Below are 72,089 nucleotides of genomic sequence, written 5' to 3' on the forward strand. Positions count from 1 at the left end.
ACAGTAAGTCTTTGTTTCCAGAGGGATATTCCCTATGGTCTGAGACATAAAGATACTCTACACTATAGAATTGTTCTGAAAATCATGAAATATTTTGGAAATCGTATACAGTCATTTAAATGAACATTTGGAAAATATTGATGCCATCAGAAAATATTACCTAAATAATACCAAGTGGAAAGCCAGCCTAAAAATGTGTGCATATACACTATGGAGTATTATGCCTCCATCAGAAAGGATGAATACCCAACTTTTGTATCAACATGGACAGGACTGGAAGAGATTATGCTGAGTGAAATAAGTCAAACAGAGAAAGTCAAGTATCATATGGTTTCACTTATTGGTGGAGCATAACAAATAATATAGAGGACAAGGGTAGATGGAGAGGAGAAGGGAGTTGAGGGAAATTGGAAGGGGAGGTGAACCATGAGAGACTATGGACTCTGAAAAACAACCTGAGGGTTTTGAAGGGGTGGGGGGTGGGAGGTTGGGAGAGCCAGGTGATGGGTATTAAGGAGGCACGTATTGCATGGAGCACTGGGTGTGGTGCAAAAACAATGAATACTGTTACGCTGAAAGAAATTTTAAAAAAATGTGTGCAATATCTTTCAAAATATCATAATTTCCAAAAAATGTTAAAAATAGAAAACTATAGGAAGGATATACATAATAACAGCAGCATTGATTCTTATAAGGTGATGTAAATGTGTAAAGGTTTTACTTCCTTTGTGTTTAGAATTTTTCTAAAAAAAATCTAGTATTTTATTAATTTTATACTTTATCTATTTAAAACAAGTAAGTTGTAAATCAACCTTAAATGTTTATTTGAACTACAAATAAAACAGTCCATATGAGAAAGAAGAACTATGGTCTTATTACCTCAATAAGATAATATTGATCTTGCATCTATTTCTAACCCTGCATAATCCAACCTGAGCAAAATGGATGTCAGCTTTTACTCATTTATTTTTCTTAAAATCATGTTCCTTTGGAATTTTAAGTTCTATAAATATAGATACTAAAATATATATATTCTATTTATTCTTTTTCCTTCCCTATTTCATAAGAAAATAATGGAGAAGATAAGAAATTTTATTTGATGAGCTAAAAATGAAATTAATTATGTGAAGTTTTAAAAAATTTAATTCTTAGTAATTCTTACTTATGGCATTTCTAGAAAGTTATAGCATATTTACCTCTGACACATTAAAAAGAAGTTAATTAATTTGAAAAGAAAACAGAAACAAAACAAGGCACCATAATGCATTCCGTTTCACAACATCATCTGAAGCCAAAGATTTATTTTCTGTTTTCCAAGTGATCACAAATAATAATTTAACCAAATATTTTGCACAAAGTAATGTGGGTTAGTTTTTCCATCCTCTGTTGAGAGCTTTTCCATTTGTCCAAAACCAAAACCTGAAAACTCTGACATGTGGTTTCTTTTCTCATACATTAACATTTCCCTTCTTAGAACAAGTTCTGTTTTAGCCAGTGTCATGGAGGTGGCAATTTCTTCACAGCAGATTACCAAAACAGAATGTTTCTCATTCATGCTACAAGTTTGGATCAATTGCTACTGGTCTGATCCTCATGCTTTCTCATTCTGGGTTCTATGCAGAAGCAACAGCTCCCTTAAGGACACTTTTGTTGCAAAGAGGAAAAGTGGGATTATTGGCAAAACTTGTGATGATTCTGAAAGGGTGTGTTCATATGTGATCCAATCATAGTGGCTCATAGTCCTCAACCAGATGTATCACATACCAAACCCAGCGTTAGTGGAATTAGGAGCATATAATCACTTTACCAAGAAGAATAGGGATATTTTAATGGGAACAATAATACAGTTGACAACACCGTACCTTTGCTGTTACAGATGTCACTCTGGTGAAAGTTTTGACCAGAAGCACTTGCACTGTGCTGAGCCGTTTATGTAGAAGCTTCATTAGTGTCCGCTTAAACAAGAAACCTTCCAGTTGGGTGAGCCCCTAGTGCTTGTCAGTCTGTTCTCTGCTTCTTTCCCTCTAATGTGTATTCTCCTGTGGCTGCCCTTTCTTCTAGCCCTTTCTACGTTGACTTTCAGTTTTCACAGCACATTCGAATACAATCCCCTAAGTGAGTAGCATGCAGAATTCCAATGCCAAATTGTAGTTTAGTGAGAGGGAAAGGCTTTTAGGCTCCACATTCAACTTCTAATGGCATGGTGATGATCATGATGATGATGAATGTTAACCCCCATTAGTGCTATGCAAATCTCTCTAAGTGTTTGAAATACATAAATTCATTTCATACTTTATATAACCTTATGAAGCAATTTCAAATGTCATTTTCATTTTATAGATAAGAAAAAGCCAAGATGCAAGTGTACAAAACAAAAGTCCAGTTGAAGAAGATGAGTAACCCATGGTAGGAAAAGGAGATGGAACGTGATGGTTTTCTCTCTGCAGTATTTAAAGCTAACCTCTTTAGTCCCTTAGTACCTGCTGCCTTTTCACCCCCCATACTGAATCAAAGGGTAGGGAAGGAAGAGCATGAGAGGATAGAATGATTTTATCCGTCTGGGTGCCTTTGTGTTCTCTGTGCTTAGCAGATGGTTATAGCTGGCATCTCTGCCTGCATCTCCTGGAGGATAATAGAGATGACTTTTCTCCTGTTGGGTACCATCAGACTTCTCTTCTATGTCCCTGACTCCTTACTTTTCTTGATCCAGCGTCTTATCACACTTTCTGATATTTGTCATTCACCACCATCACAATCTCTATCTCGAAAGCTTGGAAGACCATGGCACCTGGCACTGAGTCCTTTTCTTACATTTAATGCATCAAATTACGTGTTTATACAGACACCCATTTAAGCACTCTTGCCTCAAAATTCCTTGATCCCCTCTCACATTTGCTCTACTAGCAAACCACTCCCAGATCCCCTCTTGTCAATATCTCAAGGTGCTCCTTTTCTAGAAGTGAGGCCAATATTCCTGAATCACTTATTTTTCTAATTCTTCACGCCTGGCTTATGGCCATGCCATTGTATCTACACTATCAGTATAATTGTTTTCCTGAATCGCCTCTTTTTAATGTTATGTTTTTCACATAATGCCTTATATGTGCTATGGTTTACATCTATCATCCTGAGATGATTATTAATAATGCCGTCTTTCATATTCAAGTGTACTAGTTTGGAGGATAAGTCATATGGTCTTCTACCTACAGTTTGTTTCATCAATTACTCTTCTTTCAGCAAGCTCTCTGCTCCTTCTGTTCCCCTGCCTTGTAAACTTTCACCTGTGCACTAATGCAAGTCTTCTCTATTCCCAACTCGGGCTCCCATCTGCTGCTGGAGGTAACCCCAGTCCCACACGGAGGGACGCCATGTGCCTTCACAGCATTCTTCTTTTTGGCTGAGTCCACAGTGCTGCTCGATCGTCTTTTTACCTTTTCTCAGGCTTCCTTCTTTCTTTCCTCCCCTGAAGCTATTCTGCCCTTCACCATTATCCCTAAAGCCTCTTGTTCAATGCTCACTTCTGCCTCCACCCTCCTCCGTCTGTAACTCTCGGTTCATATTTCATGGAGAAAAGAGAATCTATCAGGGGAAACCTCTATCAACTCTCTTCCCACACACTTCTCTACATTTGCACCTATGTCTTAGCCTTTTATCTTAGTCTCAGAGGAAAGCATATCCTCCCTCCTGTCCAAAAAATCATTCTCCCACTTTGCTTTAAATGCCATCTCCTTCAGCGCATTGCTTGATAAATTATCCTCTCCATCTACTATATTTCCAGCTCTTTTTTTCCCACTGACACCTTCCCTTTAGTCTATAAACATGCTCAAGTCTTTTGATAGTAAAAAGCCCGTCTCAACGCCAGATCACCCCTGGCTAGCTTGTCCTCAACTTCTTTTTTATCCAAGGGTTTTAATAGTTTCCGCCGATGCAGAAACTGCATCCTCACCTGCCCTCTATAACCCAAGCATTGTTCTCCCTTGGGTCACCAACAGCCTATTGAGTACTCCGTCTCCTTGACTCATCTCAATGTTTGTCCTCTTTGTTTTGTGGCATTTGGTGCTGATGGCCACTTCTTTCCTTGGCTTCTATTTTATGCTTTTTTCTAATTTCATTCTCTTGCTTTTATAATGTTTCTTACCAATCTACTTACTTGCTGTTCTTCCTCTGTCAGCTGGAGGTCTACTCTTGGGCCATGGTTCCATCACTAAATATACAAAATGCAATATCATAAGCAGGACGTAAATTCCATTTTGCTGCAGCCCCTGGGTTAGTATCTAATGTCATTCCCAACTACTCCTTCATATGCCAATACCTGTTTCATCCTGTTTTTCCTACTTAGAATTTGCTGATCGTGACAGCATTCATAGACCTTCCTGTCTATGGATAACATGCCATCTGGGGTAATGCCTCTTCCCATCTGTCTGCCGGCCGATATCTGAATCAACTGGTAAGTCTCAGCTTGAGCATCACATCATCTGAGGGAGATTTTTTTGTCTGCCTCACCCATAATCGACTTAGTCACATCAGTAGACCCAGTTAATTTCTTCAGCCATCATCCACAAAACCCTAAACTTCCTTTATTACAGAACTTAACATTTGTATTATAGTTGCTTATTTTAGGTCTACTTCAAAGGATTAATTAATTCATTAATAAATTCATTCAGTAATTCACACACATAATGTAAACTGAACACCTATCATGAAAAGAGAAATAAGACATAATCCTTTAGGAGCTTACAGCCAAGTGAGTTAAACGGACAGGTGAGTGCACTACAGGGAAGTGCTCCGAGAGAGGTAGCCATGAGGATTATCACGGGGCATTAGAAAGAGACGCTAGACTGATGGGCAGGTGAACCATCTAAAAAGTAGCAACACATGGCCTGAGTTTTCTATGACAGCGATGGTCCTCAGATAACAAGGCAGGAGGTTATTCCAGGTAGAGGGCACAGCATATAGAAAGGCATGTATTTACTAAACAACACTGTTTTTCAAGAGATACGGAGTAACTATAAATTCTTTAATTTGTCTTGCCTTCTTGATTTCTGTGTTCTCAGCACTCAGCTGAGTTTCTGTAACAGAAATTTGACTTCCAGATGAATAAGTGAATTAACAAGTCAATGAAAATTATATATTATATATATAGTTTATACACAAGATTTTAAAATACAAAATATAATTTTTATTTTTATATACGTAAATGATGATGATGCAGCTAAAAATAACAGTGAATGCGCAAAAGTTGTTTTCCACAGAAGATGCATTAAGAACCAGGTTCTGCATGGCACTGCAATGATTGACATTAATTATTTCTAATCATGACGAGCTTTCGGTCTCATCTAGTCATAGCAAAACCAATGCTATTGTCCAAAACAGAAGCTCTGTTCTCCTTCATACACCTGGGTTCTCGGCCTTTGGATCTTTTCTATCAGTCTGCAGTTCTGCTGCACTTCTTAATGTTGAGCTTTGTGATGACCATAATCTACTTTTTCTACTTTGATTTCTTTGGCTATTGTTCCTCAGCTCATTTGGAGAAGATCTGAAAGACCAAGCAGTGGGTCTCGTATTTATGGCTGGTCAGCTTGCTTGTTTATTCATGCTTAGAGTGGTACATCCTTTTTTAAAGGTGACTTTTAGTGTGCCTTCACATGATGACTTTATTTTTATTTTTTAAGATTTACTTATTTATTTACTTGACAGAGAGAGAGACACAGCGAGAGAGCGAACACAAGCAGGGCAAGTGAGAGAGGGAGAACCAGGCTTCCCGCTGAGCAGGGAGCCTGATGTGGGGCTCGATCCCAGAACCCTGAGATCATGACCTGAGCTGAAGGCAGACGCTTAATGACTGAGCCACCCAGGTGCTCCCACATGATGACTTTAGAAAAAGAGCTGGAAGTCGCTCCAGTTTCAGTCTTCGTACCTGGTGAGTGGAATAAATTTCCAGACATGTTAGGGTCATGTCTGGTCCAAAGAAGTGTGCCGTGGAGGAAAAACGTAGTTATTACTAGAATACGACTCTAGGACTAACTTCTTCAAAAAATGAGATAAATTTCCCTTCTAAAACCATAACTTTGGTTTTCAAGTGGTTGATCTAGTTAGCCCTTTCTGAAAGTAATTACATAATTTAAACATTTGTAACAAATGTGTAGGAGAATGACTATCTTCCTAGGTCTATGAGTGAAGGGAAATTAGAAATAGCAAGATTAATGCTTTTTGTCATTTGAAAAGAAATACTGCAGTATCTCAATACTTCAGTAATTTGAGTGCCCTGCACTAGGATCCAAGGTGCCTGGCTTATGAAATCATCTAAATTCATGTGCCTTGAACTACTGGCTGTCCATACATCTCTTCAGATCATATTTATTGGGAAAAGGAAAGGGTGCATGAGTCAAGGGGAAGGGGAGAGGGGGGAAGCAGACACCCCACTCCGTGTGGAACCCTAAACAGGGCTCAATTTGAGGACCCTGACTGAGATCATGACCTGAGCTGAAAGTAAGGGGCAGATCCTTAACCAATGGAACCACCCAGATGCCCCTCTTTAAAGATTTATTTATTTATTTATTTGACAGACAAAGATCACAAGTAGGAAGAGAGGCAGGCAGAGAGAGAGAGAGAGAAGAGGAAGCAGGCTCCCTGCCAAGCAGAGAGCCCGATGTGGGACTCAATCCCAGGACCCCAAGATCATGACCCGAGCCGAAAGCAGAGGCTTAACCCACTGAGCCACCCAGGTGCACCAGATGCCCTTTTTTAGATCGTATTTAAAATGTTGTGTATAATTTTCTTTGTAAAAATGATATCCACAGTTTTCAATTACTTGATATATTGAAGATACATGACCTTCAGGACTTGGTGACACTGCCTGAGACATCATTACTTCATTGCTCCAAATGTGCTATTTATCTAATAGGTAATACTTCTAGCAAAAAATATAATCACTTCAAACATTTGGAGTATATTGCCACAAGGTATTGGTAGTGGTCATCAATTTCACACATAAAAAAGGTGAACATATATTTGAACAAAAGTTAATGGATGATTTTCCATAAACAGCAAATTTTCCAACCCCAAATCCTAACCCAACCTTTTTTTTTTTTTACCATTTCATTTAAATTTTTCCCAGCTTTATTGAAATAATTGACATATAATAATGTGTAAGTTTGAGGTGAACAACATGCTGATTTAATACACTACATATGGAGGAACAATACCACAATGGGGTTCATTAACACTTATATCACCACATATAATTACCTTGAGTGTGCGTGTGTGCTGGGGGTGTGGGGTGAGAACATTTAAGACCTACTCTCTTAGAGACGTCTAAGTATACAGTACTGTAACTGCATCCGTGGTGTACATTAGATCCCAGAACTTATTCATCTTATAACTGGAACTTTATGGCCTCTAACCAACATCTCCCCATTTTCCCTAGCCAGAAGCTCCTAGTAACCACCGTTCTATTCTCTGGTCCATGATTCTACATACAGATGAGATCATTATTTGTCTTTCGCTGCCCACTCCCTTCTTGTATGGGAACCTGTTTACATATTTAACATTAAACACATTTAATAGCGTTTATATCAGCTTTGCTCCTTGCTCATGGAGGCTACACAGAGCCTAATCTTGCCTCAGACCATTAGCTGAAGTCACTGCCTCCTTCTGGTTTCTCCACCTCCCTTTGATGTTTTGTTGAGTCTTTCACATCCTTCTTATTCAGTGTATCCCACCTTCTATAGAATTCTCCGATGAGTGAAGCTAGCCTGTGGAAATCTTAAGCTCTTTTCAACTGCTTTTGAAATAGGGGTCTCTATCTCCATTTCTCCAGACTTACTCCTGTGACTCAATCTCCACCCCACACCACCCACGCCCTCCATCCAGCCTAAAATACTCAGAAAACCGTGGGCACCCCAGACAGACATATTTTGAGATCACAGCCAAAAGGCAGGCTTTCTAAGACCACGAATGGTCATTTATATCTTTCCCTTTTATTATCTACTTTTTCCAAAGCCGAGTGAAATAACTTTCATATTCCATATATTGAATATAATTTACCGTTTGACTGAATCTTCATTTCGCTTGTAATCCTTTCCTTGTGTCTTCCATTCTATAAATAACTATAACTCACTCCTCTATTTTCTGTAAATAAACATTTGTAACTTCCCATTTTAGCTCTGACTAGCAAGAGCCTGGAACTTGTCACTCTAATCCTTACAACAAGAAATGGCTGGCCATACCAAAAAGCAATGACTTTTCTAGAATCTAACAGAGAACTGAGTTTGCAGGACAAACCACCCCTAAAAATCCAGAGAGATGAGAGAATCCAGAGTTACAGCTGAGATCTGCTTACCAACAGAAGTAATAAACTGGTGTAAATACTTAAACTGTGATTGTGATAAATGGCTGGAGGTTACGTGTGGGTTAGTGTAAAAGTGAGAAATTCCTAGGGGCTTCAGTCTCAGAGGGAACCACACTTTTATGGACTTTATCTATGGTAATTCCAATGAACATTTGAGAAAGGTACACTCTTTCCTCTGACTGGGGGAGAAGAAGAAGAGTAATCCTTGTGAAATACATCCAGAGCCTTCCCCTTAAAGGTAGACATCTAGACCAAGGGCAAGGGACTACCAGAGCCCTGGGGGAAGGGGATTCCTGCCTCACAAGAGGTAGGGCTGAGAAGTTAAGCTTTTGTTAAATTTCTGTCTTCCAAATCTAATGCAAAATATTTCTTTCAAACCTAGGACTAACCTAGAACTATACAGGAAGGGCACTTCTTAAAAACTCAATTTACCTAAATTGTTAGAATACCATCTGACGGAAGAGGCATGTTTCATAGGAAAGGCAGTGTTGAAGGATTGAATTACATCCGCTAAAATGTAACCTTGAAGTCTTAACCTTGGGTGCCTGTATATGGGAATTAATTTGGAAATAGGGTTTTTATAGACATAATGAAGTTAACATGAGGTCATACTGGATTAGGATTAGAATCAGGAATTCAGGTTAGAATTCAGTGTGTGGTGTCCTTATAAGAGGACAGAGATGTACACACACACACACACACACACACACACACACACGAGGATGAAAGGCATGTGATGATCTAGGCAGAGATCAAGTGATGTAGCAGCAAGACGAGAACTGACAGCACCATGAGAAGCTGGGCAGAGGCAAGGGATGATCTCTCAGAGCCTTCTTATCGAGCATGGCACTGCCAATATCTTGGTTTTCGACCTCTAACCTCTAGAACTGTGAAAACATAAATTTCTCTTGTTTTAAGACACCCAATTTGTGGTAATTTTTTACAGCAGTCCTAAGAAACTAATACAAGAAGTATTACTTATATTGTGACTTTGATATCCTCCTATAGAGTTTGTCTTTATAAATTAAAGAGACTGAAATGTGATCACAGAGAAAATACAAACAACAAAGACTGGTAAATATTTTCTACTTTTTTTTCTGAATAAGCTGTCTTTAATTTTTGGATTAATTTGGATTAATTCAATCATTGATGATTATTTAATATTCAGTACCCTGGTTTTTTAAAAGTCAAAGAGGAAGAGAGACAGAAAATATAATACTTAAAATAGACAGAAATTGAGTTTAAGGAAACATGAAGAAGATATCTGGCAATGACAAAAATCTTAGAAAAATGCCAGGAATGGCCCATGTATTGCAAGGGAGCTTAATAATTATATTTTAACTGTTGAAATATGTGTAATTTTAAATTCTGATGAAAGGAAAATGAACACTGAAATATTTTCAGGGGAAAAATTAAAACCTTCCATGCATTTTTGAAGCTACCCCTTATAAGAAAGGTTTGGCTTAATCATACAGTTTTTCACCAAAGATGGGCTTTTAAAGAGAATGAAGCTCATGTATTATGGTTTACCACACCCACACTGAGGGAGTATAAAAGTCCAGGCGCAGGTGGTGATATTCATTCTCTGGAAAGTCACCTTCAACCTTCAACCAAATCCTCAAGCCCTGACACAATGAGTTTCTACTATGGCAACTACTGTGGTCTTGGCTATGGTCTTGGTTATGGTTCCAACCATGGCCTTGGTGGCTATGGTTATGGCTGTGGCTACTTGTCCCTATTTCTATGGAAGATACTGGTCCTGTGGATTTTACTGAAAACACTGTTCATCTGCAATGATCGATTTCCCTGATCCAGAATTCACCACCCAGGCTAACTCTCTTTGCTCCTGTTGTGTTATTGACATGAAGCTTCCTTCTTTATCTCTTCTGTGATAATGCTGAGCATATTTTCCAATAAACTTTGTAAACTTTCTAAATCTTGTTTCATTCGTGTTTGTCCACCAGAATGCACTTGTTATTCATAATTTCAACATATTCAAGCAATATATTTCTGTGAAACATATCTTCCCTATTCAGTTATTTCCTCCCTTACTTCCTGATCTTATTAACTGTTAGCCTGTAACTCCTATGTACATCTCATGGGATAACTTGCTCAGATATTGCTCCCTTTTTGATTCAGTATCCTGTAGAATCATGTTATAATCTTATTCTTATGAATATAAGAATACTTCTTTTACAAAGTTATTAGCTTAATGTAATAAGTACTTTGACCTCAGCATATCAGGGAAAATATTTTTGAGTACATTTGCTCTTTAAAAATTTATTTTCAACAGCTTTGTAAGGAAGAGCTGTGCATGCCTTTTTTGTTCAAACTCTGTTCAGGGCTCCCCTTTACCAGGTGCTTCCTTAGAAAACAATGACAGGGGGGCACATTGTTTGACTCTTCCCCATCCACACTCCATGTCCCCAAACACTCACGCTGCCTACACCATTAGCCTTTGTTTAGATTTTTTTTTTTTTTAATTTGACAGACAAAGATCACAAGTTGGCAGAGAGAGGAAGGGAAGCAGGCTCCCTGCGGAGCAGAGAGCCCGATGCGGGGCTTGATCCCAGGACCCTGGGATCACGACTGGGGCCGAAGGCAGAGGCTTTAACCCACTGAGCCACCCAGGCACCCCATTAGCCTTTGTTTTTAAAGGAAACAGAGGACCTGAGAAACTTTTCTGTGTTCAGATTTATTTTATTATTTTAACATTGTGATATGTAACTATTTAACTTTTGGAGTTTTACCCTACTTCTGTTCATAACTTGTAAAAAAAAAATGAAGCTTGAATCAATGTTTCTGTTATTTTTCTAACTCAGGTTGAAAACTTGCATTTCCCCCCTCATTTTAGTCATGAGAGGGGTTTTATTGCAGGTGTTTTCTTTATAGTCTTTCCTTAAACCTGAGGCTGGCTATTCATTTTTATATCATATTTTAGTGACTTCAGTTCCATAATCTTCATCTTCTATTTTTTTTTTAATAGAGAGGCAGAGAGAGAAAGAGAGAGAGCGAGAGAGCATGAGCAGGGGCGGGGGGAGGGGGAGAGGGAGAATCCTAAGAAGGTTCCACACCCAGCACAGAGCCCAGCTTGATCTCACAACCCTGAGATCATGACCTGAGCTGAAATCGAGTCGGATGCTTAAACAATGAGCTGCTCAGGCGCCCCTTCATCTTTTAATTAAACATGATGTGATTACCAATATAACTCTCATTTAAGTAGGTAAGTTACACAAGTCCTCATGGATCTCCAGTGATTCTCACTAGTACTTCTGTAATGTGTTCACATGCTGTTTGTGTTGAGATTTTTGATGACTTAGTGAAACTGAAGAATGATTTGGATGATGTGTTTCACTGGTTCAAGTTTGAGACAGGACTCTTCAAGGCAAACCATAAAACAGAGTCTTAATGAAGAATAAACTGAGGGCTGCTGGAGGGAGATGAGTGGGCGATGGGCTAGATGGGTGATGGGTATTGAGGAGGGCACTTGTGATGAGCACTGGGTGTGGTATGTAAGTGTGGAATCACTAAATTGTGCACCTGAAACTGATATTACATTGTATGTTAACTAGACTTCAAATAAAAACTTGACAAGAAAATAAGTAAAGAAACAGGACTCTTCAAATTGGTCATTAGCAGTTTTTTTACACAGTGCTAAATCCAGCCTGACAGAAAACTTTAAATAATGAGTCTTAAATCCCAGGGAATACAAAATAATTAAAAATCATACACCTAATACTTCTTTAAAGAAAGAATGTTTTCACCTACCAGATCTACTGGGATATTTATGGATCCAAAAAAGCAGCACATCTCAAAATGATGCAGCAGCAAACCAAGCATGTGAGGCTACACTTGAAACAATTAACCTTGAATTGGTTTTTAAAAGATTTTATTTATTTATTCGAGAGAGAGAGAGATGGAGATAGCGAGAGAGAGCATGAACAGGGATGGGAGGGAGAAGCAGGCTCACTGATGAACAGGGAGCCAGATGTGGGGCTCCATCCAGGGCCTCGAGATGATGACCTGAGCTGAAGGCACACAGTTAACCAACTAAGCCACGCGGGCCCCCCGTTTTGATTTTTTTTTACATGAACAAACGATTTATGGAATATGTTTCTATTGTACTATCCCCTTTTCAGTATTTAAAGATTTTTTTCATACCATGATTTCAAGGTCAATTAAGAGTTTTATTTTGTAAGATGGTCTATAGGATGTAAAGAATGTGGGGAGATATACTGAATTGAATTGTTCTTCATGTGCACCTTGCTAAAATGTTATTTTAAATAAGTTGGAGCTGGGGTGCTGGGTGTCTCAGGTGATTAAGCATCTACCTTCAGCTCAATTCATGATCTCTAGTTCCTGGGATGGAGACCCACATCAGGCTTCCCGCTCAGTGGGGAGTCTTCTTCTCCTTCCTCCTCTGCCTCTCCCCCTGCTTATGCTCTTTCTCTGTATCTCTCTATCTCGGTAAATAAAATCTTAAAAATAATAAGTTAGAGAAAGGGTATAGCCAACAAAGAGAGAGGCATGTGCACTGTCATGGGGAAGAAGAAAATATTATCCAGAGAATAAAGAAGGAACTGGTGACTTAGGGTCGATTTTGGGTTATTTAGAGTGAACACAGCACAGGGACATCCTTAAATAGTAAGCAAAATGATTTTTATTTCATACTGTCACAAATTTAAAAACAGTAGTGGCCTAGAAAAAAAGGAGTTTAAAAGAAAAATCACTGAAAGCCAGATAAAATGCCGGAATCATGGCACTTGGCAAGAAAGTCCCAACACAATTATGGTGTCCACAAGTGGGGTTTAGCATAGAAAGCACAGGTGTTTAAGGAGATAAATTTCAAAAAATGCCATGCAGACTGATTATCTGAGTGATGATAAGGAACAGAAATGTGAGTGGAATCCACATTTTCAGTGTCAGAGGCCTGAATGAAACTGCTGCCCTTGATGATAGAAACAGAGAATTAGATAAATATGTGACTACAAGAAAAGAAAGTTTCATCTGACACTATTTGCCTCTACATTGTCACTTGATTTCCAAGTGAAAATACCTTATTGAAAGAATATTATAAGGTTGATCTTATCTAATTATACTTTTATGTAATCTCTACTCATATATTAATTATAATTGCCAAGAAACACCTCAAAATAACTCTCTGGCCAGCAGATAACTACATCTTAAATTCTGAGTAAAAGAACCAAAATGACTTTCCAGAGTAGGTTTTGGCAGCAAATAATTTATTTTTATGAGGTTTTCTTTTTATCATTATAATTAAGTTGCCCAGGGGCACCTGGGTGGCTCAGCTGGTCAAGCCTTTGGCTCTTGGTTTAGGTTCAGGTCATGATCTTGGGATCCTGGGATCGAGCCCAGCATGAGGCCCTGCACACAGCAGGGAGTCTGCTTGAGATTCTCTCTCCCTCTGTTCTTCCCCTCCCACCAGTGCACACACACAGGTGTGTGTGTTTGTGATTGTGGTCTCTCTCCCTCTCTCATAAATAATAAATAAATAAAAATCTATGGTTAAGTTGCCTGGATGAGTTCTTATTCCTGAATATTTACAAACATATTTCCCTTCCAACTGACTGATGACTGACTAGAAATCCAAAGAAATGAATTTCATCACAATTATTTAAATTTATGCACTTTAAACAAATGTACTGAGGAATCTTAGAGGCTGATACATATACATATATATTTAAGAAGGCTAATCTTAAGAGGTATAAAACAATAATAATAATAATAATAATAATAAGGAAAAATAATATAACTATGGCTTATAAGGTTTATACTTGTCTCTAAATATCTGCACACATGTTATCGATTTTTAATAAGATATGTTAGGGTCATCCTTTCCAGTCCATTTTTCTTATTTTGTTCCATGAGAGGTTATTGCAAGAGCTTCTCAAGTGGTCCTCCTGCTTTCAAGGATTCATCATACAATCCACATTGCAAAGAAAATACGTCTTCCTAAAACATCAGTACTTTGCTGCCATTGCCCTAAACAAAACTGTAGCATACAATGTATGGTCCACCTTGGTCTTATGTTAATATGCTTCCCAACCATCAATTATTCTTTAAACTCTGTGTGTGAGCCACACAGTGTTTTGCTCACTGAGGGCACACCTTGTTTACCTCTGTCTTGGGTCATGAGCTAAAACTGTTTTTCTTTGCTGAAACCTCCTCCTCTCTTCTGACTTTAAAGAATTCTTATATTCTTCTTAATGCAACTCATTTTATACTTCTCAGAATTATTTATAAGACACGGCAGCACTATAATAGTTAATTCCTCTGATTCAGTCTTGAAATGAGTGTAACTATCATTTTAACTCTTCCATACACTCCTTTATGTTGTTCATAAGAAAAAATCACGTGTATATATTCATTAACACACACCAAATACACACACATGCATACAACATGAAGTGATATGCGCACAAACTCCTCTGTGAATACAATGAAATTGTAGGGTTTAAAGTACATGGAGTGATTATTTATATATTTATCATCTATCATTTCTCTGCCCAAAAGCTTAGCATAGTTTTTTTTTCTTCATAATAAGATACAAATGGAAACTTTTAATTGTGGTTCTCTTGTGAAATTTGAAATATGAAGCATGCCTTTGTATAGATAACTCTTCAAAAAAGCATATACAAATTTAAATTGGCATTTGAAGAAAAAACAAATTTAAAAAAATCAACAAATACATATTTACAAATCATCCCATTAGGCATCAGTTCCATGACCTCGAAGTGTTTTAAAACTAGTCTCAGTAAACAGTTAAAAAATGAAAAACATGAGGTGCCTGGGTGGCTCAGTGGGTTAAAACCTCTGCCTTCGGCTCAGGTCATGATCCCAGGGTCCTGGGATCGAGCCCCGCATCGGGCTCTCTGCTCAGCAGGGAGCCTGCTTCCTCCTCTCTCTCTCTGCCTGCCTCTCTGCCTACTTGTGATCTGCCTATCAAATAAATAAATAAAATCTTTTAAAAAAATGAAAAACACATTTTGGAAGAGGCAGTGTCAATATGGAAGATTAGTAGTGTGTTAGTAGGCGTTTGTAAACTCGAAGTGTTAAAGGAAGCTAGAAGGAGAGGGGAGGAGGTTACTCTGTAATGAGAGAGAATGTTTGAGTTAAAGCCCCGAGTGAGAAAGGCATTTGAAGTTTTAAATGATTCAGGAGGCTCACCTAGGTAGAACAGAGGTTTAATATAAGTTGCAGCAGGAAAAAACTTGAGAGAGAAGGCTTGATTTATTTTATGACAAGAGTATTGAATTACGAATATTATCTTTACAAGTATGAAAGTGCTGACTTTATTATACAAACATGCAAACAAGAAAGTAAAAGCACATACTTGTTCTTATTTCCTTTCTGAAAAATAAGACTTTACAATCACTATGACTATTCAATAAATTTACCCTAGTTTATTTAATCATAAATATTAAGGAGAAATCATCATTGAAGAGAATCCTATCTGAGGCAAAATGGACATATCATTGACAAATATCAAAATTTCAAATTCTCTAAAGTGAAGAAGCCTGATTATTACTTTTTTAAAAAAAAAAGGATTTTATTTATTTGATAGAGAAAGATACAGTGAAAGAGAGCACAAGCAGGGGGAGTGGGAGAGAGAGAAGCAGTTTTCCCACCAATGCAGGGCTCGATCCCAGGGACCTGGGATCATGACCCTAGCTGAAGGCAGACGCCTAATGACTGGGCTACCCAGGTGCCCAAGAAGCCCGATTATTATGATGTAGATATGGAAATATAGGAAAACAGAGGCTTTGAAGACATGAAAATAACTATTCAATACAAAGGCTGGTTTGGAGGAATGAAAATTAAACTAAAAGAAAAATTTATGCATGCATCTTTGGGACTACCTTAATAGGAAAAGTATGGCATAATAGTACTGTTTTCAACAAAAATGGATTTTTGAAAAGAATGACGCTCATGCATTGTGGTTTACCACATCCAGAATGAAGGAGTATAAAAATCCAAGCACAGGTGGTGATACTCATTCTCAAGAAACTCACTTCAACACCAAACCAACTATTATGGCTACTATTATGAGCAACTACCATGGTGGCCTTGGCTATGGTGTTGGTGGCCCTGGTGGTCTGAGCTGTGGTTATGGTTCCATCTGTGGCCTTGGAGGCTATGGTGGTTATGGCTGCAGTTACTTTTGTCCCACTTTCTATAGGACATACTGGTCTTCTGGATTTTTCTAATATTTTTTGTTACCCAGTTATCACTTTTAATAATTTTTAATGGAATAGTTATTTTGTTTCCTTAAAAATCAGCAGTGAAATTTTTGAGAAAACAATGAAGAAGATACTGCAATGAAAACTGATATCTTGAGTGGGTAGAGACATATGTTCCTGAACGGGACCTTCATCAGTCAGGCTGGACATTCTCAATCCTGTGACATTACTGACATGCAACCTCTTTCTGTAACTATTCTGTGGTAATTTGGGGGCCTAGTCTCTAATAAACATTTTCCACAAACATGAAAATGGGATCTTTTATTTTCATTCACTCCAACACAATTGATTTCCAAATTTTTCAGTATCTTAATGTTCATATGCAAATCATCCTGATACTGGAAAATTATTTCTAAAAAGTCAGATCTTCTGTGGCAGTACTCTGGGTGAAGCCACAGAATTTCCATAAATGACAGGAAATGTGTAAAGGTCTTCATTAATCTGGAAATACCATACTTCTCAATCTTCAATCTTTTTGCAGAAGTTTTCTGTCCTGTCTACATTCACACCTTGCTTAGTATTTCCCCTAAGTATTTGTTAAAACCACTGTATTTAATAGGGTCTCCTTCTCTCTTCTCTGTTAAAGTTTTACAAATTGTGATGCAGCCTAATCTAAACCTTCCCTAGAACTGATTTTGCAGGACAACTCAGCCTACTCTAGCTTTGCTTTCTCAAAACAAACAAACAAAACCCCACAAAAAGCTTCTCAAGGAATTTTAACTTCCTCTAATTTTGTACTTACATATATTTATCTTTGCACCTGCACATGCAACACATATACATGTAGAAATACACACACACACACACACACACACACACACACACACACATCCCTCTTGTGACTGTAATGAATGCATCGCTTTATCGGACTGTGAAATGATTGTTTCCTTCTTTCTCATCATCTTGTCTGAAAGTTTGGCAAATTAGCTTTCCTATAATAAGGATTCAGTTAGTAGTGTGGAAAGAATTAGAGTAGTTCAGTAGATGACTCTGGCCTGAAATCCTTGAAAGAAACGAAGGAGAATACATTTCACAGGTGTAGGAAATATAAGAACACTCAGTAGAAAGGTGTGAGAATAAACTTAGAATGTAGATACAAATTTTAGAGCAAGTGGATGATCTTTCTGATTAGAATAGACGTTTCATGGAAGCTAGTAATGGGAAGTAAGTTGGGTGTGTTGGAACAGGGTTTGAATATAAGCTAACAGAAGTTGGCCAATACAATTTGCAGGAAGTTAAAATGTTCCACAGAATAGGTGAATGAAGGAATGGTCAAATATTTGTTGTTTTCTCTAAATAAATTCTGTCTTGTGCTTCAGAATTATATAATTATGCATGACAATTTTATAATTTGTATGCTAGTTCACTGAATTCTAAAAAGAAAGAAAACGTGATATCTGGCACAAATTGAACCTTATAGCAGCCAAAGTGAGGAACTATCATTTGACAAACCCAAATTTTCAACCAGTGCCAGGAAGCAGCTGCATGATGCAAGGGATTATGATTGTGACATTTAAATGTAGAAATATGTATAGTCATTACTTTAAACATAAAGCTTATTTTTCCATATAAAGACTGATTCTCTAATTCTTAAACATGGCAAATTCAGATGAAAACTCGGCTTCAGGGATGTTTGGAACTACCCTTAAATAATAAAGACATGGCCTAATGGTATTTTTTTTTAACCATAGATTTATTTTCAAAGAGAATGAAGTTCATGGGTTATGGTTTGCCTCATCTTTCACTGCGAATGTAAAAATGTACTAGTTTCTTTGTAATCTTCTTTCCTGGAGCATTCATTTTACTATCAAATTGAATCTTCAATACGTAACAGATGAATTATCATGGCAACTACTACAGTGTCCTCAGATTTAATCGTAGTGTCCTGTGTATGTCTCTGGTTCCAGCTGTGGCTTTGGAGGCTGTGGCTTCTACCTTCTCTCTCTCAATGGAAGATTCTGTGCCTCGAGGCTCTACTTTTTTGGTAGGACTTGCTGAACTCCTAGGGCCTCAGAAATTGCACATGGCCATGGTTTGACTCAACATGTCTGTTCTTCTGCATGATAAGTGTCATATTGTATTTATCTTCTTTGGCTTGTAGCTAGTTATCTGGGATCCAGGGCCAAAGAGAAATAGAGCTGGACAGTGGATAAAGACTTTGCTCAGTACTACTTCAGTAGGGAAATGAGACTTCACAAAACTGAGCTCAATTGCGTTCTGTGCAGAGGTGACTGGGTGGTGCAGAGGGAGAATGAGAGAGGGAGTAGGGACGGTGAACGAGCCGGGGCTGGAATAGAGTCAGAGTTGTGGAAAATTACCAAAAAGCGGGAAGGGGTGGTTAGGTAATGGGATTAGGCCATCTGGGTTTGCTCATTAGTGCTTTTCCGGAGGAGAAACAAACTTTTCATATTTCAGGACAGAAGTTAATTTTGCAAATTGGAGCAAGACACCCAGGGAAGCTAGGCCCTTACCCTCCCACAGGGACTGGAGGCAACGCAGAACTTTGGGAGTCTGCATTTAGAAGAAATGGCTCCCAGATCGTTAAGAGAGTCCTGGGTCGTAGAAGGTACATCTCACAGGGGCAGAGGAGGGATTTACAGTTGCAATTTCTTTAAGTAAATGCTTCTAAGAAAAGTGAGGTTAGAGCCCCAGAGTCAGGTTTGGGCTGGAACAAACAGTAAATTTTCCTGGCATTTTGAGCCTCCTTAGGCAGTCATTTAAGGGACAGGGCTGAGAGCTGCGGTTTTTGCAGCCAAGGCTGAGGTCCATTTGCAAGAGAGTTTAGAGGAGCCTCAATAAAGTTTGGTCAAGGAAAGAATCTGTCACAAGCAAGTCTAACGATGAAGAATGTGTGCTCTCGAATGAGTGCCAGTGCAGAGACTGTCTTAGCAGGAACTTAAGCCTCAGCCATCTTTGCCAATTTGGCCGTCAGAAAAATGCTCTGCTATGCCCACATTGTCAAAAGGCTCTTAAACACAGGTATCCAATGTGTAGCTTCTGCTCAGTAATAAATAAAAGTCCTTAGTTCATAAAGCAAAAAAAAGTTTTATTTTTATTCCTTCTTCTAGGTGAAGTTCTTACAGATACTGGGTTTTGAATACAATATCATTTTAAAACATTTTTATCAGTTTTATTTTCCTGCATTATATCATTTTTTATCACTGTTCTATGAATGTGCTAAGTCTAAAGAATTAAGGTTAAAATACACTGGGAAAAATATATTCTTATCTCACATGCCTATTCCTTGAATGACTCAGTACTTTTTCCTTACTTCATTTTTTCCCCTTAAATAAATTTTCTTTTTTCCAGTGTCTACTGATCTCTAATACATCTCAAAACATAGGTCAATTTCTGATTCCTCAATGACCTCTATTTTCTTTGTTATAAGTGACACCTTCCTCTAGACTTGGGTATATTTTTATTTATACTTCTATCATTAAACATACACATGCTGCCATCTATTAAAATAAATTTTATACACTACTTATCTCCTCATTCAGAATGAAATGTGTTGAGCCTGGATCATCTGTCAGTCATTTTCGTACTCTGTTCAGTTTAGTAAACATATTACTTTTTTCTACAACATTCTAGAGACAACTGTAACCATTGGAACTATGAAGACGAACAATCTAAAATCTATTTTTTTTTCTTAACATATAATGTATTATTTGCCCCAGGGGTACAGGTCTGTGAATCATCAGGCTTACACACTAAAATCCATTTCTTCAAGGACGATTAAATATTATGTCATTTTTGAGGAGAGAAAAGACAGCAGAACTATCAGTTTCAGCATAATTTTTAAAGTCAACTTTGGGTAAAAACTTTTCGCAGAAGATGTGAGGCCTCAGTTAAGTATTGAGTGATGTATTTTATCCTTGGCAAATAAGAAGGTTGAAAAAAACGAGATATGCTTATAGGCATGAGAAATGATGTCCAGGCATGAACAATGCAAATTACAGTATAAAGTTGTATTCGTCTAAGGAATCAGATGACCCGCAAATGAGCTTATTAGAAAATGTCTTTAGCACCAATTAAAGGTGATACATAGGACTTCTTGTTTCCGCTCTGGCATGTAAAAAGCTTGGAAATCTTCACTATGGTCCTTATGGCAAGAAAAGTCTGGCCAAAACAAAAATCAATACATTCTCTTGGATATGTCAGAGAACTAAGGTCACTAGGCAGACTCCCATCCCCAAACTAGAAAGACCCATACACTGAAAAATACAGAGCTTCAAAAATTCGCTTATATGGAGCAGAAGCTGCTTGAATCATAACTGGTAGGGATATTCAGTGCTCATTTTTTCCCCCTAAGTTTTTAAAGGCTAAATATAGGTGAACATAGGAATGAGAAACTACCAAGGAAACAATGTGAGGCTGTTCCCATACTTCAGTGGGTGGAGTTTCCCTGTGAACAACCCAGAAATATGTCCTCTTGATTCTGGAAGTAAGAGGGGAAGAGTAACTACTGTGAGATATGCCCAGAGTCTTTTGGATAAAAGACCTAATCTCTAGGAGAAAACACAACCCTCCCCCCTACCCCCCCCAAAAAAACAAAAAAACTAAAAAACCAAAAAACCACATTCCCAGAGTGTAATTCTGAAACCATACCTGAGTTGAGGAAAGAGAAATTCTCACCGTCCAGCCCCTTCCAGTCTTCTTGTCTCACCTAACGTGGGAGAGGTGTACTGACCACAGAAGACAGGGATCCGAGGAAATCCATGAAGATTGCTGCAGCCAAGAGATAGAGAAAAGGTGGGAAAAGTTTGTGAAGAATTAATATAAGGGACCATCACTAACATGGACTTAGGAAGCTAGAGGGAGAGTCTGATAGGGAAGACTTACCATTCTATGTAAAATATAGCAATATTTAGAGTTAGAGACCCCTAACCAAAGAATCTCAACAGGAAAGTATCATCAGTTACATGTCCCAAAGGGAAAGATATGCATTGCGTTTTCTACAAGACATCAGCCACCCCCTCTCCAACTCAGTGAATGAAAAACCCTCATCACCCTAGGGGAATTCTTGCTTTTCTCAATGGAAATTTGTTCAAAATAACCCCTCCCAACTGCCCCCTTCTTCTCCATAAAATAATGTTCTTCTCCTTTGTGTGCTGTACTTGCCTATGGTTTTGTCATAGTTTATTTGTCCCAGATAGCAATTCTCTGTTATGCCCAAATAAACCCATTTTTGCTGGTAAAATAACAGGCAGTTTTATTTTAAGGTTAATGAACTGTATAACTGGAGAAAAACTTATGAAGTTCACAGTGCTAAGATGCCCCCTCCCAAAAAAATAAAACCTGATATATATATATATATTTTTTTAAACCCGATATTTAATCAGAAGATTATAGAATGGTCCCTTTCCTCAGATCTTATCATCAAACCAATACAGCTTCAATATAATGAATTCAAGTGAATTCAAACAAGACGGACTACAAGACACAGACTGACTCTGAGGGGGTGATACATAGAGAAACCAAAGTCCAGAGAAAACAACAAAAACAAAGAGGATACTAGAGGAATTTGAAGACTTTGGCATTTCTTCTACAGTAAATATTTTAAAAAGCCAAAACCCTAACCAGTTTAACATAAATCCTTACACTGAAATCCTCTTTCCCTCAATTCAGTTTTTATTAACCAATACATCATGTCCAACTTTCAACAAAAAATTGCAAGGCATGTCTAAGGCAAGAAAAAGCAGATTCTGAAAGAAGCAACGATCTGAACCAGACTCAAAGATGGCATAGATGGAATTAATAGACGTGAAATTTAAAAGAACAGTGGTTAATATGTGAAGAGCTCGAATGGCGAAATAAGTGTCTTACAAAAATGGTTACATTGAGGGAAGCAGAGAGATGGATACTTTAAGACAGTATCTAAAAGAAATGCTAGAAATAGGAAAGGTAGCCTCAGAAATGAGGGGTTCATCAGTGGACTCAGCACAACTCACGAAGGAATCAATGAGCTTCAAGATAGATCAAAATAAACTGACAAAAATGAAGTGTAAACATGGAAAAAGAAAAACAATAACACACCCAAGACACTCTGGGGCAATATTAAAATGTGTGTTATACATGTAACTGTAATGTCAAATGAGAAGAGAGAACAAAATTAAAAAAAAGAAATATTTGAAGCAATAATGGCTGAAACTTGCAACATTATTAATATGCCAAATCATAGCTCTAGATTGTTCTGAGAATATCCACCCGAGTAAAACAAAACAAAATAAAGCAATCTGTCAAACACCCATACCTAGACATATTACATTCAAACTAGAGAAAACCTAAGACAGGCAGACCTTTCTTAGGAAAAAAAGAACCTAAATTCTTGAGGAACAATGGTAAGTATTATGTGGATTTCTCATATAAAATTATGCATGCAAGAAGAGGGTGAGATGGAATACTAGTGTATTGCCAGAAAACTCCATGAACCTAGATTTCTACACCAGAAATCAACCTTCAAAGAAGGAGAATAAATACTTTCTTTTTTTTTTTTAATTTTATTTAGTTACTTGATGGGGAGAGAGAGAGAAAGATCACAAGCTGGCAGAGTAGCAGGTAGAGGGAGAGGGAGAAGCAAGCTCCCGGTTGAGCAAGGAGCCCGACATGGGGCTCAATCCTAGGACCCTGGGATCATGACCTGAGCCAAAGGCCGTTGCTTAACCAACTGAGTCACTAACTAAGGGAATCCACCGCCAGCAACCTGCTCTGTAAAGAAATACTGAAAGAAATTTTTTAAGCATGAAGATGTTAAAGAAATTTGGATCTACACAAAGAAAATGTGAGACATTTCAAAAAATAAAGTAAGCATTGCTAAGAGTCACTCAAAACAGTCACAAAGTTATTGAGGAAGTAGGGTTTATGTGGGTCTCCTGCTTCAATTAACAAAACACCAAGAACTTCCAATTTTTGTCAATTTCAGCTTCACCACCTGTTAAAACACATCTTCCTATTTCGGACTGAAATAGATAATGAAACACCGATTAGCTAAATAACCAATCACATATAGTCAGTTTAAAATCTGCCAGCAGCAATCATAATTCTTACAATACAAACTTATGTAACCTTGTGGGATTCTTTTTCCTTTATAAGCCTGCACTTTCTGCTTGCAACTTGGAGCACACTTTTGATTTCAGATGACTGTCTGCTGGTGTGCAGTCCCTATAGGCCCAAATAAACACTTTCGGTTGCTTTATAGCCTCACTGTCTTCTTCGAGACAGAATGGAATGGAGAAAGAATCAAACAGGGTGAGGTAGAATCTTTTTTTTTTATCCTTAACTGATCTAAAATGTAACTGTTTACTTAAGGTAATAACAGTAAAAATGTATTTAGTAAAGTAGCATAGGGATAAGTGAAGTGTTGTAAGAGGCAGGAAAGTGGAATTTGGAACACTCTGTTACCAGGTATCCATAGTACTTGGGAAGTGGTGCTGCTATTTGAAAATGAACTTAGATTAGTTTAAATGTGTGCTGTAAACTCTAGGGTAAACACACACACACAAAGTATAATTGAAATGCTTTCTAAGAGAGGAGATAAAGTGTGGTCATATAAAACGCTCATTAATAGCAGAGAAAGAAGAACAATAAGAGAAGAAACAAAGACCAAATGTCTATTGATAGAAAGCAGTTACAGACATGGACATTAATTCAACTATATAAACTGTACAAATAAACACTTTTAATGTGAATGATATAAATACATCAGGGAAAAGATAAAGATTGTCATCATCATGGATTAAAAACAAACAAATAAATAAAAAATACCACCTAAGGCTCAACTACCATGCTACCTACAAAGAAAAACACACTTTAAGTATCAAGATTGAGACACACTATAGTAAAGGGGTGGAGAAAATACACCATGCAATCACTAATAGAAAGAAAACTAGGGTTTTTACTGCAGGTAGAAATACTCCAGAAAAGGGAAAATGAACAAGAACAAAGAAGACAAAATGATGCTAAACTGTATGCAGTTGGCAGAAGAATGTAAAGATAACTGAGACAAAACCTGATGAAACTTATGGAAGAAATAGACAAATCCAGGGGCGCCTGGGTGGCTCGGTTGGTTCAGCATCTGCCTCAGGTCATGATCTCGGGATCCCGAGGTCGAGGCCTGCATGGGGCTCCCTGCTCAGCAGTGTGTCTGTTTCCCTCTCCCCTAGCTTGTGTTCTCTCTCTCTCTCTCTCTCTTAAATAAATAAATAAAATCTTAAAAATAAATAGACAAATCCAGTCCTATAGCTGAAGACTTAACATGTTTCGTCAGTAACTGATAGATTAATCAAGCAAAAAATCAAGAGAGATATAGATGACATGAAGAATGTCATACGGATGACATGATCATTTTGACAGAATTCATATCTATAAAGTATTTCATCCAATAAGAGTAGAATACACATTCTTCAAAAGCTTGCTAGAAACATTCATTGAGATAGACCACATTCGGGACTACCAAACACATTTTAACAAATTTAAAAGGAAATAGAAAACATGCAAAGTATGTTCTTAGACCACAATGAACTTAATTTAGAAATCAATAATGAAAACATAGTTGGAAAATCTCAAATATTTCAAAAAATAAATAGCACACTCCTAAATGACATATGAATTAAAAATATGTCTCAAAAGAAATTGAAAAGATACTTTAAACTAAATGAAAAAAAATGAAATTTAGTGAAATGTGTAGGATTCAGCAAAAACAGTACTTAGAGGGAAATTTATAGCATTAAATGTCTATATCAGAAAAGAAACAAAGTGCTCTAAAATTTATAACCTTGCTTCTACCTTAGGAAACTAGGGGGGAAAAAAGTTAAGCCCAAAGGAAGAAAGGAAGCAAAAGAAAAATATAGAATAACACTAGAGAAGAGACCAATCAGCTTAAAAACAGAAAAATAGGGGAAATCAACAAATCCAAAAGCTAATTCTTTGAAAAGATGCAATAACTGATAGATTTCTATCATGTCTTGCCCTGGGAAAAAAGATGAGAGGCACATCACTCCTATTAGAAATTAAATAGAGGTCAAGACCACTGATTTCATGGGCCTGAAAAGATAATAAGAAATGTACAAATAGTTCCACACCCATAAATTTGATAACTTAGATAAAATGAGCAAATACTTTCAAGATACAACCAAAACTCATGTGTGGATAAATAGATCATCTAAAAAGGCCTATAACTATTAAATTAATTTTAAAACCATAAACAAAAACTTTCCAAAAGAGAAGGCACCTGGACCAAAACATTTCCAGTTCCACTGGGGACTTCTACCAAACATTTGAGGAAAACATATGACTTCTCCATAATCACTTTTAGAAATAGAGGCTGAGGGAACACTTACTAAATCATTCTATTAGTTCATTATACTAATATCAAAATCAGACAAGAGCATTGGTAGAAAAGGAAAGTGAAAGAATAATGTATCTCGGGGTGCCTGGGTGGGTTATCTCAGTGGGTTAGGGCCTCTGCCTCCGGCTCGGGTCATGATCCCAGAGTCCTGGCATCGAGCCCTGCATCGGGCTCTCTGCTCAGCAGAGAGCCTGCTTCCCTTCCTCTCTCTGCCTACTTGTTATCTCTGTCAAATAAATAAATAAATAAATAAATAAGAATAATGTATCTCATGAATTTTTTTGCAAAAATCTTCAACCAAATATTAGCAAATCTCATCTAACAATCTATAAAAAGTATTATATGATGAGGTATGATTCATTCTAAGTATAGAAAGCTGATTTAACATTTACAAATCAAGCAATGTAATATACCTAAAAAATCATATGTTCATATCACTAGATGCAGGAAAAACCTTAAACACCCAACTCCCTATTAGGTTAAAAACTCTCCTCCAACTAAAAGAGGAGAACTTCCTCAGCTTGGTAGAACAAAACATCACAAAACAAAACAAAACGAGCAAACAAACCAACCAGGCACCAAACAGGTAAGAAAAATCTATTGTTAATCAAGAGAAACTAGATTCTTTACCCTATTTTTGGGTTGTTTTATACGGGTTAACTCAGCTGTTTTCCCTTTAGGGGATAAAATGTTTCCCCGCACTGGGTTTGTATAGACACCTGCCTTTTTTCCATAGCGGTTAACTTAGAAAAAAAACTTTTGATATACTTTCCTCTCCAAATTGCCTTTTTTCAAATTAACTTCCTTCATTCTTATTGATTCTAAATAATAGACTTGTGTTACGTTATTAAAGTACTTCTTTTTCCCGTAGGCTTAAACAAGGAAACATTGTTAGACTTCTTCTAATATCTCAAACAGACTTATTTCTCCCATTCTCCACCAACTCCCATCTCACTTTCGCACATTTCAAAGGACTATGTAATAAGTTTAAAAATGGAATGGTGGTTTAGATGGGATAAGTTACTGCTAGGATGGCTCTCGGTCAAAGGATAAAAGACAACTAACTAATCCAAGTGCGGCTTAAATATCCCTTTGGTCAATAACCTCCTGGAGTATGAGCAGCATCTTTGCTAAAATAAAAGGACTGAATAAGATCATTCACATCCCTCCACTTCCTGGATACCTCTGTGAGCTTTCCCATACCTACAGTAAGAGTCAGTGGCAAATAGTAAACGTTTTAGGTTTTCTGACCAATTACTCTCTAGCACAACTACTCAATTCTGTTGTAGTAGTAGGGAAGCAGTCGCAGACAATACATAAACAAAGAGTGTGCTTGTTCAATAAAACCTTATTTACATTCACAAGTACTGGCAGGACTTGACCCCAGGGGCTGCAGTTTGCTGACCTCAGAACTGGAAGATAAAATAAAAACACTTTAATCGGCATATAAGGTTTTTTAGAACCTTTTTAGAAGTGTGGACTTCTTTTTGCCTCATTTTACACCAATCCCCTCCTTGCTTTTTTTTTTAAGGGTTATTTAACTCTATTCTCTGTATATACTATGTACTATGCCATTTAAAATTCCTTCAGAATAAGAGGTTATTTTCCCCTTTTTTCCAACCTATTAGGTTTTTATTTACATTTCTGAAAGATCTGATGTGTGTGTGTGTATATATATACACACACATTCATGTCTATAGGAAGTTTGCCGGTTTGACCCTCTTAGATAGGAATTACTTTTAGGTGACCAACCATCCTAGCTTACTCATGACTGAGAGTTTTCCTAGTACTTGCACATTTAATACCCAAACTGACACAGTCAAGGAAAACCTGGCCAGTTGGCCACTCTGCCATTTTACCTTTGGATCTCTTAAATATTTAAATTTAATATTCCAGATTTTATAATTTTAGATTTTACCACAACTATGATAATACCAAATTATAACACATATACTATTTTCTATATATTTTCTATGATAATAAATTCTATAACAGTAAGTTATTATTTGTGTTTTATTGTCCTTAAATATTATATAGTTTCTAAATGTTGAGGGAAAATATGTATATACATATATATGACTTTATATATATATTATACATATATATAGCTTTAGAATGCAGTTAAGAGCAAGAGTGGAAAGCATGAAGGAAGGAGGGAGAAAGAAAGGAAGGGATATCTCTATGTAAACGGACTATAAATGAAATACAATTTCCATTTTAATAATCAAATAAGATTTATAGTAAAAGATATAAAATGGTTTGACCTTGTAAAATGTAAAGAAAGACTCTGGTACTTTTTGCTATAAGGAACTAAAGTAATATTGACAGAAGAATATGAAGATATGTTATTTCTTGCTATTATTGGAACATAAATATAAATATTAAATAGTGGTCTCCTTGATTGCGTACTAAAATGCCAAGCTCAAAATCTTCCCCTCTCAAATACTCTTGTGTTACCAAAAGATTAAAACATGATCAAGAAATAAATGCTAAAATGTAACTCGAGAGAGTTTACAAAACTTGAATGGGAAGAAGTTTTAAAAATACATATTTGTTGGCGCGCGCGGCTGCGTTTGAACGGCTCGGAGTGGGGCTCGGCCCGGAGCCGAGGGACCTTCTGGGCTACCGGGCGCAGTTGGTTCGTGCCCGGGCTGGGCTGAGGCGCCGCGCGACCATGAGGCGCCGGGATTTAAGAGATTATGGCATCTGAAGCCCACAATGTTAACAAACGAGGCTTTTGTAATAATATCGAGGATCATTCCACTGATCTAGAAAAAGGATCTCTAATTTTACTAACATGAAGGAGGTTAAGAAATCTCCAACACAGTTGGCTGCTGACACAAATAGGACAGTTGGACAAGCTGCGAAAGGCCCAGATAAACCGCGTAGGGTGATCTATCGCCGAAAGAAAGTGCATCATCCTTTTCCAAATCCTTGTTACAGAAAACGACAGTCCCCTAGAAGTGGGGGCTGTGACAGGGCAGATAAAGAAAATGAACTGGCTCGTGCAGGTCACCTGCCTGAAAAATTACGCCGTGATCCTCGGACGGACTTGATTAACTCCGGTGATCTGGTTCTCCACAGACGGAAAGCCCATCATCAAAATACAGTGGGGTTTTTTCTGAGGTTTCTCAGGACCATGAAGCAATGGCACAGTTTTGTTCAGCAGGAATTTGAGATTGAATGTAGCTTTAACATTCTGGAGAAAGAGAAGTATACGTGAACTTGGAGCTTATTTGGTGAGGATAGAAGACCTTGGAGTGGTTGTGGATTGCCTTCCTGTGCTCACCAAGAGTTTACAGGAAGAAAAACAACACATCTCACTTGGCTGCTGTGTAGATTTGTTGCCTCTAGTAAAGTGCTTACTTAAAAGCAAGTTTGAAGAATATATAATAGTTGGTTTAAACTGGCTTCAAGCAGTCATAAAAAGGTGGTGGTCTGAACTGTCATCCAAAACAGAAATTATAAATGATGGAAATATTCAGATTTTAAAACAACAATTAAGTGGATTATGGGAACAAGAAAACCATCTTACTTTGGTCCCAGGATATACTGGTAATATAGTCAAGGACGTAGATGCTTATTTATTACAGTTGCATTGAGAGACTTCATCTACTAAAGAGCATTTGATTATTCAAAAAGTCCCCAGACTAGATTTCAAAAAAAAAAAAAAAAGAAAGAAAGAAAGAAGTAAGTCTCACCTGAGAACTGTGAACTGTGGAAGAGATCAAACCTTTTTTTTTTTTTTTTTTTTTTTTAACTTTAAAAAGCCACATACGAAACCACTAATGAAACCCTAGCAATCTACTTCACATTGAAGTGGATAAATATCCAAAAGGAGCAGCTTCAACTTCAAAGAGGTGAAAATGCACTGTGAAGATTGCTCGCCTTTGCTGCATTTGGGTTTTATATGGTTATTTGGTAACATTGTTTAAGAACTACTGGGTCTTAATGCAGTCCTGCATAAGAATATAATTTATACTATGTCAGAAAGAAGACAGGACTTATTACTAGGAATCACAAAAACCAATCATCGTGACTTTTGTGAAGATTGTTTTTATAAGAAAACACTTAAACGTGTGCAGCTATTTTCTTATTTTGAAAAGACTTTGCAAGTTTAAAATGTCATAGCAAATAATCAATACTAAAAATTTGTCCACACTGAGATACTGTGTATACAAAATGCCTTAATTATTAATAAGCCAATGTGTATGATACCAATATCTGTTTAAAAAAATTAAAAGCAACCATGCTTCTGGCATGATAAGATCATGGAATTAAATCAGGGGTTTCCGCTCATGTAAAATGTTGTTAAAACTATTCCATACCATTTTTAAAACTTGAGAATATTTTTAATATCTCTGATTTTTCTTTTTGCCAGAATCATTGTGTCATGTATGTATGTGTTATTACTATATAAAAGAAAAAGTTGAATATGTATTTCTATGAATGCTGAACTAGAAATGTCCACGGATTTGGCTAATTTATATTCACTTTTTATTGTATATAGAATCCTAATATTTTCAGTTCTGTATCATTTAAGCTTTCTTCATTTGAGTAAATTCACTAAATATTTCTAAAAAAAAACCATATTTGTTGCTAAACGATTGTCCTTTTGTCATGTTCAATTAATTCCAATTTTATATAGTATTATAACTTCAATCAGCAATAGATCTAACAGGTGTCTTAACAGTGAATAGATAGAAATAATGTATACAATTAAATTTGGTGAGAAATAAGTGGCCTTTTTTTATGATATTTCAAATGAAGGCAACTGCTTCTTTTCCTGAGGATATCATTTATTTCCGTTATTAAATCAGTGAAAAACGAATATAGATTTAGCTTGAGAGGGAGAGGTTGCTGGTCTTTTCTAGCTTGGTATTTTTCTTCTGTTTTCTGTATTTGTGAGTCAGTATCCTGACTTCCGTCCCAAGTCGTCTTGTCAGTGGTCATTGAAGGTACTTATTAAATAGTAAATATGTCTTAGATTTTTTTTGAATTCTTAATCAAAATTTATATTGGAGCAAACTCCAATTTATGGCAGTGATTTGGGATGCTAAAATCCCTGGCCTAAGATTCTGGTTATAAATAGTCTTCATTATAACTTTATTTAGCCACTTAGCCACTGGTTCTATCATCAGTATTCTGAATCACCAAAGAGAAATTGAAATCTAGGACCTGTGTGAGTGCTTCAGAGTGAACCACGTGACCAAAGACTCTAACAATCCTATTACACAGACCCTGTTATCCATGCTCTTTTCACTAGCTGCCTCATGAGCTGTTTGTAGGGGAGGACTACTTAATCTGCTCATCGGCCAGAACTTTTTGGGCCTGATGATTTCCCCCAAATATTTGTTCTTTCCATTAAATTAAATTTAATGGAATTCTTTAAATTAAGCATGCTAGTAGGATTTTTTTGAAATATGGTACTATGTGCCAAAATCTTAGGCTTAAACTCTCTTGAGAATATATCATCAGATGATAATTCCGATGAAGACATTATATTGGAAATTGTATTAGAAGTCACACTAATAAAAATTGAAACATTTTTAAATCAACTTAAATTTTATGTAGATTAATCTAAATCATAGTCTACTGAGTAAGAAAAACACTTTTTTTAAAATCTTAGCTCTTCTAGTGGGTGAGTGGTGTTATATAATTGTGGTTTTAAATTGTGTTTCCCTGATAACTCTGATAACTAATCATGTCACACAATTTATTTGCTTATTGTATATCTTCTTGTCAATGTTCTCAGGTTTTGGGTTTATTTATCTTTACACATTTAGGTTGCAGGAGATCTTCATGTATGATGGATGTCTCTATCTCTACCTTTACCTCTATCATCTCTATTCTCTGTCTGTAATCTATATCGATACCTATCTGTAGCGTCTGCACTATATATCTGTAGCTACACTTTTTTTTTCTAGTCTGTGGCTTGCAGTTGATGAATTTCACTTCACAGTGTTTTATCTTATGGTCAGTGCTTTCTGTGTCCTAAAACAAAACAGAAAAACTTCTAGAAGTCTTAAAGTTTTAGCTTTTATGCTTAGTTCTATCATACATTTGAATTAAGTTTTGTGTAGACTATGAAAAAATTAAGGTCATTTTCTTCTTGTTCCATAGAAATGTCCCATTGTTTCAGTACCATTTGATGAAAAGTGTTTTGTTTGTTTTGGAATCTTTGTGGGAAAAGAAGCCTAATTCTAGACTCTCTAATATTTTCCATCAACTTACTTGTGTATCTTCACATCGATAACACACTTTCTTGATCATTCCACTTTAAGTGTTAAAATCAGTTAATGTAAAGTTTTTTTCTTTTTAAATACTGCATTGGATATCCTAGGGTTTTTGGATTTCCTTATACACTTTAGAATCTTTTGTAAATATATACATTATACTGTCATTTCAATTAGGGATTTTATTTAATATATAATTTGGGAGGTATTTTGTCTACAGTCAATATATAAACATTTTACATATGTCTATATGTGTATATATATACATATATATATATATCCTTATTAATTTCTTCCAGCTTTAATTTGTAAATATCAAAAACTAAGTCTTGCACATATCTTTAAATTATCTTTATTTTACTTTTCTGATATTGTTAGTGATATTTTATTTTCTAATTTTTCATATACAATTGAATTTTGGATTTGAGGATTTAGTTTATTTTCTGAAATAATTAGTGCAAAATTAACACTATTTCTTGCAATAATTAGCATTATTTAAGTAGTTGCTAAAACTCACCACTAAAGCAATGTGAACCTGGAGTTTTCTTTGTTAGGAGTCTGGTTTTTGTTTTTTTTTTCTTTTTAATACAAACTTTATTTCCTTCAGAGATATACTCATAAAGGTTTTTATTTCTTCTTGTGTCAGTTTTAATAAACTTTTAATTTGAGAAATTTTTGACTTCTATGCAGTACGACTACATTTCAGTATAGAAATCAGAATGCAACTTAGGACTTCTATTTCATTTGATATTAAGAAGGTCTTTGGAAAATTGGGCTAGTTTATATTCTAATTATTAGTCCTGCCTGGGGGGGAACCAGTGCTAATGCTTTTATTGACTGTCAATATACATAAAACTATAACTTTGATATAGCTCAACAGAATTCAAAATTGAATTGCTGAATAAAGCAATGGCATTAAGTATTTTGTGATTTTTTAAAAATCACCATAATTATCTTAGAGTCATGTGGTAGTCTCTCCTCCAAAGAACTTTAAATATGCTCCTAGTCATTAAGTAGCAGGTTTTTAACACATGGATATCAGGCAGTAAAATATCAAGTACCCCATTAACATTATGTGTAAATCCTTAACCAATATTTCTTTAATTTTCTCATCCTGTGGGGTGATGGATTTAATATGAGTGTCCAAATTAAACACACACATACACAATATTAAAGACATCCTTAGATTAGTATTTGAGAGAAATCACTATGACTGTCATTTGTCTACGTTTTTGTTTCTCTTCCTAATTCCTGCCCAAAAAGATCAGTAGAGCTATTTATTTCTTCTGGCATAATGCTATAATCCTGGATCCCAGAAAGAAGTTCCTAAATTGCCAGGATGCCCTCTTGCCATCTTTCAGGTGAGAATTGTAAAGGATCATTGACATTTATTAAGCTGAGACACCATCTGTTTTGACTAGAATTAAATACAGAAAACAAAGAATATATATTTGTTTTGTTCTCACTCCCTTTCTTCTTCCCTCTGTTTTTTTCTCAAGTTTGGAAGTGCCTTCTTTAAGGAGGCATCAATATTTCAAATATTGTGTCTCAAAGATTAAGAAATATGTCTAATGAGACACTGTAAATGTAACTGGTTCAAGGCTGGTTCTGAACGGCATAAGAGTAAAGTAAAATTTGTTTGTATCTCAACATGTCTGGATATTTGACATCTAAGTGGTTATGGTCTCAAATGGGGCATGGATTTAAGAATGACATTAGTGTCCTGCTTACCTCAAATAATAAGAGGTTGTCATCTCCATGAAAAAATAGGCGGCATGTGCAGTAAAGTAGCATCATCTAGATGATGTTGTCAGGCAGCCCTTGACTGAGCTGTAGAGATCCTCAGAAACCAAAATAAGGGGGAGTTTATATGAGTCTTAATGTCGGAATAGTCTTTGAAGTTGCAAAAATATATTTCTCATTATAAAAACAACTTAATAAAAGGAATTGAGCTAACTGAACTAAAGATTAACTTAAAACTTTCACTTCGGTGGAAGATCACTCCATGCATATTAAACAAAAAAGCCAGAAATACTTGTTTCATGAAATTTCTTCTGTGGGAGGAAAATGAGGTATATTTGGGATGATTTACCACATCCATGGCTTAGGGTGTAAAAACCTCTGTGCAGATGCTGAGATTCATGCTCAGGAAACAGCTTTCATAGCGAACCAAGCCTTCAACCCCTGATAGCGTGGGATACTACAGCAACTACTACGGAGACCTGGGCTGTGGTGTGGGTGGGGCTGTGGCAGCTCCTGCAGATGGGGCTGTGGCTGTGGTTGGGGAGGCTACAGGTATACCTGCTGCCTCCCACCTTGCTATGGTGGATATGGATTCTATCTTCTATTAAAATTTGTCTTTATGAGTCTACTATCGGGTTCCATGAGTGGACTTTCAGAATCTGATTTCAACCTCTGGGTCAACCAAGATTTTGCTGGGTCCATTTATCAAAATAGTACTTAAAGCTTCCAGTACGTTTAGAGTTACACAGCTTTTTATCTATCATGTCTCCTTGATTTCTTTAATAAAGTCTCTTAATTTGAAAGAGCAAATATAGCTTTTGTTTATTTCTTTATTATCAATTATATATGTAACTAAACATAGATCTTACTCAACTTTCAATAAAGATTCTGATATATGTTTTTGTGTATTAAATATTTATTTCACAAATGGAGACATAAAAAAGAACAATAAATTTAGACTGAAATGAATAATAACTTCTCAAATACCTGTTGATTTTTTTCTTTATTTTAATCAGATGATATTTATATTTAAATTAAACAAAGATAGGAGTGCCAGAGTCGCTCAGTCCTTGAACGTCTGCCTTCGGCTCAGGTCATGATCGCAGGGTCCTGGGATCGAGCCCCGCATTGGGTTCCTAGTCCATGGGGAGCCTGCTTCTCCATTTCCCACACCACCTGTCTGTGTCTCTCTGTCAAATATATAAATAAAATCTTTTAAAAAATTAAACAAGAATAAAAAATGAAGTCTAATGATTGTGATGTATTCATGACAATAAATAAAAAATAATTCATATGTTTAATATTTTTTGCAATTCCTTTTATCAATGCAGCCCAAAATGAATACATAATTCATCCTTCTTTCAAAATGTGTCCTCCTTCAGTTCTTCCATGACAAGAAAAGAAGAGTGATAGATCAAAATAGTTCTCTGAACTTCTAGGAAAAGAAAGTGTTTTTTAAATTAATTTCTTGATTATATATAATATTTTTCTCTGTTTCCTCTACTTGGCATTCTCATGAAAATAATTATTTTATGAATTCATTAAAAATACTTCAAATTAGTTAATTAAAATGTATGTAGTATTAAGAATTTATTTGGTTTAGATTTTTACCACATCATTGTTCCTATGTAGTATGCAGTGATATTCTTTGTTTTTTTGGACGATTCTTTAAACTTTTTATTTTGAAATAGTTACAGAGTCATAGTAATTTGCAAAGATAGTACAGAGACCACCTGCTCACCCAGTTTCCCCTAATGGTTACATCTTATAAAATTATAGTATAGTATCAAAACGTGAATGATCTTTTTTTTTTTAGTTCATCATTGTTCACTTCCCTTTTTTTAAAAGATTTTATTTATTTAGATAGAGCACAAGTTTGGGGAGGAGCAGAGGGAGGGAGAAAGAGCATCTCAAGCAGACTCCATGCTGACCATAGAGACCAACGTAGGGTTTGGTCCCATGACCGTGAGATCATGACCTGAGCTGAAATCAAGAGTTAGACGTTCAACGGACTGAGCCACTCAGGTGTCCTGATATTCTTCTTTTTTACTTTCATCATCATCATCTTCATGGTATTCAAGACTTTTGCAACTGTAAGTGAAGTGTAAACACCTAGATACAACCAGGAAATATATCACTCTGTAGCTTTCCTTGATGAGAGTCATCATTCATCCAAAGGATTTTTTTAAGTAGATTTCCAATCAATTATCACTAATCAAAAGCAAGCATGTTGTTGTTGGTATTTTACATAATAGAGTATGTAAAATATGTAATAAAAATTTTTGCCTTTTCAAATTTGAATGGAATATTCAGGTAATGCAAAAAGATAAAGTTTTTTGTTGCTGTTTGAGTTGGCAAAATCCAATAATAAAAGGACAACAGCAGAAGCGAGAGCTCACCTAGAATTAGATATAGTGCTGCGCTGCCCCTTATATCATACAAGTGAAGAAACTCCAGATAGTTGAGTGATTCCTGGAGTCACAAATACCACAAGTGTCAGAACCAAGATCAAAAACCAGTTCACTGAAACCTGGTGATCTACCCCATCATGCTGATTCTCTTTCATTATATATTTTCAAATTTGAATACCATCTGGAAAGTTCTTGTCATATTTCCATGAATAGCTACTATTTTATAGCTGAGTTTATGGGAAATAGTTCCCTCTGTTAGATTAGCTACCTCTTATTGTGTTTTCTTTTACATTTTTATTGTGAAAATTGTATTTTATTGTATATAATCAACTTCTCAATTTGTAATTTAGTTGTACTTCAAGGCAAATGAAGAATGAATAGTGTTAAAACTTAATCCTCATCACAGTTTTTTATTAGAAAGATTTGGATTTGTTTATACAACCTGAAGATAGAAAAAAAAATCAGTTGACTCCTGTCACTTGTCCTATCAAATGCCGTATTTTCATAGGTAAGGACATCAGGAATAGAGTTTGGTCATGCCTTTAAAGAGCTTTGGTTCCTATAACTAAATAACATTTGAAAGTATCCTATTCTCACACAGGTCAGTACCTTTGCAGCCCAAGGAAGGTATTACAAAGTTACAAAGAAAAAGAATTATCAGTATACTTAGAATGAGAAAAAAAAAATATATGACATTCCTAGTATAATGTAGTGTATTTTTGTGACCTACAATTTCATGTTGTTTTGATTTATGTCTGAGTCACAGGACAACGTTTGGAATTTACAACAGAAGTTTCCATTATGGATTTGTAAAGACTATTATTTATCCCAAGTGAAAACAGATTTTCTTCTTTACTACCCATTATCATAGTATTATTTCACATGTATTTTGAGGGAAACTTCCTAAGAGTGAAAAGAAGAAAAAAAATAATCTACTTTGGGTCCAGCAATTGAACATAAAACAATACTTCTACAAAGAAATATATAGTCTTCATTTTCCAATGGATATTTTCATTTTAATAATTTTTTCACTTAGAAAAAAACCAAGACAAACATTTTTGCTATGTATTTTATAATACTTTAGTATTGATATTTTGCTGCTCATTAACAGTAAAATTGGTCTTGTGTAAAGCTATCACATTTTATCCTTGAAATTATTTTTATTTCTTATTTGACTATTGAGGTTTTTCATTTTTGTTTTTTAGTGCTCTATCTCAGGTGGACACATCTCTTTCAAATCCAAATGAACAAAAACTAGCCATTAATCACTCTCACATGATGTGGTTAAGTTATATGGACAAAAGCTGATATCCTTAATCCTGAGTTATTTATGGTTACGTGTATTTGAAAGGACTTATTGAGAATGAAAAATTCAGCTTATCAACTATTTCTAGTTTAGGGTGAGAAATAATGAAATAATATTTGGATAAAAGAAACTTGGGATATGTTGGGTTATGACATATCGAACCACATTTTGGTTTTAAACTGGTAGTTTGCTAAGGTGGAGTCAGAGAGTTGCACTGGTTGTTGTAGCCATGATAGCTACTATCAGTTTACTTATAATTTCTTCATTAGTTCTATAAGCAGTGTTTAATTTCCTACTTGCTGTTTAGGATTAAAACATCTGAGGAAATTTACCTTTGTTAAAATAATTGAGAATCTCATAAAAACTCAACTGTATATTCAAAATCATGTAAGTTAAGGCGCTCCTGGATGGCTCAGTTGGTTGAGTGGCCTACTCTTGATTTTGGCTCAGGTCATGATCTCAGGGTCCTGGGATTGACCCCTGGGTCAGGCTCCACACTGTGGAGAGCCTGCTTGGAGATTCTCTCTCTCTCTCTCCTGTTGCTGAAGATAGTTCTTAAAGCCAAAAATATTATAAAGGTTATTATAATTAAAATGCAAAAAATCAACATGTACCTTCTTTTAAAAAATGTTTTCTGAACAGAGGCACTTTCTTCAGTCTTCCTCTTGATAAACAAATTTCCTTTTTGAAAAATATTGATTTAACAGCTGTAAATTGAACAAATATCTGTGAATTTAGTTGGAGATGGAATTATCCACTTGGGAGATGACAGAAAGGAGAAAATTTTTAATTATAAAAGGAATGTCATCAAATGTAAATGATGTTAATATACCTGGTAATAAGCAATTCAATTTAGGGTTTGGAATGTACAAAATTTAAAGCGGTAGGCATTTCTTCCCATAAAAGCTAAACAATAGGTTCAAGGACATTCTAAATAAGAAGCTAAGTAAACCAAGGTATTTTAATGGGAATGAGGGCCTCTCCCTGTGTCAAGAGACAGAAGAATAATGAGTTAACAACATTACAGATAATATGCAGCATGACACAAGGGAAAAGTACACATGTGATTTATCGTATGTTCTGCTCAGGGTATATAAGCATCTCTCTACCCATGCTGACTTTCACACTCAGGATCTGGACTCGAACAGCAAACCAAACTCATCACCCCTGACACCATGAGCTACTACAGCAACTGCTATGGAGGCCTGGGCTATGGCTGTGGAGGTTTTGGTGGCCTGGGCTGTGGCCGTGGCTGGGGATGTGGCAGCTTCCACAGACGAGGTTGTGGCTGGGGCTGGGGCTGGGGCTGCAGAGGCTACAGATATGGCTGCTGCTGCCCATCTCGCTATGGGAGATATGGATTCTCTGGCTTCTACTGAAATCCTGCTCCAGAAGCCCAACATCTGAGGCCACAAAAGGATTATCCAAATTTGACTACAATGACCAAACCAAACAAGATCATCTGGAGCCAAGCCAAGATCAAAAACATTTGGTATCTAAGACTTTAGGAATATTTATCATTTTATAATGGTCTCTTTCATGTTTCCTGGTGTCCTTTATTTCTGCTTTTGTAACTGTGGGATTTCTCTATTCCTTTTGCAATAAATTATCCGAAGTTTAAATAGCATACGTGGCTTTCATTTTTTATGAAACTCAAGATATCAAAGTGGTTATTTGTAACTGCACCCACCTGACAATGAAGAAAATAAATTACTCCATAAAAAACCAAAGTCCTAGGAGAGATATAAACAAACACCGATATGGCTAGATAAATATATTCCAATCCATAACACTCAGTTGGAATGAAGATTTTTTTCCTCTGAACACTAGACCAAATCTTATTCAATGCTTTTAGTTAGATAACATTGGTATATGAATTATGTCATGGTACAGAGGGGGGGAAAACCTATCCTCAATGTTCTTCTTTTCACCTACTTTCTTTTTCCACAACAAACTTTATTATACCAAGTGATGTTTATCTTTCTCTCCTTCTCAATAGTGAGCCTGTCTATTGAAATTTGAATTCACTCAGCTTTAATGCATCTGTACTGAAATTCATTACAGACTCATGTAGTGAAATGTCTTACTTTCTTATTTCACTCCTGGCTATAATACTAGATGGTTATTAAACTTGATATGATCCAGTTGTAAGTTGAGTTTCTTTCATGCTATATTTTTATGTTGAAATGATCATTGAGATAATTTGCTAAAAATTTTATATACCCCATATCGAACACTGGATTGCTTCTGGGCTGACAGTAAATGCACAAGGCAAGTGCAATAAATTATTAGAAACTTCATTCCAACCTCCATTTGTACCATATGGAGAGACCCAAACCCAAATTCTCCCCACCAGACTACTCCAAGGCTCTGTTCAGGGGTCCCAGGGTAGTGCTATTAAATTAGCAAGGAAGTAATTAAAGGAAAGATACCAGGCCATTATCATTGTCTTCACTGTGTATTTTTCTTCCAGAAGTAAGACTGTGAAGAAAAAGACAATTTATCTGACATGGTTCTTTATTGAAAGAGATGGAATTTTTTTTTAAAGAGAAACTTTGAGAATGTGGGTAACTCAAAGAACCTGTTGGTAAGTGGGGGGATGAAGTTGACAGGGTATACAGGACCCAGGGATGTAAAGACTGCTAGAATAGGGACCAAGTTAACACTACAGTAACACCACTTTTTCCATTACTGTCACAGCTGCTTTTAGCCACTACTGGACACCACAACTCTGAATGAATTTTGAATTATTCTTTTGTCTTTTCACCACTTTGTCTAAGATCCAAGACCAAGTGACATCCTCATTCTTAATTCATGGATCCAATTATATCACTACTAGGAATAATAAAAGGAATTGTTCAGTCCTCCTCAGGGTCTGTCTGTATTGGGAATTACATTTCCTCATTCTGGAACAAAGCTTCGCTCATGAAGAGCCCCTCCCCCTCCCAAAAAAGTAACATCAATGACACAGAGCTGAAATTAATCTACATTAGATGTTTTCTTCCATACCAGATTCAGCCCAGAAAATATGTACATGGTCCTCTTAGCTAAGTGATATGGTAAGCTATTTGATCTCTCAAGCATACCTCCTGTGATGGTTTGTTTTATGTGTCAATTTGACTGGGCTATGGTACTCAGTTGATGATCGAACAGTATTCTAGGTGTTACTGTTTTTGGTGCTGGTCTTAGCCTACCAATAACTAATGTTGTGGTTGGGCTAGCCTCTGTAGTTCTTCTTAAGATAGAAAGATACCCTTCAGCAATAACCATGGTGAGACTTTAAAAAAAATGAAGCTATATTACTTATAAGATCTAAAAATTACACAGCACATCAGGGACCACTCAGTGAGGTCATTGGAGGGGGAGAGAAAGAGAGAAGGCGTGCGCGCGTGAGACACACACACACACACACACACACACACAGAGAGAATGGACCTGGGCTTCTGCTCTTATTTGCTATTGGTGAACTTAAAACATGAGAGGGAATTTAAAGCCAGGAAAAAACAAATGGCCAAATGGGCAGTTACTGTAATCAAGTAATATCCCTAAAACCAAGAAGCCTTAGTGTGGGAAGGTGGCCTGGCTCTTTATTCAGTGCATGGCTGGAAATGTGTTTGTTGAGGATCACTATCGTTGAAGTGGATGCCTCTTTAAAGTGGGGGCAAGCAAAGCTTACCTCAGGTACTTGAATTAAAAGAGAAAAACAACAACAAACAACTGTCAGGGTTTACACGACACTGTGATGATATTTTGAAGATGTGGTTAACATCTATAATCAGTTGACTTTAAGTAAAGGAGATTACTGTGTTTAATGCAGGTAGATCTAGTCCAATCAATCAGAGGTGTTAAAAGAAAATTGAAGTTTCCTAAAGAAGGCATTCTGCCTCAAGATAGCAGTGTCAACTTCTGCCTGAATTTCCAACGGGCTAGCCTTTCCTTCTTGCTTCTGATTTGCCAGACACCACAATCATGTAAACTGGTTCCTTAAAACAGATCTCTCCATCTAATTATATGAGATCACCCACCACATATATATACACACACTACTGTACTATGTACAATATAGAGTAGTGTGTACTATATACAAGAATAAAAGTATATACTAAAATAGCATACACACACACAGACACACACCCAATATTGATTCAGTTTATCTGGAGACTCTGATAAACCTCCCAAACCACTCCTCCAGTTTTCTATAGCTGATGAAAACTCTCCTAAATAAAAATTAGCCCTTAAGGTTATGGCACGGGATCATGGTTGGAACTGGAAATTCATTTCCTGGGGTTGAGACAGACTGACTGTCCGTACACACTAGACAAAAATCTGGGGAGGAAAAGTAAAGAGGAGTAGGCGAAAATAAGGAGACAAACTTCAGTGAGAGATGTAGCGTCAAGAGAACAGGCTCACTGGGAAGGCTACAGTGAGAGACCTGGAACCCAGGAGAGAACCTGTAGAGAGTGAGTGTGAAGAAGAGATGTGACAAGGGAGAGGGGCAGACACCAAAAGGAAATGCAGAAGGAGTCAGAGATCAACTATCTCTACAAAAATTATGCCCCAAGCTCTCATTGATAAAAATGTATTGTAGATAATACCATCAAGAGACGATCTTACTCTCCTTCTGGAGAGCTTTCTCAATCAGCAGGGCAGGCAAGTGGAAAACACATAGACTCTTGACTCTAAAGCTCACCTAAGTTTATAACCAACTTGTGTGCTGAATAGCTGTGATGCCCTGGCATATATTATTACTTAAATTCTCTGAATTGAGGGCAATAATAGTATCTACCTCACAGGATGATCATATTAAATGAATTAATTCATCTTAAGTTCCTGGTACAAAATAAGTATAAATAAACACTTAATGTTCATATTCTCACTAATATCACTACCAAGCTGACAGATGTGTCTGTCTCAGGGACTCAGTTGAAGTCATTAACCCTTCAATAGAGGTTTGTTTTGAAAAATGGTTGAGCAGATCATGGCATTTACATAAGATATGTTCTTACAGAGAGTGTCATAAGCAGGAATATATAATTAGTGAACCCAAATAATCTTTTGAAACACAGTTGGTGGATTGCCTCTTGTCAAGGAGTGAGTTTATGGGAACTAAACCAAGGTAGGATAAAAGCTAAGGCTTTGAGGATGGAAAAATTACCTCTAATAGGCACAAAGCTGATGAAAGGAATACTAAATTAAAACATGTTCACATGCTAGAATCAAGGGGATATTAAAGAGTTTGGGGGGTTCAGATGTCATTTGAACTGTAGAGGCTGCAGGCTTTCCCAGCTTCACTTCTGAGGATTTGTCAAGTCCCTGTGCAGAGAGTGACATTTAAGCTCAAGTAACTCAGCTTTTACCACCCAACTGAATTCATTCCTGTAATTGAGAGTAAGCTGAGGTCATTGACAATCTGGGCTTCCACACAAATTTTGCAATGGGTATTGTGACCTTAGGGTTTTAGTCACCACTCTCATTTGGACTTGAAGAGGAAGACTTTGGAGGACAGGGTGAAAATAATATTCTGGCCTCTCTCCGGTCATGGAGGGTATATGTTCCCAGCAATCAATTCAACACCCATTAACAAGATGTTAACATGCTGTCTTCATTGAGTTAATATCATCATTGCCCCATCAAAGGGACCTATTCTGATCACAAGAAGACTGGGATCTTTCAAGCATGACATTTGTCCACCAAATTATTTGAGTGACTATTTAGTTGTATTAAATTTTTAGTATTTGTCATAGACTCTATCTTAACTTTGATATCTTACAAATCACATTGCAGTATTCCAGGCTGCTTAATTTCTACCTCAGACATATCATGTGGAAAGAAGTTTTTATGGGAAGGAGGAAATAAACTCATGAGGTACTTTCATGCCTGAGATGAGATGTGATAGCATTTTTCAAAGGTATTATTTTTCTGGTAGATCCTTTCATGCGAGTGTTGTATCAGTTATGTTATTTCCTATGAGGACACTTGGTTGCTATGGACAGTCTTTATTTTTTATTCTATGTCGTGGAAAATATAGAAACACCATAATATTTTAAACCCCAAAAAGCAAGCATTTAACTAGTACTCAGGGGCAGCATAGGATGCTAGTGAAAAAGCAAGTCTATACCAATTAAAAGAAATCCATCCAAGAAAATAGTCAAACAAGCTGGTTTTGCAACATGTTGAGCAATACTATTATCTATTTTTCTTTAATATTTTAGATGCATTAAATATTTAGTGTCTGGGGGAGAAAAAAAAACCTATATGACAAAAGACATGTACGATATGGTGTCCTAATCTCAATGAAGATTTAATAGGAAGGAACATGATGACTTTGCATACAATCTAATTATCCCATTTTTGTACCAATTCTTCCATTTAGAAAGTCAGTTTTACCTACAGCCTTTAACTTTGTGGTTGTATTTGCACAATCACTTTGTTACATTTGCTGACTTGACCCCAAATATTCATTTATATCTTTCACAACGACTGCGAACCATTAGTTTTCTCCTTGTATTTTCAGTTGGCATCTACTTATTATTGTTATAAAAGAGCATTGATTTCTGAGTATCATGCTTCATTGGTGTTGATTGGGTCTTCTAAATGAGCAATGATTTCTTATTTTTAGAGATAATATATGTTGTTCCCATAGGCACCTGATTAAAATGACTAGGTAGACACAAGTGTTTTTCAAAGTCAATTTAAAGGATGTAGCTGATATAATAATCTTTTAGCTCAACAAAAACACATCTCTTTCCTTTTAGAAACAACAGTAACCAGTCCATGGTAAATTTAAGTGTGACTTTATCTGAAGAGTTAATTTTTTCAACTTTTATCCCAAAGAGTGACAGAATACAAACATCATACATCATTTACGTGCCATGCTCACATCTGCATACTGCTTTCCTAGTTCACCCAGCTACCCTCTCCACATCTGTGAATACATGTGTTGTACCAGTTTCATGACCAAGGTATTTTGACATTCTGTGATTCTTGTTTTTACTGTTGCTACTGAACAGTTTCTTTTTTTAAATATATTTTTTAAATTAAATCAAATTTAATTTTTTGGTGTATGTGTTCCAAAATTCATTGTTTATGCATCTGACCCAGTGCTCCATGCAATACGTGCCCTTAATACCCACCAGAGTTTCTTTTGGGTTTAAGACAACTGGCTAAGAATTTTTATGACTACTACAAATTATTACCTAATACATGTTTTTGTGTTTTTTAATTTTGGCATAACAGAATTTCCTGAAATGTTGATTGCCTGACTCATTTGGCTGTCTGATTATCTGTTAGGTAGCCTGTCATATCTTAAGGAAAATGCTACATCTTTCAAGCCAAATATGTTTCCAGTTTCTCCTAAAGTACAAAGCTATAAAAAAAAAAAAAAACTACCCGTTCATGTTTACTGAAGAATCTAGTGAGTATTTAAATTGATGCCTTGAAATAACTTGGGTTAACTGATCTTTATTTTCAAGACATTTTCTTTCACTTCATAGATTGATATTTGCTGCTAAAAATAAAATAAGAGAACATATGCATTTTGATGAGTTTGAGATATGGTGCTCGGCACTTAGTCGGGCTGGCTTCAACTTTAATCACCTGAGATCAATTCATTTGGATTTAATAAAAAATCCACCATTTAAAGCTGAATAATTTGCAACAGTCTAGAATTTGACACTTAACAATGCCTGCTGTGATGGTTAATCTTCTACATCAACCTGGCTAGGGCCCGGTACCCAGGTACTCAGCCAGACGTGATTCTGGATGTTTCTTCAGAGGTGTGTGTGTGTGAGATGAGACTAAGACTTAAACCAGCAGGCTGTGAAAGAGAGATTATTCTCCACGGTGTGGGTGGGCCTTGTCCCATCAGTTGAAGTCCCTCTTGGAAGGAGGAATTCTGCTCCAAGATCGCGTTCAGGTTGAAGCTGAGATGCTCCCTTGGACCTACCGCCTGCGGCCTCACTTGCCAGCCTTCACCGTCCATGAGCCCATCACTGGAAATAACTTTCGATCTCCGTACACACCCTATCGGTTCTGTTTCTCTGGCAGATCCTGACTAAAACGCCGATGAGGAGGAGCACAGTTCAACAGTGTGAGGTGTACCTGGACGGAGTAGCAGGCAGTCATGGCAGAGAACAAGTAACATCTGTGTCTTCTGACCTAGAAAGACATCGGTCAGAAGACAGTTTAGCTTTTCAAGTACACGACGTCTTCAGTGGACAGGCGCACAGGGGCAAAGTGTGTGCATGCTTACAGGCACACAGGAGGTGGAAGGGAAATGGCACGCTGCTGGCCGACGCCCTTAGACCGTGACTGGGCTGCTGGGTGCTGCTGGCAGGCAGGGAGATGCCCTTCTCTCTGTGCTCTGTGGTGCCTTGATTTCAGCATATGCTGTTTCTGTTGTTAAAAGACTGGCACGTGGGGTGCCTGGGTGGCTCAGTGGTTAAAGCCTTTGCCTTCAGCTCAGGTCATGATCCCCGGGGTCCTGGGATCGAGCTCCACATCGGGCTCTCTGCTCAGCAGGGAGCCTGCTTCCTCCTCTCTCTCTCTGTCTGCCTCAACTTGTGATCTCTGTTAAGTAAATAAATAAAAATGTTAAAAAAAATTGAATCTCTAGAATGAGGTCTGCTTTTAAAAGACCGGCACGTGTGTATACGTAATGGGAAGGATTGGTTTTGAATCCCCTTCCCAGCCGACTGCTGGCAGGGAGGACAGCATGGCCAAGTCTGTCTGTGCACAGGGCATGCCCATCTGTGCCCAGGCCCCTCCTGCCCTGGGGCAGCCAACCAGTGCTGTCCTGATCCCGCTCTGGTTACAGAGCCTCCCCGACACAGCTCGGAGTGTCCATGGCCATGTGTGGTTTTAGAGGACGCTCGTCCTGCAATTCTGGCCCTAGTTTCCGGGCTCTCCAGGAGCTGGGAGGCCCGTGGCACAGCTGGGGAGGCCAGGGTCATGCTCTCGAATCCGAGGGCACCATGCAGTAGGGCGCTGCTCCTAGGTGCCGGACCCTCCTGGGCGCTGAGAGGCTGGACGTGGCTCGACTGGAGGTTCCCAGGGAGGAGCGTTCTGCAAGCCACGAGAGCTGTGAAGGCAGGGTGGTGGGACCCAGCCACCTCAGCTTTGCCAGGGGCAGTCAAGCAGCCCAATCCCCTTGCAGAGATGCTTGCAGGGTCGACTGCCCACTGCTGGTCGCTGGCTGGAGGAAGTCGGCGGAGGCAGTGCCCACGTGTGCCCTGCACAGAGACCTGCCTCCTGCCCCCCCTCCACTCAGAAGGACGCAGGGGGTGAGGGTCCTCGGCATCTTCCTCGGCCTGCAGCCCTGGGCCATTCAACCCAGCAGGGGGTCGTTTGAAAGTAACCCTGCCACCTGTGGACCAGCCCTGCCTCGAGCATCTGCGCGCAGGCAGGCGCAGACAGCAGACACGCACGCGCTCAGGGGAGGCGCGTCAGAAGCAGCCAAGCACTGGAGTGGAGCCCGCCCGCCCGCACCCTGTGAGCGCCCCTAGCTCCGGAAGCCCCGTGAGCTGTGCGGCGGGTGTCGGTCCCCGCGCTTGTGCCGCCCAGAGATGCGGTCGCCCCATTAGGGCAGACCCCACTGCAGCGGCCTGGGGTTCCGTTCCGCAGCCGGCTGTCGGCGGCGAGGGCCGCTGTCCAGAGAAGCGGCGGAGCCCGGGGGCAACCGTGAGCCGCGATGCAGCTCAGAACCGCTGCCCACCTCCGGACTGTCCAGCCACAAGTCCTCTGTCCCTGAGTGTGCCCACGGGCCGGGGCTGCAGCCTGGCACGGAGCCTGGGGATGCTCGGAGGTGCCGCCCCGCCCCGCGTGCCCTTCCAGAGCCTAAGGCCCGGGACCACGCGGCTTCTGTCGTCCTTCCTTCCTTCCTCCAAGGAAGATGGCAGGACCGCAGCAGCAGCCTGTCTTCCTGTCGCGGGTGGAAGTGCCGGAGCCTCCGCACCCGCTGTGAGCCTCTGAGGGCCGTGGCTGAAGTGCGGGAAGTATCCCAGGCCCGCTGGCAGCGTTGGATGGCCGCAGCCGGAAGTGTCAGAAGTACGCCGGAAGTGCCTGAAGTACGCCGGAAACGTCCGCCAGGCGTTCACAGGGAGCGTGGCACGCTGCGGAGCGCTGTGTCCCTGAAGCGCCCAGCCGGACCTGGCCTGCTCCGCCTCCACCTGCTCCCCCGGGCCAGCTGCCGAGGCGCTGAGAGAGCTCGCTGGGCTGTAAACACCCCACTCCTCACAGCTCCGCCGATGGGTAACCCGGTGACTACCTTGCGAGCCCCGCGTTGGTGGGTGCCATGGGCGGCTGCGCACTTCGCCTCCCCTGGCGTGGCTTACGGCGGCAGAGCTGGGGTTAGATCCTGCGGCCTGCGGGACGGACGCGCTCCAGAGTCTCCAGAGTCCACGCCCCCGCGGCCACGACAGACCAGAAAAGCGGGCGCCCGGTGCGCTGACCACTCTACCCGCAGCTCCTTGGCCCTGAGGAATTGTCGTCCAAGGTGGGTCTCCGGCGGACTTTCCATTGCTCTTAATGGTAGAGAGCTGTCCCCTCCCCCATCCCTAAGAGTTGGTGCTCTGGGTCATCCAGTGTTAATCTTGTGCGGTGCTCCAAACGACCTCGTCTCCAGCCCCCTTTCAGCCAGGTGTCCTATGGGCTCTGACAGTCGCGTGGGCTACCGGGGCCAAGGACGCCCCCTCGCCACCACTGGGGGAGCTGAGGGAGGGCAGCCCCGGGGGCTGGGGCTCAGGGTGGGCTGCGTCCAAGCTGGTCCTGTCTCTCTGTGACGCTTCGGGGATTCTCGGGGACTCTGATGGCAGCACCCTGGCATGGGTGGGTGGTCCTTCCTTCCCAGGTGCCCCTCAGCCCTGGCTTCCCGCTGTGCACTCTGCAGACTCTGATGGGATCCACCCCCACCCAACCCAGAGCTGGCCTCTGACCAGCAGACGTTCCTGCTCACCCTTCGGTGGTCCCGGGAGGCTTGTGTGCTGTCGGTGGGGTGGCCATGCCGCAGCCCGTGTGGTCCAGCCCGCTCAGTCCATGTCGGTCTGGAAGGCTGCCTTGGGCTGATGACCAGGGAGGAAACCCCTTTCCCCGGGGGGAGGAGAGGGAAGGCACCACAGAGCTCCGGACAGCCCCGTGGGACCTCGTCTCACCATCCCAAGTCTCCCTGGGCAGACCTCCGGAGTGTGTGACTTTGGCGTCAAACCTGTGCAGACCCTCCCGAGATGACCCAATGCATCTCTGTAGTGTGTGGATACCGAGCGCCCTGTTTTCAGCTTGTGATGGGACGCGGCGTCCCAGCATGGACCCCTGTGAGTCCCCCTCCTCGAAGGCACACACTGTTCCTCCTGCCCGAGGACGGATATCATCCCCCCCTGTAGCATTCGGCTGCCCTGTGGTCTTTTCGGATGTGCAGAATGTGCCAGAAGCGACACCGTGTTGTTCAGGGCTGGCCCCTGAGGGTCCATTCCACGCTCTCACTTCCCTGCAATCCTGCTGCCATGCTGCCGGGGGGAGGGCCACCTGCAAAGAGAGGCCCCCGGGGAGGACAGACAGCAGGCGGCGCCTGCTGGATGTCTACCCAACTTGTAGGAGCGCTCCCGACCCCCACCGGCCGCTGTGCGTGTGTCCTCACCCCGTCAACCCACACTCACGGGAAATGACGTGAGCCTGTGGTTCCGAGCCCCCAGATGCTGGAGCGGCAGCGGGCGACTGGAACCAGGAGCCGCAGCAGGTTTTAGAGGGAAGGGGTGCTGCCATCGACATGGGTTGGTGATAAGTCTCTGTGCGTGACCTGGCAGGTTGGCAGCGTGTCCCAAGGTGAGAGGCAGGGGAAGGGGTGCTGTGAGATGAGACTGGCGGGGTTGTTGGGGAGCCCCCCTTTTCTGGGGTCACAGGCATCCCTTAAATCTCAGTCTTCCACTTCCAGGCTGCAGTCTACTGAGGGGTGAGTGGTATGTCCCAGCGTCGCTGCGGGCCTACTGTCCCACCTCCCTGCACACATTTCTACGCCCGTTGCTGGTGTAGGGTTCAGGCAATGCCTGCACCCCGTTCTCCCGCGGTGGAAGTCCGGGTCACCCAGACAGTGGAGACAGAGCCCCCTGGGCACAGGTGGAGGCCAGCACGCCGCCCAGGGGCCCTGCAGCCACAGCCCAGGGGTTCCAGGAAGCCCAGGCAGACGTTTGCTGGCTGCAGCGGGCCAGCAGTTCCGCTGACCTTCAGCGGGGCCATTAACCCCCTCTTGTGGAGGGAGGGGTGTCACACGTTTGGGGACCAGCTATGGAACCATCCCGGAGGCACTGAGTTTTTCCACCACTGGCTTGGCTTCTGTTTCTGCCGTGAAAATGCTGTGTTCCAGATGGGACTTCCCCTCCCTGGACGCTGGGCCCTGTGGCGGGAGAGTGGCCATCCTGTGGTTGCCTCGGGTGAAGGTGATGGTGCTCTGAAATGGGGCTTGCTTGTTAGTGCAGCAGAGCCGGGTGGGGCCCGCCGGCTGGAGGGGAAGGACGTGGGGCAGGATGCAGGGCCGGTCGAGATGTGGGGAGCTAGCTGTAAGGCAGAAGGGGGATGGAAGATGGAATGAGGAGGGCTTGTTGGCCAATAGGCTGTGGGGCTGGGAGGGGAGGGAGCCGTCCGGGGAACCCCAGGAGCCCATGCATTGGGGTGGGGCCCACCCTGAGGCCGGCTGGCCATCAGGCAGGGCTGAGTAAAGAAGTCCCAGAGAAGCCAGAGGAGTCTGCGTGAAGGGCAGCTGGTTGGGGGGGGGGGTTCTCGAGGTGGCCTGGCTTAGTTGATCCCTCACCAGAGTGCACTGGAGTCCCGAGGGCTCAGGCCTGAGCTGGTTCAGCGCCGTGTGCTTGGGAACTCACTCATTCATCGTTCCTTCAGCCAACTAGCACGTTGTGAGGACCTGCTATCTGCTGGGCACGTTTCTCTGCATGGGACATAGAGGGGTGGGCAAGACAGAATGTAGCCAGCCCTCAGGAGTTGGAAGTCCAGTGAACAGGCGACCCTGGCCTCCTGCCCGTGCCCTGCGTCCTCAGGGGAGGTGGTCTCTCCGACCCTCTCTGCCAGGACATCTGCTGGGACCTTTCTGGCATCACTCGCAGGCTTACCTGGTGGCTGTGTGCCACGTTTGGCTGACGGGTTGAACCTCTGTCCCCACTCCCACATGCCCCTCTCTGTGTCAGCCTTTCTCATCCGTCCTATGTCGACATGGACCCTCGCGTTAGGACAGAGGTGTTCTCAGAAGAAATCCTCCATGCCAGGAATGGGGAGGAACCGGCCCTTGGTAGCTGCAGCTTTCGACACTGGGGCCCCGGTGTCCTAGCGCAGGTGTGACCTTCACAACCCCAGTGACGGTTCTAGCTGCTGCCCCCCAATCCAGTTCCAAAAATAACATCTATTAGACTCTCATGGACTCCGTCTCTAACTTCTGTCCCCACAGCTCCTTCACGCTCACATTGACAGCATCTCCATTCCCCCCGAGGATGGTTGGAAAACAGAGTCAGAGTCCACCACGTCTCCTTCCCAGGGCTGGTAAGTGCTGCAAAGCAGACATCCTGTTTTCATTTTTATTGTTGAAGAATGTGTGCCAAATTTCCGCCATACGGGATTCTTGTTATTAGTGAGGAACTTTTATTAAGAGGGCTTTTTTCTCTCTAGCAGAGTGGGAACCGTTAAGAGTGTTTCCGGGGTTGGGCGAAGGCTGGTCAGACAGAGGTCAGGAGGTCTAGTGGACAGTTGTCACTGGAGGTCGTTGCTGGCCGAGCAGCGCGAGGGGTTTTCCTTCAACCCGTCTCAGAGCCATGTTGAGGGGCGCACGCGTCTTGGAGCCGAGAACACTGAGCCTCGGACCCGTGGCCTGCTTGGTCACCATCCCTACACCCTGTTCTCTGCTTTGGGATGTCCAGGTGGGAAGGTGGCATCCTCTGGCCTGTCGTAGACCCTTCCTCACACGCTTCCCGCCAGCCCTTCCTGGCCTCTGGCTAACAGCCCCAGCCAGGTGGCCCTTTCCTGGACCCCCAAGGGCATCTTCCCTCCGGGAGGCCCCGTAGAGCAGCGCCGTGGATGTTTTTATGGGTCATGTTCTGAATGTCACACCCAAGTTAAGTCTATGCTGATTCAATTAGAACACGTAAGCCGAGGGACTTCTTCATTGTCCCACAACTGGGTCCTGGGTGAGAGGCTTCTCTCTGGACACAGCTGTCCTCACTGCTGGGCTGCGAGCAACCGGCCAGGCCCTCCCTGGTCAGCCTGTGTGCCAAGCGGTCTTGTGGTGGGACGGCAGAACTGGAAGCCCATGCCCCTGCACACACGGGAGACTGAGGGCCGGGTGGCAGGGGTGGCACACTGCTCGGAGCCACACAGATAGGCTTCTGTCCCGAGGGGTCAGCCCAAGGCCCGAGGGGCTGTAGAAGCTGCAGCTGAGGAGCTGGCCGGGGCTTGGGCCAGATGGGGTCCCTGCCTCCGGAAGACGCCACGTCCTGCTGCCCCCAACCTGGGAATGTGTGGCCTCACCTTGCAGGAGGGGCTTCGCCGATGTGACTGATTCAAGGTTCTCACTGGGGGTGGGGGTGATCCTGGACTGTTGGGACACACACCAGGTCAGCGTGAGCAGCCTCCTATGTGGGGGCAGGCGGGTCTGCATCAGACGAAGTGAGACAAGGAAAGCAGAGGCGTGTGTGTGCACACATGTGTATGTTCCCGTGTGTGTGCTCGAGTGTGGAAGAGACAGACCGGGAGTGAGGGAAGCAGGTGGAGGATCGCCTCTGCTGCTGGAGGTGGAGGAGGGCCCTGGGGGCAAGAGCACAGGTGCATCTGGACTCGGCAGAGACAAGACAATGCACTTGCCTGGGTCCTCCAGGAGTACGGCCCTGAATTTAGACCTCGTAGCTCCAGAGTTGCGAGAGAGTGTGTGGTAACTTGTCGCGGTGGCCGCGGGAAAACCGTTGGAGGCATGACAGCCTGCCTCTAGTTCAAGAGGGAGATGGGCTGTGAGCAGTGGGGGTCGGTGCTGGCGGTGGCCCAGAAGCTTCAGGCCGCACGTGCACAGTGCCTTTCTTGGCGCCCGGAAGACAGGGTTATACAGTTTTAGGTGATTGGATCTATCAATAAGTTAAAGAACAAAAACAGCTGAAGGAAAAAAAAAAGTCAAGTATATCTTTTGGCATAAGATGGAACTTGTAAAGTCCCCAAGCAAAAGTTTTCATTCAGATGCCACCATCCTCACTGAGTGTTCAGAAATATCTTTCCACCATGCTCTCCCAGTTTCAGTCTCCTGGAATGAAGAGCAGACAATAGACTTAAACAGACGCCTGCCTTCCTTGGTTGGTGGACCGTCACGGGCCAGCCTGACGGGGTTGTCCCCCGAATGGACAGTTTCCGTGAGCCTGGTGGAATGGTTCTCGGGGGCTGCCCGCTCCTGGACGCCCCCAAAGCCCTTCCGTGCTGGTCACCCACCGGCCTCCAGCGCTGGAGGCCAAGCTCCGGGAGCCCCGCCCCAGCCCGTGTGTGTCCTGCGCTCTGTGGTACCTGGCATTGGTGGCGGGTGCGTCAGCTGTGCTCAGGGAGTGGTTGTCCCCATGGTTTGGCCAGGGGGTGTGACTGGCCACCAAGGACCTACTTCCCTGAGACAGGAGGGTCCTCCGTTGGGGCAAAGAGTGTCGGTGATCTTCTCTGCTCGTCCAGGTGCTGAGGTCTTGCATCTTGGGGAGCATCATGGAAGGATCCCGGTCGGGTGGCGCACCCACAGCGAGAGCTCCTGCAGGGGCCTGATGGCACGTGTTTCTGCAGCTCAGGGTTCAGGACTGTGCACCAGCTGCAGGCCATGCCTGGGGCTTGACAAGGCCACCAGCCTCAGGGAACTCCTTGTTTCGAGAAAAAAGCTGATCCTTGCACGGGTGGGGCTGCGGGCCCAGCTCAGACGGGTGTGGAGGATCACAGGCAAGGGAGCGTCGCCAGGGTCGCGGGGGTCTCTCAGAGGAGCTACGTCTCCCACTTGTGCAGGAGAACCAGGGAGGGGCTGGACACTGTGACATTCCAGTGGCTTTGGGGCCACGGGCTGGGGTGCTCCTTTGGGCCTTTCTTGCCGTGTGAACTGAGAGTCCCCAGGGATGAGAACTCTGTCTTCTGCTCCTTCTTGCCCCTTGCTCCTAAGGGGATGACCAGCAGGCCGGCAGGACCAGCACCAAGAACATGGTCTTCCTCTCCATCCTGCTTCCCCAGGGCTGGGCCCGGGTCCTGATGTCCAGCGAAGGACCTTGCCCTGGCCTGGGGCTCCCGGGTGGGTCCTGGGGATGGCACTCACGGTGCTGGGGGAGAGGTCTGGCAGCATCTGATTCCTTCCTCCCCTCCGTGCTCGAGGCCTGCATCCCGACCGCACGCCTGGGACGCTGTTCAGATGGCTTGGATGTGGAGACCGTGGCTTCCTTGGAAGCCCCTCACCTCTGACGGGCCGCATCCTTGAGCCAGTGAGGCCATGTTCTCTCTGACTTCTGCGCCATCTCGCCCGGACCTGAACATGCTCCCAGGGTCGAGGAGGTGTCCACGGCCCCGTCACTCCGTCTGCACTTTGATGAGCTCCTGCTTTGAGGGCTGCAGAAGGATCTGTCACGGCCAAGAAGAGCACATCCCCATTAGAAGGACAGCTGCCCCCGGTCTCCAGCCTCCTGGGCCTTCCTGGTTGTCTGTCCTTTCTGCCGCAGGAGGAGTTCAGAGCCAGCAAGTCGTCAACTGCTGGGGCGCCGGCTCAGGTCCCAAGAAGGTGGTGTCTCTATGAAGCACGGGGCTGTCCTGGCCCCTGCCGCATGCAGGGCAAATTCTAGGTCCCTCATCCTGGCGGTAAAGTTGCCTTTCTTCCAGGGCCGGCCTCTTCTGGATGTCCGTCATCCCTGCATCGTGCGTGCTGCACAGAGGGCTGGTCGGGCCCCCAAGTGCTGTGCAGTTTGGATCCGCCCACGTGTACACTGCTTGGAACAGCCTAACTGTTCCTGGTCAGAGACAACCCCTGCTCCTCCAGGCGGGGCCAGCCCATCTCACACCGCGTCCCACAGCTCTTTGCTCGACCCGAGTGCAAACACGCCGCGTTCCAGTGGTTTTGCCTCACGGCCCATCCCTCACTGCTCAGACCCTTCCCTGAGGATGTGGAGCGTGTCATGTCGGATTCTTGCCTGCTCCATCCTGGCACAGGGATGCTCACGGTATCCCTGGGAAGAATGGCTGGCACTCAGCAACTGCTGGAGGGTTTGAGAGCATGGTTGTGAGGAGCAGCCCCCCCAAAAGAGGGGGGCCGGAGGGGCGGGGGATGGGGAGCCTTGGACATTGCTGGCGGTGGACTTGTGAGGAGTTTCCAACTTAACAGAGTCACAAGGCCTTGTGAGTTCCTAGCTCTGGTCCAGACCAGACCTTGAGACCACCCACTCAAGATGAAAGCTTTTTTTGGACGGTCAAGTCCCTGCTGAGAGCCTACAGCGTGGAGAAGATCAGAGTCTGGTGGAGAAGGTGAGCACCGAGAGTGGTTCACGTGATGACTGAGGGGAGTGTGGGCCCCTGTGGGCACACGCAGTGGAGCTGAGGACTGTCATTTGACATAGAGAGGGTGAGAATCTTCAGGGTGACTCCTGAGTAATCAGGGAGGGCTTCCTGGCGGAGGTGACCCTAGCACAGTCTCAAGGACTTCATCATCAGTGGCAGTTGTGCAAAGGGAAGGGTGGGGTGTGCGCAATACTGACAGAGGCTGCTGGCGTGAAGTCCCCGTCCCGCGTGGTGCAGCGGGGTGTGTGGAGAACTCGCACATTGTGCTGCAGCCGGAGCCCGATACGCTTGCTGGAGGGCAGTGCCAAGGGGTTGCTGAAGCACCAGAGGAGCATGTCGGGCAGGAGTCAGGGAACGTTCAGGGAAACGTCCACCTACAGGAATCTCAGGGCCTGGTGAGAGCCAACGCCCTCCCGTGCTCCTCACTGAGTGAGCAGGTGGGACCCACCCGGACCCTGAAGGACGGGCCCATGTCAGGCTCCCTTCTGCCTTCAGGCCATCCTGAGATCCCGGGGCGCAGAAAGGCAGGAAGGGGGCGGCCGGCAGCCGGCGTTGGGAGCCTATTAGACGGAGATGTGTGCGTGTGGTAGATCGCGGGTCGGCACAGAAGGTGCCCCGAGACACTGGCTCCGTGACACTCAGCGGGCGGAACTCGTGGGCATTTTCCTCCTTGACGCAGAGGCATCGTTATTTCAGATGCACAGGGAGCCGAGCCTTGAGCCCCCGTCGGCCCGCAGTGTGAGGATGTCTTCCCCACGGTGTGCTCTAATTGCCGCGCTGGGCACAGCCAGCTCCGCGGCCGCTCATTACCGTCCAGATGTCAGCACATATGACCAAATATCCCCTACCCATAGAGGTTCCCATCCATCTCACATGAGGTGTTCTTTCTCACATGTGGTTGAAAACTGCAGGCTCCAACCCCTTCTGTCCCCGCGAGTGTCAGAGGCTCCCAGGTTAGCGTCGGTCTCATTTGCTTGCACCTGTGAGCACCCACAGGCCGGGTGCAGGGTGGGCCAGCCCTCAGCAGTGTCTAGACATCATGAGTCACCAGCACCGTGGCCTCCAGGAAGGGGAGGTCGGCCTGTACTGGGAAGACTGCATGGAGAGAAGTGGTTTCCAGGCTGGGGCCCATGGGACGGCTTCCGGTGCTCCTTGGTGCTCCAAAGTTACTTGCAAACTAGGGCTTCAGCGTGTGTTTCTGTAAACAAGGATGTTTTTCCACACAACCAGGACACAGTCCCTGACCCAGGGGGTAGCCACAGTGTGCCTGATCCCAGAGCCCATGCCCTCCAGCTGTGCCGATGATGTGTGTTACCCAAGCACCATGTGCTTCCCTGAGTTCTCCCTTTCCCATGGCTCCCTTGGGCTGGAGAGGCCCTCGGCTTTCCCCTGAGGTTGCAGAAGGCTACGGGACAGGAGTTTGGGTCCGTGTGGGGCTCCTCAAGAGGAAGGTGTGTCGATGCCTCCTCCGCAGGATAGGGTACCTGTTTCCATGTGTCCTGTTGCTGGAGGCAATGGCTCCAGTCCCCTCATCAGGAGGACATCTGTCATGCCTTTGCGCTGCGAGACCATGCTTCAAGTTGTGTCAGTATTTTACTCCTTGTCACCTTTTCAGTTCATTTGTATGTGCGCGTCTATGTGGACTCATAGTTTCCTGTTTTAGTCAGCAGGTTCTAACCTATTACTACCGCCATTTGATTTCATACTCACATTATCTCGTATTTGACCAGTGGGAGCCCTCTGTGTCCCTTGACCCATCCTTGCTCTGTCCCCATCATTCTACGAACACCTCCTTGCTTGACCTTGACCTCCCCAGGTCTGGGATCAGTCCCTTCTCTGAGGAGCCCTTTCTTCTTTCAGTGGAAAGTGGTATGTAGAAGCCTAGACGCAGATGCTAGGCATGCTCAGTGGTGTCGGGGTGCCCCTGCTTTCCGGCTTTCCAAAGAACAGAGAGATGTCTGTGAGATACCATGTCACGCTACGTTACATGTTCTCGTTATCTGAGTGTAGTTTACATATCGTATGTATGGCCATATGGTGCGTATCCGGATGTACCAACAGTTCCCATTACGCACACACGCTGACACTTCTGCATCAGTCTCCAGACACCGGAAGACCTGAGTTCTCATCGGTACACCTGGTTCAGATTCGGGTTTTCTCCCTGTCAGTATGTGTAACTCCCTCCCCGTGATGACCGACTCAGTGCCTACAAACACAGGGGTGTAAGCAGCAGAACTAGATTGCATCCCATGGTTTTGGAGGGTCAGGGGGGTGGCCTGGTTCTGGCTGAGGCTGGGAGGAGAGAGTGGCCCAGGCCTCACCCCCGTGACTGTGGTCACTGGCAGTTTCCGGCGCTCCTAGGCTTATAGACGCTCACCCAGTCTCTGCCTTCATGCTCTCCATTGTGTGGATTTCTCTGTTCAAATGTCTCCTTGTAAGGACTTCGGTCAGACTGGCTTAGGACCCGCCCTGCTCCCGTGTGAACCCGTCTTAGCCAGTCAGGCCCACAACAGTCCTGGTTGGAGGCTGCCGTGTGGGCACTGAGGGGCCGAGAGCTGCCTGCAGCATGGCCAGGGCTGCTGGTGTGGGACATGAGCAGAGAACAGGAGTGGGCAAGGGGGCCTCCAGCCGCCCGTGTGGGTCTGTTTAGCAGGAGGCCCTCATCCATGGAGCGATGTCCAGCAGATCAGTGAGCACACCAGTTTGCAGTTTAGGGCTGGGGTCAGGGGGAGGTTGCACATCCAATGTCACTGGTATGAGCCGTGATGTGTCACATGAGCAGAGATGCTGGAGTGGGCATAAGGGTCTGGTGGAGGTGACCACCATCCGAGTGGGGCTGTGACAGGCTGCAGGCCATCGCTTGTCAACCCCCCTCTGATGGCGCCTTGCAGGAGAGGGGGAGAATGTGGACGTCCTGACATGAATCTGTCCCAGAAAAGTCAGTCCCCTGTGGGACCTCTGCTGGGCCCGTGCCGAGGACCCCTGTGTTGAGGTGTGAAATTCATATCAGGTGGATGGCAGGTTCAAGGCCCGACTCAGCCGTGGACCTCAGAACCTGCCCATCGCCCTCCAACGTGGGGATTCCATAGCACCACATTTGCTGCTCGACAAGTGTGGGAACATCGGGGTTAGGGGTCGTACTGGTTTCCCGACCTGTCCGGTCCTCACACGCACCCTCAGAGGCATGGAGAGATCTACAGCCAAGGAGACACAGTCCCAGGCCGAATTAATGGGACGGGATGGAGGGGGGCCGGAGCTTCCAGAGCCACATGCCTCCAGTCGTCAGACTCGTGTGGCCCCCACCGCTGGCCGTGTCCATTCCCCCCAGCCCTGGCCCCTCTACTGTGGATGCCACGCTCTTGCTACCAGCTGGCTTCTCCGCCTGTCCTCACCCCATCTGGGAAGTCACCCCAAGCTCTGCAGTTGGTCCCTCCCAGTAGCTCCTGCCCCCAGGCATCACCCACATCACCTTCCGGTCAGGTCCTCCCCATCCCAGTTCTCTTGTTCTGGAACCCTCCTGCGTCCCAGCCCTGGTCCTCAGCAGCCCACTGGCTGGGGGCCCCTGCATCTGGCACAGGTGGTGGGAGATGGGCCAGCCATTCCTGGGGGAGGATCAGAGCCACGTTCAGTGAATGCCACTCCCTGGACCTGTGTCCTGTGCTGGAAGCGGTGGGTGGCTCCTGCGCCCTTGTGCTCCGAGCACATGTCCCAGCGTCCTGGCAGCGTTGCCCTAGAAGTGCCAGGGAACCTGGGGCCCAGGGGAGCGGAATTGAAGGTCCCTGGCTTGAGACCGGCTTCCTGGTCAGGACCCAGGACAGCGACTGTCTGAACCCCAGACTTGGGCCAGAGTGGATGTCTGGGTCTGGCCTCTGCCTGCACAGTTAGGTCAGCCTGAGGCGCACACGCCCACAAAGCCCTCAGCACACTTGGGACAGTGAACACACCCAGCAGCTTCCTGCTGCCCCCTCCTCACCCCGAGCCACCCACTGACCTGCTTTCTTTGGCTGTAGACCACTTAGTGGTTCCTAAGTTTTGTAAGCAGAATCCTACTCCTTGTTGCCTCTGACTTCCTCTGTCCTGAACACTCTCCATGTTTCCCCCTGATAGGATTTCCCTCCTGTTGTATGGCCGAATAGTACTCCACGCCACGATGCCCACAGCTGGTTTCCCCATCCTCTGTGGAGGAACACTCGAGGCGTTTCCGGCTCAGGGCGAAAACAAATGATCCTGCAGCGAATATCGACTTGCAATTTATCGTAAAGACAGTTGCATGTTTTCCTTGGGTGCATACACACCGAGGGGGCAGGACAGTCAGATCTTACAGCAGGTATGTGTTTAGCTTTCTTTTTAATTGAAATTTTTGTTGAGATAATTACAGGGTCATAGGCAGTTTTAAGAAATAACACACAGAGGTTCTGTGTTTTACCCATTTTCTTCCAGTGGTAACATTTCGTAACATCACAATCAGGACATTGACATTGATACACCCACACCTCTTATTCGGTTTCCCCAGGGTTCCTAATGTTACTATGTTACTAATGTGTGCACAAGTCTTCAGTTATGGACAGCGGGTTACTCACCAGCTCCCCCTGCTGTCCGCGGGAAAGACAATCCCGCCTGCCGGACTGTTCCAAGCACAGGAAGTACAGCCTGTCCCCTTCTGCCCTGGCTCCCTCCCACAGCATGGCGCCCCAGAGAGCCTTCCAGGCTCTGTGTCTGGCTGTCCTCAGCTCCTCTTTATGGCTCAGCCATATGCAATGCTGTGGGCATGCCTTCCATTCACCCATCAAAGGACATCGGCTTGACCCCAGGTTTTGGCTCTGAGGAATCAAGCTTATGTGAACAAGTCTGCAGTTTTCTGTGGACACAGCCTTTGTTTCTCTGGGACGCTGGTTAGTAAGAGCCGCACATTTCCCTTTACAAGGCGCTGCCGAACTGTCTTCTACAGTTGCTCCCCGCAGCGCATTCCCTGTCTCCATCACCATGTCTGTTTCCGCCAAGCTGATGGACGTGCGTGGTTTTTCCTTTGCACTGTCCTGATGACTGCTGATGGCAAGCATGTTTCATGTGCTTTTTTCTCAAAAATGAAATGTCTGATTATGTTTTTTGCTCATTTTCTGATTGGATTGCTTGTTTGGTTTTAGCTGTTGGGTTTTGAAGTTTCGTGGTATATTGTGGCCATGTCCTCTGTAGGAAAGACGGTTTGCAAACACCTCCTCCGGGTCTCCAGTTCGTCTTTCCATCCCTTTTACAAGGTCCTTCCCATTTGATATGCCCCACCTCACCCATTTTCCGTGCTTTCTGGTGTCAGCTCTGAGAGCTGCTTGCGTAGTCTCAGGTATCAGACTTTTTTCTTCCTTTTTTTGTTCTAAAAATGTTATGATTTCGCATTTTAATTGAATTCCCTGATGCATTTCGACTTAATTTTTGTATGAGGCATGAAGTGATGGGCGAGCTTCAGTTTCTACCTGTAAACGTTCTTCCTCCACAAGCCTGTCCGTGCACCTCTGTCAAACGTCAGTGACCCAAACTGCTGTCAGCTTGTTTCTCGGTTCTCTGTTCTGCTCTGTCGATCTGTGTCTCTCCCCCCATGGATACAACGGTCATGGTCTTTATCACTGTGGCAGTGGTTTCGAAAAGTGATCTCACCCTCTCGGTTCCTCTCCACCAAGATTGCTTTAATTATGCTGGGGGCAGGGTGTCTGTGACTCTCCGAATAAATTTTAGAATAAGCTTGTTGACACCCATAAAAAACTTGCTGGTGTTTTGACACAAATTCCATGAAACCTGTACATCAATCTGGGGCTCATTTCACCAGGTTGGATCTTCCAACCCATGAACACAGCTCGTCTCTCCATTAGTTTGGGCCTCTTCACTGTCTTCCATCGGCATTCTGGAATGTACAGCCTGCCGATCCTGGGCACACCTGAGGATTTCATCCTCTTCGAGGTGGTTGTACATGGTCTTGTGTTTTTAATTTCGGTTCCGGCATATTCGTCATTAGCATACAGGACCAAAGTGGATTTTTGTGAGTCAGTCCTATATCCTAGAATGCGCCAAGCTCATATACTAGTTGTCGGAGTGTTTTTGTTGATTTCTTGAGATGTTCCACATAGATAATCTTGTCGTCTATAAATAGAGACTGTTTATTTCCTCCTTTCCAACCCACAGGCCTTTTATACGTGTACATATTTCCCGCCTAGCACAGTAGCTGGAACGTACAGGACTATGTCACACGAACTTTGTTCCTACTCGTGGGGAGGAAGCATTCCGTTTTTAACCATTAAATATAATGTGAACTGTTGCTTGTTTTTGTAGCTGTGTTTTATCAATGAGGTAATTTCTTTCTATTGCGAACTTTCTGGTTTTTAAAAAAATCACGAATGGCTGTTGGATTTTGTCAAGAGCTTTTTCTGCATTAATTGCTAGGGTTTTTCTTTCGTTTATTGAGGCAGTGGATTACATCGATGGTTCTGAATATTCAACCAACCTTGCGCATCTGGAATAAATCCCACTTGGTCATGACATGGAATACCTGTTAGATTCTACGGAATTCTCCTTGATAATGTTTCGTTAAGAGTTTTTGCATCTTAATTCATGAGCGATGTTAGCCTCTGTGTTTTTCTTTTTTGGTGCACAGTCTGGCTTTTCTTTCAGGGAAATCCTGGCCTCATGAGATGAGCTGGCAAGTGCTTCCTCCTTTTCTGTTTTCCAAAAAAGATCGTGGAAAATTGGAGTTAATCTTGTTCCCAGCTTTACTGATGTATAATCGATGAAAAATGTGTCTACTGGCTGGGAACAGCGTGGCGTTCTGCTATACGTACACGCTGTGAAATGCTCACCAGGTCAGGCCGTTAACACGCCCATCCCTGACAAAGTTGTTTCTGTGTGTGCCAGAACCTTCTAGAATTCTCTCCCAGAGCATTCCGAGGGTGCACTGTATCGGTGTTGGCCACAGGCACCGTGCTGCATGTCTGACTCACAGAACTCTGTCCTGCATAACTGAAGCTTTATCCCTTTTACCCAACACCCACCCACTTACTCCTAGTCCCCGGCAGCCACCCTTCCGCTCTCTGCTTCTAGAGTTGACTTTTAGATTCCACACGTAAGTGAGATTATGCCTGGCTGATGTCATTGGGCATTGTGTCCTGCAGGGTCGCTCCTGTTGTCTCAAATGGCAGGATGACCATGTTTTTTAAGGCTGAGTAAGATTCCATTGTGTGGACAGCCCGCATTTTCTTTACCCGTTCACGGGTTGGTGGGCACCAGCGGGTGATCCCACACCTTGGCTGTTGGGAGTCACGTTGCCGTAAACATGGGGGTGCAGGTGCCCTCGAGATAGCACACCTTTGGGCAAATACCCGGAAGTGGGGTTGCTGGGTTGCAGGGCAGCTGTATTTTTAACTTTCTGAGGAACCTCCTTGCTGTTCTCCGGAGCGGCTGCACCAGCCTGCGCTCCCACCAGCGGTGCACGAGGGTCCCCGTTCTCTGCTCCCTCACCAACCCCTGCTCTCCTGCACTGCTGACTCTTGCCATTCGGACAGGGGTGAGGGGTTACCTCATTGTGGGTTTGACCTTTATCTCCCCGATGCCGAGTGATGCTAGCATCTTTTCATGTGTCTGTTGGCCATCTGGATGTCTTTTTCTGAAAAAGGTTATTATTATTATTTTTTTAACGTTTGGTAGAATTCTCCCACACAACTATCCACTTGACATTCTGTCAAGTGTACTTTTAATCATGAATTCAGTTTCTTTCATGGTTATGGGGATGTTTGGACTGTGTCCTTATTTTGGTTAAGTTTTGGTTAAGTTTTCTAGAAATTGGTTCATTTCTTCTTTGTTGTATTAGAAATTGTTTGTCCTCTTCTCTCCTAATCCATTTAATGGCTATAAGCTCCGTAGAGATAATCCCTATTTAATTCCTGTTACTGGAGAACTGTGGCTCCTTCTTTTTAAATTTCCATCAGTTTTGCCAGAGGTTTGTAAGTTTTACTGACTTTCATGCAAAGAACCAGATTTTTGTTTCATCGATTGTTTTCTACTGTTTTTTATGTTCACTTTCATTGATTCCTACTCTGATTTTTATAATTTCCTTCCTGCTCCCCGCTCTGGGTTTATTTTGCTCTTCTTCCCCAGCTTCTTGCAGGACGGACTTAGCTAACTGGTTGGAGATGGTCCTCATGTCTGGTGCATTTCATGCTGTAACATTTCCTCTCGGCACTGCTTTGAAATCGTGGTTTTGCTGGTTTTTGGCATGAGAAGTGACTTCTGATCGTGTGCTGGATGTACCATCCTTCATAGTGGGGGGTGTGGGGCCCGGTTTCATTTCTCTATTTAGCAGAGAACCACTTGTTGACTCTGTGGTTCTGATGACAGCTTCACTGAAGGGCTTTGTCACCGGTGTCCCTTTGCTCATCTCAGGTCAGCCCCAGGGCAGTGTCTCCAATGGGGGAGAGGCCTCTCTTCTCCCCACCTCACCCCCATTCTCTGTCCTCCCTTATTGCTTGTAGAAACGGAATTCCCTCTCAGACTGTGTCTGGCTGCATGGTTGCCCCACAGAAAGTGCATGTCTCTGGCATCCCAGCACCCTCCTGCCCTGTCTTTACCGCTTTCCTACCACAGGCTCTGCCGCGTGTGCCCAGGGCTGGGCCAGCATCGAGCCCCACTGAGGGCCACACCTGCCAGAGACATCGAGACAGGTGTGGAGACCCAGCGTTCTGACCGGTCCCATGGTACAGAGCTGGCCGCGGACGGTGCATGGGGAGCGAGTCTGGGAGCAGACAAGAGGCAGGCCAACTGTGCGTGTCTTGTTGGACACGGGCACAGCACACACAGCCAGTGTGAGCCACGCTCCTGGGAAGCCGACGAGGAGGGCTCTCTACCCATCCGTCTAGCAAAACTTAAATACCAGATTTACGAGCACAACAGAGAAAAAGGGACACTTGCATCCTGTTGACAACGTGTGTTTGGAGGGCAGTGTCTTGTTGGCCACGGGAAGGCTTCCTTCTTTATCCTGATGGTTTGAGAAGAAGTGGGTGACGGGACCACATTTGTGCGTTGTCGGGATGGGTCTGGTTGCTGTGTGAGGAAGGACTGGAGCTGATAAGAGTGTAGCTGGCAGGGTTGGGGAGGGCAGAGTGGCAGCTGGAGTCGGGAGAGCAGCTGATAAAGACCCCCCCAAAGCCCGCGGCAGGAGAGGGACCCCAGCGCACAGCGCAGCACGTTCACCAGGACAGAAAGGAAGGCGAGGTTTGGTAAGCAAGATCCTGAGTGTGGTTTTGGGTTTGCTGAGTTGGTGGCACTTTGTGACATCAAGCAGACAGGGGGATACACACGGGCAGGGCCCAGAAAGACTGGAGATGCTCCTGAGGGATTTATGACCCTAACGGGTGGGGCCCGATGTCCCACAGGAACCCCACTGCCTGGGGAGAGAGTGTGGAGTCAGAGGACACAGCCCTAGAGCACAGCTGCTGCAGGGGAGGGATGAGCACAAAAGAGAGACACAGACGCGTCAGAGGAAAAGTCAGGAAAAATGTGAACTGTGGTCCTGTGTGGGGAGAGGAGTCCTGCCCATGCACGTTGCAAGACAAAGGTGAAGATCCCCAAATTCCATAGTAAGGAAAAAGACACTAATGTGAAACCAGACACGGGCACAGCACACACAGCCAGTGTGAGCCACGCTCCTGGGAAGCCGATGAGGAGGGCTCTCTACCCGTCCGTCTACCAAAACTTAAATACCAGATTGACGAGCACAACAGAGATAAAGGGACACTTGCATCCTGTTGACAACGTGTTTGGAGGGCAGTTTGGCAGAACACATCGAAATTCACCAGCCGCAGAACCTCCGGTGAAAGAAAGCTCACACATCCATGTCAGGATGCCCTGAACCAGAGGACATTTAGGCAGTGTTTTGGCAGAAATGGTTAGAAAGGCCGTGAGAGTAACGTCATCCTGTAGACATGCTGGAGAGAAGACGCACCTGTTTGTGTGGGTGCTGGTGGCCCCGGTTGTGAGAAGGGGCTGGCATTCTCTCTAGAAATCCCTGCGTAGTCTGAATCACGAGAACATGCTCTTCGTTAACTGTGGGTAAACCAAACTACCATACAGAAGAAGAGAAATCCAGAGTCGCTTGCCCAGAAGGGAGGCCGTGGCCATCTCGTCCTGTCGCGCTGGCTGCAGAGCAGGCCCTCCATGCCTGGGGGACGGGCCCAGGGGCTCCATCTGGGGCAGGCGCAGAAGCCGGCACGGGAGAGCGGCCGCGAGGGAGAGGCCGGCACCTGGAAAAGCGCTCTGACCTCCTGCTCCAAAGCAGGCTGTTAGTTCATTCACTAACCTGGAAGAATGTTTTTGAATAAATCATGAGCATGACAGTTACATTCTCTAAACCACACTGGGAAAAGAGTTATGGTATTTACTATGGGGACAGGAAGATTGATTCTCGCCCAGAAGATCTGCCAGGTCCTTGATTTAGGGAGCTGGTGATCAGCACAGGTTAGCTCAGATTTATTTTGGCTGGCTCTCCCCACAGCCTCCACCCTGGGAGGCCCAGGGACACTTGGGTGGGATGGCCCCAAGCATGTGCCGTCCTGTGGGGTCTCTGCGAGAGGATGCACTCAGCCAGGCCATGGGCAGAGATTGCTGCCCACTGCTGCCTCCTGCTATGCCCCAGATCCCAAACCCCACCTGGCAGCTTCCGGCACCTCTGTGTACCGTCCAGCTCCTTGTCCTGGAGTTGCCGGGCCTCCTAGTGGGGCCTCTGCCACCGGCTTGTCCTGTGCTCTTGGCCCTGATGCCAGTCCCATGCATGACTGGCTCTCTCCTCAGGCGAGGGACGAGCAGAGACCAGAGAGCTTCCCTGCCCTCGGGCAGCTCATGGTCCAGGGTTGGACGCAGACCTGTGGTCAGTCCCATGTGACAGGTGGCCTAAGGCCTATAGAGAAGGGAACATCCCTGCCTCTCCACATCGGCTGTCTGTACACCCAGTGTCCCTGGGTCACCTTCTGGTCCCCACACCTCAGTCAGTGCCCACATGCTGTTTCCGCAGGACTAGTAGTCACCCTTGGGAGGGGGCGTCCAGCCTACCTGGGGTGCCAGGTGCTTCCTTAGGGGCCACTGAAGTGTCAGCGGGTGGTGTGGTCAGGACCACTGATCCTACAGGTCAATGGGGTTTGGAACTTGTGGATTCAGGCGGACTTGGGACCAGGCTTTCCCGCACCCAGGTACCTGGTGGCGGGCCCCACTCAGACCTGCTGTTTCCTCCCCCAACCAGCACTTCCCTAGCCCTCCCAGCTTCACCAGATTCCATCCCGTTTGGGTTGGTTTCTGGCTCTTACCCTCCCTCATCCGGGCCCCTCCCGCCCTGTCTCCAGCTGCTGCTGCATCTCTCCCGGACCACCTCCCACGGCGGACGCTGCCTGGGCCTGCCCGCGCCCTGGCCACAGGACGCAGAGGAGAGGGTGATACACGCACGTCCCAGCTGCAGCAGCTTCTGATGACTCTTGTGTGGGGACATCTGCGCATCAGAAGTGACGGAGCGCGAGGGTCAGTGTAGGCGTCACAGCCCCATGAAGATGCAAGCAAATCAGACATGGCCCTTCAGGAAAGGAGGAGAGTCCTGGCCAGCCTGGGCTTCAGCTCTGGCTTCCCCCTCCCCTGTGGCCTCAGATCTCTGTGCCTGGATTTCTCTGTCAGGTGGTGTTAGCACTCTGGTTGCCTCCAGGAGTCGTGCAAACTACGGGGGCCATGATCGGAGGAAGATTTGCCGGAGTTCCGGCGAGGGCTTGGCCTGTGTTGGCACGTCAGAGACGGCGCCTGTCGTCACCAGCCGAGGGCATGCAGGCCTGGCTCGTCGTGTACACCTGTCAGGCATGTCTGTGAGCCTCCGTGCAGCTGCCGAGCCACAGAATTTGGTGGAGCAGACTTGAAAGTCACAGTGGCTTCGAGGAGTGGTTCACGGATCGGGCAGCGTCCCGTCCAGCAAATACTGAGGAACCACTGGAGGGGAAAGGGTTTTAGGGGCAGAGGGAATGGGGGAAAAGGGAATGATCAGCAAGGTATGCGGTTTCAGGCAAGGCTGCCCTCCTAAGAGAAACGGAAGTGGCCGTCTGCAAACTCCCAGGGTATCCCGGAGCCGCCACAGGGTGGGTTCGAGGTAGGGTTCCTGGGGGCTGGGAGCCGCAATCGGTCGGGTGTCCAGCCAGGGAGCAGGTGTGGGGCTCGTGGCACCTGTTTCGGGCCTGCGGTTTCCTCTCCGCCCCTGCTCCTATGCCCAGGAGAGGAGGCGTGGATCCATGGGTCTCTGTGCATCTGGGGGGAGCTGGGGACTGTGCTGGGCATGTGTGAGCAGGTCAGGCATGAAGCCTCCTCCTCCCCCTTCGCTCCACCCTGTCCTCCGCCGCCGCCAGACTGCGTGGGCACTGGCTTATTTTCTCGGGCCGTCACTAACCCAGTATGTTCACTGACACATTCAGTCTTCCACCATTTCCATTAACGCTGTGTATTACAAATCGTATTGCCCCTGTTCCTTCATGGCTTCTGCAAATCAAACCTGTTTTGCTGTTGAAAATGTCCAGAGGATTCAGCAGAAGGACACCTGAGATCTCTGGGGTGCCGGGCCCCCGAATCTGGCTCTTGGGTGTGATGAAGGAAGAAGCCAAAGCTCCTGGTCTCTGATCCGATTCCCTAAAGTGGGAGGGAGTCACGCATCCCCTGGAGGAGAGAGATTTCAGATATGTTGTGGGACCGGGGGACCCGCGAGCCTGGGCGGTCACGGGGCATCACCTATATAGCTCTGGGTGCTGTCTCTGCTGCCTTGTGCAAGGGGTGAGGGCTAGGAGTACGTCACAGATGACAGTGACCCAGCCGCCCCCCCCCCCAGCTCAGGTGATGGCGCCCAGCACCCAGGGAGGGAGTGTTTCAGGACGTGCAGTGGGGTCCAATCACCCTGCCACTGGCCAGCTGTGCAGCCCTGGTCCCGTCACTTCTTTGGGAGTCTGATCTGCAAAGCGGGGATACGGGACCTCCCAGGTTGGTCCCCACTCCAGGCTGTCGGGTCCATGTGTCGGATCAGAACTCGAGTCTGTACCTAACCAGGGTTGGGCATGTGTGTGAAGAGGTCGCAGGCGTACAAGGCCACACGTCTCAGGGGCTGGGGCGCCGGTTTCCTAGGAGTTCAGAGGCAGGGTGTATCTGCGGTCGCCCCGAGGTACAAACGCAGATGGGCCAGTTCCCGAACTCCGGAATCCACCGTGTGGGATGCAGGCGAAGCAGGGGACCAGCCGCACGGGATGGAACATGGAGGGCTTCCTGGAAGGGGAGACCTGCATTGTGCAAATGAAGGGAAGGCACACACAGGGCTCACAGTGGAAGTAGGAGCAGAGGCAGGAGCTGGGGCAGCAGGCAGGGGCCCCAGAAGCCACGGAAGGTGAGGCGGGCACCGGTCAAGGGAAGTGCAGGCTCATCCAGGAAGGACGCCAGTTAGAAGAGCGAGTCGGATCCCCAAGACCACCCACATGTCTGGTGATTTGCTGGGGACTCTCGTGAGGCTAAGCGTGTGGTCACCCCAGGCAACACGTCTACGGTGGATGGAGGCTTGGCAAGGTCAGCAAAGGACAAAGACACACGGCACACCCCGGGGAGACAGGCGCAAGCCTCCCAGGCTGTGTCCCCGCGGGTCCCTCGGTCCACCCAGGATGCTCAGGTACTGTGAGCCCCTCACAGCAGTTAGGGTAAATCCCCACCACCCGCCAACTCTCAGAAGTAGATGATGTCCAGGAAAACTTTCTTCTGCGATGAGAAAACTGGCAGCATGACGATCCGACCGTGGATTCTCCTGCCCTGAAAGTCCTTCGGCTCGTTCGTTGAGCCATTGAGACAGCGAGGCGGGAGGCCACGACCAAGGCATGCTTGCCCCCAGCCATCATTGCCTACGCAGCAGTGAGCTCCCCGGGACACCAAGGCACAGAGACGGGGGGCTGGCTCGCGCTTGCGGGCGCCGTCCGCGGAGTCCCTGCCCAGCGGTCAGACATGGCAGCCGTGCTCAGATGGGTGGAGGTGCCATCTCCTCTAAGGGTTTCCTCTGGCTGAGCACACAGGTGCGGGGGTGTGGCACAGGCCACGTAGCAGCCACGTGGGTCCGGGAGCAGCCACGCTGGCAGCAGCCACGAACTGACTTAGGGAGTCCGTGGGAAGGACACGGGGTACCTCGTGGAACCTAAGGGAGACCCGCTGCTCCGGGCTATGGGAGGGCTAAATCAGGCCAGGAGCTCCCAGCTCCTGTGGGCACCAGCGTCACAACACGGCCACTCCAGCCAGTGTCTGTCCTGGGTCCCTCGGTGATGATTTACTGTCCTGGAAGGGGGTCTCCCTGGGCTCTGTCCGGGGCTCCCAGTGGATGGCACACCAAGGCCACAGCCCCCGGAGGAGGGGCCGCCCAGGCTGGGAGGATGGGGTGCCGAGCGCAGCCCATCATCCTCCTCCCTGGTTCCCTGGTCTGGAGATTTGGGAACCACTCGCTCTGTCTGTATCCTCACGGCCTACACGGCTGAGCGCCACACGGACCGATCTGGGGAATGAGACAATTTACCAAAGAGGGAAGGCGGTGGTGGCTCTGTGACATTTCAGTTCTGGGAAGAAGCCAGTTCCCAGCTGTGCTGCTCCAAGTGCATGAGAGCAGGAGGTGCCCCGGTGGGACTGAGTGTGCACGAGTGTGGGTGTGAGCACGAGTGTGCATGTGCACGTGCACACGAGTGTGAGCACATGACAAGTGTGTGTGTGTGAGTGTGAGGTGTTTACATGAGCATGTGGGGTGTGTGCGCGAGTGTGAGTGTGTGCACAACCAGAGAGCACTCTGGGTCCTTGCAGCCAGATCCTCTTGTAGAAGGCAGCTCTTCCTGTGCGTTGCAGTCTTCCAGCCGGGAGCCACTCTAGCCAGCACCTCTCGGGCGGTTTCTGACGGTTCCAGGGATCATGAGGGCTCATTCCTGGGGCTCGTGGGTCAGGTCCCACGGACGTGGGGTGTGCAGACCCCTCACCAGGAACCACAGTGTGTGCGAGGAAGCCGGGCAAGGACTGGGAGGGAGTTGCGGGCCGTGAATCTGTGGTCCTCGCCTGGGTCCGGGCTGGGGGGGTGGGCCCTGCCTGAGAAGCTCCCAGTGACTGCATCTCCCGTGCCCCGGGCAGCAGTGGGTTCAGCCTCACCTCCCGGATGCCGGGAATGTCTGGGTGACACCCCCTCTCTGGGCTCTAAGGCATCCCTGCATACAAGGAACCATCACGGTCAGGAGTGGGCTCACAAGGGGGCATCCCCACCATCTCTCTGCCTCCACCTGACACCCCAAGGACCCATTTTGTGAGTTCAACTCAATTCAAGGAGCATCGGGCTCTCTGACGGCAGTCAGACTAGGGTCACACCCCCAGCCCCCCAGGCACGCCCACCGAGAGCTTGACCAGGTCAGCCGCACTCGCTTGACGCAGGGGAGGGCCCGCTTCTGGGACCATTAGGCGCACCACTGAGGGGGTCCAGGCTCGTCTCTGGGGCTTGGGCCATGCTTAGGGAGTGGAGCTGTGCCCTCAAGAGGCTGTGGTGATCCTGGGGTCTGGGGTCCTCACCCTTAGCCCTGAAACACATGAATCAAAACCCGAAGCCCTCACGGGGAAGTTGGCAAGTCAGCAGATGTAGCGCGTGGTGCTCTTTCCCACAGGCGGGTCACAGGTCCTTAGTGGTCGCGTGCGCATGTAAGCGCACGGTCATGCCATCGATGACCCCAGGGGTCTCCACGCTCATGCCGGGCTTTCGCCCAGTGCCAGGGAAGTAGTGACCAGCCACCCACAGACCTAGATGGGAGTCGTCAGTCGGATGAAAAGCGGAGAGTCACCCGTGCCAACCCGGGGAAGGCTCTGGGGCTGGGGCCTGGCTGAACGAGGGGGGCGCCGGCTAGTGAGGGGATGCCCGGGGGTCCGCCTTGGAGGAGGAAAGGCCCCCAAGGAAGGAAGCGCAGGTGGTCCTGACCTGCCGGTGTCCTGGGTCTTCCCCCCGCCTCGCTGTCCCCCTTCCGGACACCGATCCCTCCCGCTTCCCCAGCTGTGCGGTGCTGGAGCCGTGCGCACAGATGTGTGTTTTCGTGTTGGAAGCAGAAGAGCGGTTTAATGTCGTGGCCGTGCGTGTGGCACGCAAGCGTTCTCAAGACGAGAGCCTGCTGGAAGCGTGTGCTCTCCCTCGGCCGGTAAGAGGCGCGGTCTCCCGGCCTGGATGTGGCGCCGATCTCAGGAGCTCCTCGGGCGTCCTCCACCCATGCCGGCTGTCACCTGGCGGGCCTCGTGGCTCTGGAGGGCACCAGCAGATGCTGCTGCCGAGTGTGCTTCCCCGCGGCCCCCTTCCGAGCACCGGCCCTCTGAGGATGCGGAGAACTCCGTCTGCGTGAGTCTTCATGAACGTGCTACACACAGTTAACATCCGGTTGGTGAGACCAGCCTGCTGCCTTGGGTTAAAGAAACAGTTTTTTTTTAAGCTAAATTCTAGAAAAATGTAGGGACTGCTGAGCCCACTGACCCACACTTCCAGGCAGTGCTGGCCTCTAGTTCCCACTGGAGCCTCTTCCCTGTCGGGCCCTTTTGTCCAATGTGCTGGGTCGGGAAGGGCTGACATGTGCAGGCAAGCGTGCCCAAGGGGCACGGATCATCGCGGGGGGATGTCAGATAAGCCGTAAGCTGTGGGGCTGTGCCACGAGCTGGGAGTAGGTGCAGGCCGGGCAACATGTCACCATGGGAGAGGAGCCATGTCCGTCAAGCTGGGACTGGGAAGGTGTCACTGAAAAGGGAGATGTGGACCTGGACAGGTGTCTGGCCCCTGTCTTGGAGCAGCTGCCTCTGCTGAGGGGGGGACTGTGAGCAAACCAGGACGGTCCCAT

The 72,089-nt window shown here is 44.3% G+C and overlaps 1 protein-coding gene and 1 pseudogene across 2 annotated transcripts; both read left to right on the forward strand.

Moving 5' to 3' along the window:
- Positions 1-28,656: 28,656 nt before the first annotated feature.
- LOC308357754 (KATNB1-like protein 1) lies at positions 28,657-29,559 on the forward strand (annotated as a pseudogene). The gene has a single exon. The product of its transcript is annotated as a KATNB1-like protein 1 (transcript).
- A 9,269-nt stretch (positions 29,560-38,828) lies between these two features.
- LOC308357758 (keratin-associated protein 19-7-like) lies at positions 38,829-39,032 on the forward strand (the record flags this gene model as incomplete). The annotated part of the gene is made up of 1 exon (XM_080827513.1): positions 38,829-39,032. One exon carries the CDS (start codon positions 38,829-38,831, stop codon positions 39,030-39,032), a length of 204 nt encoding a protein of 67 aa, XP_080683639.1.
- Between the last annotated feature and the right edge of the window lie 33,057 nt (positions 39,033-72,089).

The sequence above is a fragment of the Martes martes genome, assembly GCF_963455335.1.
Source record: "Martes martes genome assembly, chromosome: 16".
In the NCBI taxonomy this organism is placed as follows: Eukaryota; Metazoa; Chordata; class Mammalia; order Carnivora; family Mustelidae; genus Martes; species Martes martes.